Source organism: Zingiber officinale, unplaced genomic scaffold (genome assembly GCF_018446385.1).
Source record: "Zingiber officinale cultivar Zhangliang unplaced genomic scaffold, Zo_v1.1 ctg133, whole genome shotgun sequence".
Lineage (NCBI taxonomy): Eukaryota > Viridiplantae > Streptophyta > Magnoliopsida > Zingiberales > Zingiberaceae > Zingiber > Zingiber officinale.
In genome coordinates this window covers 1-72,089 of record NW_024589829.1, presented here as the reverse complement: position 1 = coordinate 72,089, position 72,089 = coordinate 1, and the positions used below count along the sequence as shown (strand labels likewise).

The 72,089-nt window shown below is 38.0% G+C and overlaps 5 protein-coding genes across 6 annotated transcripts; 3 read left to right on the top strand and 2 right to left on the bottom strand.

The window, feature by feature from the left end:
* Positions 1 to 47,906: 47,906 nt before the first annotated feature.
* Positions 47,907 to 51,122, top strand: LOC122036106 (S-linalool synthase-like). Its single transcript, XM_042595314.1, has 10 exons — positions 47,907 to 48,226; positions 48,299 to 48,857; positions 48,927 to 49,045; positions 49,136 to 49,365; positions 49,429 to 49,544; positions 49,653 to 49,745; positions 49,818 to 50,033; positions 50,100 to 50,229; positions 50,333 to 50,578; positions 50,660 to 51,122. Exons 1-10 carry the CDS (start codon positions 47,938 to 47,940, stop codon positions 50,960 to 50,962), a joined length of 2,301 nt encoding a protein of 766 aa, XP_042451248.1. The 5' UTR covers positions 47,907 to 47,937; the 3' UTR covers positions 50,963 to 51,122.
* Positions 51,123 to 51,344: 222 nt separating this feature from the next.
* Positions 51,345 to 55,556, top strand: LOC122036107 (actin-depolymerizing factor-like). The gene is made up of 3 exons (XM_042595315.1): positions 51,345 to 51,467; positions 54,660 to 54,919; positions 55,217 to 55,556. The coding sequence occupies exons 1-3, from the start codon at positions 51,453 to 51,455 to the stop codon at positions 55,365 to 55,367; spliced, it is 426 nt and encodes a 141-aa protein (XP_042451249.1). The 5' UTR covers positions 51,345 to 51,452; the 3' UTR covers positions 55,368 to 55,556.
* An 8,002-nt stretch (positions 55,557 to 63,558) lies between these two features.
* Positions 63,559 to 66,084, bottom strand: LOC122036144 (50S ribosomal protein L18-like). Of its 2 annotated transcripts, none has more exons than XR_006127324.1 (2): positions 65,712 to 66,084; positions 63,559 to 64,155 (listed from the first exon to the last, which is right to left on the bottom strand). XR_006127324.1 is itself a non-coding variant. In XM_042595362.1 (2 exons), exon 2 carries the CDS (start codon positions 64,133 to 64,135, stop codon positions 63,791 to 63,793), a length of 345 nt encoding a protein of 114 aa, XP_042451296.1. In that variant the 5' UTR covers positions 64,136 to 64,155; positions 64,427 to 65,691; the 3' UTR covers positions 63,559 to 63,790. The 2 variants fall into 2 exon arrangements, 1 of the variants encoding a protein (XP_042451296.1); XM_042595362.1 differs by lacking the exon at positions 65,712 to 66,084 and adding an exon at positions 64,427 to 65,691.
* Positions 66,085 to 66,352: 268 nt separating this feature from the next.
* LOC122036116 (GATA transcription factor 8-like) lies at positions 66,353 to 69,149 on the bottom strand. Its single transcript, XM_042595330.1, has 3 exons — positions 68,871 to 69,149; positions 67,749 to 68,012; positions 66,353 to 67,608 (listed from the first exon to the last, which is right to left on the bottom strand). The coding sequence occupies exons 1-3, from the start codon at positions 69,006 to 69,008 to the stop codon at positions 66,757 to 66,759; spliced, it is 1,254 nt and encodes a 417-aa protein (XP_042451264.1). The 5' UTR covers positions 69,009 to 69,149; the 3' UTR covers positions 66,353 to 66,756.
* A 2,439-nt stretch (positions 69,150 to 71,588) lies between these two features.
* Positions 71,589 to 72,086, top strand: LOC122036117 (GDP-mannose 4,6 dehydratase 2-like; the record flags this gene model as incomplete). Its single annotated transcript, XM_042595331.1, has 1 exon — positions 71,589 to 72,086. A coding segment is annotated over exon 1 (462 nt), but the record flags the coding sequence as incomplete, so codon positions are not given.
* Positions 72,087 to 72,089: the final 3 nt, after the last annotated feature.

Sequence of the window (72,089 nt, the reverse complement as noted above, 5' to 3'; positions counted from 1 at the left end):
AACCCTAACTTAGAACTTAAACTCTAAACAATTAATCAAGCACAACTTAAACTCAAATTAAACTACAACAAGGTAAAGAAATACTAAATTACTTGCATAAAAACATAATAACCATTAAAAGAAACAAGTTCTAAGCTACAAAACAATAATAAAAGTAAACTAAACCCTAACCAATCCAACTCACAATCAATTTACTCAAGTTCCACACTCTTGCCGTCACACAAGAGTGCCAAAGTTGAGACCACCCAACTTTGGATCTCAGTGGAGAATCTCAGCTGCGTCTCAGCTCAAGGAAGGCTCGGCTACACCGACGGACCACCCCCGGCGAGCTAAAAACAACCCTAAACCCAAGAATGGTCCGAAAATCTGCAAATCTGAGCTCTGGATCTGGGATGAAGTTGCGGATGATGGTATGCTGTCGGATGGAGCTCAGGAACACCGGAGGACCACCGCCGATAGTCGCTGATGTGAATCGGAGTCGCCGATTTAGAGGAACACTTCCAAATCGTGCTGAAACAAAGAAGATCCAAGAGCCAAATTCCACCGGAGGGAACACCCTTCGATGGCTCCAGAAGATCGGGATGAGCTGCAATGAAGTTCTACAATGAGGTTGAAGCTTGAAAGAATTTATCGGAGAAGGAAAGGGGTTGAAATCCGAAGAAATGCCGCCAGGACGAAGCTGCTGTGCGTGGAGAGATCGACGACGGAAGCTGGGTACTGTAGCTTCTGTTTTGAATCAGATCTGGATCTGAACGGACGGCTGAGATGATTCCAGGCTAAATCAACGGTAAAAAGTCATCCAAAATCTGATCCGAAGGTACTGATGTTGATCTAGGGTCTGGATCTATCCTCCCGTAGGTCGGATCGATCAGATCATCACTGGATGGCCCAGATCTGCCGATCTTCAATGAACGGCCCAGATTAATCTGGCTGGATCAATGGCTGGATGAACTCAGATCTGGATCAAAACTTCTGGATCTTCATCAATGGATTAGATCTGCTCCCCATTAGGTTGGATCGGCCAGATTTTCAACGGATGGTACAGATCTCTCCTATTCTTGATAAACGGCCCAAATCGACCCAAAGCTTGATCTTGTCTTTTGAACTCCGATTCGAGCCCAATTCTGGTCCAAATAGATCCAAATCTAAGATCCTTTGATTCCTACAAAATAAGAATCAAATATTAGCATCAAATAACACCAAAAATAATATAATTTGCAATTAAGTCCAAAATCTATGCAATGTACAAAAAATGTAATGTAACCATGATTTAAACTATGAAACCAACATCAAAACCATGCATAAATGAATCAAAATAATGCAGTAAAATCATGGTTATCAGCGGCCCGGTTCGTTTTTGCCAAAGCGACGTACGCTTTGGTGCGTACAGGGGGGTGCAAATCCCCAGCTCGTGGGTCTCGCGCTTACGGGCGGCCCGGTTCGTTTTTGCCAAAGCGACGTACGCTTTGGTGCGTACAGGGGGGGTGCAAATCCCCAGCTCGTGGGCCTCGCGCTTACGGGCGGTCCGGTTCGTTTTTGCCAAAGCGACGTACGCTTTGGTGCGTACAGGGGGGTGCAAATCCCCAGCTCGTGGGCCTCGCGCTTACGGGCGGCCCGGTTCATTTTTGCCAAAGCGACGTATGCTTTGGTGCGTACACTGCTTCGAAGTGTATAAATACACTTCCTCTGCTCAATCTCAATTCACTCTGAAAAAAACAAAGCATTCCTCTACTCTCTGCTTTCTTCTTCTTTCCAAGTTCTGAGGCTTGGTTCTGCGATCTGAGGTTGAGTCCGAGTGCGGCGTTCGTCTTGGAGTGCACCTACGAACGGCGCGAGCGGTTGTCGGATCTTGTGAGGATTTTGCCAGAGAGCCTTTGCACCGTGGGCGGCAATCAATTCTTTAAAGACAGTCGGTACGCCCGACGCTTCGACCGGAGATACACAAATTCCTAACCTTACTCTATTACTGTTTATTACATACTCGTCATTTATTGGTCCAATTATTACTGTATTAGTGTAATCAATTTTACTCCACTTATGCTTCAGATCTAATCACCGATTCACAGTTTTTGATCCCTACAGGTTTAACACTAACCTTGCAAATTTTTCTGTCAAATATTTTTCTTTGCACTTTAGGATTATAGTAGTACTGATTTGGGATATATGTGGAATATACGGATTCTTCTTTTTGTCGTTTGGTGCAAATGCAATGTCATAATTTTTGTGTAAAGATGATTTACGTTTGGACGATGCCAAGCTATCATATTAAAATGCAATAGTAGAGATTCCTTTTAATGCTTTTTTGGTGGAGAAGATTTGTTATTGAAGGTTGTATATATGTTGGAGATTGAAGGAACTTTTGCATTAGTGATGTAGAGTAAAATGTTAATTAGATGAGAGTAGATCTCTTGTCCCTTTTTTTGTGGACTGGAGGATGGACCACTCATAATTGCTGTTGGATCATAGCGCAATCCAGCCGCAATTGGATGCGATCCCTTCCTGGGTTCACTGTTCCCTCCAGGTTATAGTTTGGATCGGAGTGGGTGGCCGAAGGCCACCCCCGCTAGTCGTCCAACAACCTGACCACTTGTCCAACATTGGTGGCCTCAGAGCGGCCTCTAGCCGCTCATTCCAAACCAAACTATAACCTGGAGGGGATGGTGAACCCAGAAAGGGATCGTAACCAATTACGACCGAATTGGTGCCACAATCCAACAGCAATTATGAGTTGTTCATCCCCTAGTCCAAAAAAAAAGGGACCAGGAGATTTGCTCTCTAATTGAGAGCAGATCTCCTGGAGGCCGCCAATGGTGGATAAGTGGCTAGGTTGCTAGACACCGAGTGGGGGTGGTCTCCGGGTGGCCTTCGACAGCCCACTCCGAACCAAACTATAACCTGAAGGAGATGGTGAATTCAGAAAGGGATCACAACCAATTACGGCCGAATTGTGGTTGCATTATGGCCACGATCCAACCACAATTATGAGTGCTCCATCCCTTGGTTCACAATAAGGGACCACTTATAATTGTTGTCGGATCGTGGCCGCAATTGGTTGCGATCCCTTCCTGCGTTCACCGTCCCCTTCAGGTTATAGTTTGGTTCGGAGCGGGCGGCCGGAGGCCACCGCCGCTCGACGCCCAGCAACCTGGCCACTTGTCCACCATTGACAACCTCCAAGGGGCCTCCGGCCATTCGCTCCTAACTAAATTATAACGTTGAGGGTACGGTGAACCCAGGAATGGATCGTAACCAATTACAACCAAATTGTGGCCACGATCCGACAACAATTATGAGTGGTCCATCCTCGGTGCCCACCAACCTGATCACTTGTCCACAAAAAAAAGGGACCAGGAGATCTGCTCTCAATTAGAGAGTAGATCTCATGGTCCCTTTTTTGTGGACCAGGGGCTGAACCACTCATAATTGCGGCCGGATCATGGTTGCAATCCGGTAGCAATCCGACTGTAATTAGAATTGAGAGCAGATCTCCTAGTCCCTTTTTTTGTGGACCATGGGATGAACCACTAATAATTGTAGTCGGATCATGGCTGCAATCCGGTCGTAATTGGTTGCGATCCCTACCTAGGTTCACCATTCCCTCCAGATTATAGTTTTGTTCAGAACGGGCGGCCCGAGGCCGCTCGGAGACCACCAATGGTGGACAAGTGGCCAAGTTGCTGAGCGCCTAGCGGGGGTGGCCTCCGACCGCCCGTTCCGAACCAAACTATAACCTGGAGGGGGCGATGAACCCAAGAAGGGATCACATCTAATTGCGACCAGATTGCGGCCATGATCCGGTAGCAATTATGAGTGGTTCATCCACTAGTCCACAAAAAAAGGAACCAGCAATTATGTCTGGTCCATCCATTGGTGACCTCCAAGCGACCTCTGGCTGCCCACTCCGAACCAAACTATAACTAGGAGTGGACGGTGAACACAGAAAGGGATCACAACTAAATATGGCCGGATTGTGACCACGATCTGACTGCAATTATGATCACTTTTTACATGTCACGTGGCACATCAAATTAATTAAAATTGAAACTCATTAAAATTAAGACAAACATTGTAGTATAGAATCCCAAGTCGTATTTTTCCAAGGGTAACTAGTAAGTGTGTGTGAGAATTCTTGTATTGGTTCCAATTGATATCTCATTTCAACTTGAATACATTTAATTCCCAAAAGTGCACTAGAACTATCCAAAATAGGAGCAAAACATTATTGTTCTCATCTTCACATGATTTATTCCCTTCTCATCAAATTAAAATAAACTAAACTCGGATTCTAATGCCTCATTGAATCAATGGATCAATTATTATCTTTTCAATTCAAAATTTCAGTAACATTAAACTCAAGATCTCACTACACTTCTAGAGACCAAAATAGCATCTAAGTCACAAACACAATCAACTTCAACAATGAATTCAATCACCAAATCTCCAATTCTTTCCCTCAATCAACAAAATGATACATAGGTAAACAATAAAGAACATCAAGTGATACATTTGACATCTAAATTAATTCACAATCATTAAGATCAAGAACCAAATCAACACTGATAAAGGAAAACCAAGCTAGTAGCTAAACAATCAAGGTAAAACACTAGCTAAACACGAGTTAGTATAAACTGAAATAAAGAATTCTAAATAGGAAATAGATTGCAAAACTAAGTAGTAGCTGAACATGAGGTTGGATTGAAGTAATTCTAACAAATCAGATTTGCAAATAAGAGTTCAGAAATTTGATGGCAAAAGGAATTCAAACCAGAACAAAATAGCAACGAAAGTAAATCAGATCAATAGATCTGAGCCAAGTGATGAACAATTCAAAGTAAACCTAAACCTAAAGTATTCCACAACCCCAAACCGTAACCAAACTTCATCAATCTGCTGTCAACAGATATGTCTTTGGAAACCTCCCCTCCAACATCCAACAAACAATCAACTAAACTCCCAACCATCACCAGAGGATGCTCATAGCTCTTGGAAACCTCCCCTCAAGCTCACAACTGACTGGTAACCCCATCGGCCAAATAACAGAGCATGAATATGTAAATTCGCAAACTTGATCGAATGGTCACATCATCCAAGTTTTGCTGTGGAATGAAGATCAAAAAGATGATCAGAGACTCTCAGAAACCTCCCTTCGAGCTCTAGTGGATGCGAAGATCGCTAATCGAGAAACCTCCCTCTCACAGAATCGTGGCGATGAAACAGACTCCAAGTCGTGCCGAGAAACCTCCCTCTAGCACTCTCCGATCTCGGAAGATGGATGCCGACAACTCAGGATCGCCATTGGAGAAGAAAGTCTGCTCTCGGATCTGAATTGTGGAACGGGAACTCGGCGTCGCTGAGGAAGAAGACGTAGGAACAGTGGAAAATCGCGAACGCCCGAGCCCAGGAAGCACTGTAGATTCTCACGGGTTTTAAATCTCCTCAGATCTGATCCAATGATTGAGATTCTTTGGAGCTTGATCAACAGCAGAAAATCGCCTAAAATCCGATCTAACAGTACCGATCTTCATCTACGGTCCAAATCTGCTCCTCATTAGGTCGGATGAGCCACATCTTCAATGGATGGCTCCGATCTGCTTGATCTTCAATGGAAGGTCCAAAACACTCCAAGGCTTGATCGCTTCGTTTAGCCCTAGATTTGAGCCCAAGTGTAGTCTGATCTGATAGGGTTCATGACCCTTTTGATGCCTACAAAATAATAAACAAATATTAGCATCAAATACCATGAAAATAGGTTAATTTGCAATTAGGTCCAAAATCATATGCAATTATGAAATATGATGTAAATGTGAGATTAAGCTATGAATAGACCAATAAAAATATGCATTATGATTCAAAATAATATAGCAAAATCATGGTTATCATCCATCCACTGGTCCACAAAGAAAAGGGACCAACAATTATGAGTGGTCCATCCATTGGCGGCCTCCGGCCGCCCACTCCGAACCAAACTATAACTTGGAGGGGACGGTGAACCCAGAAAGAGATCGCAACCAAATACAGTCGGATTACGGCTACGATCCGGCCGCAATTATGAGTGGACCATCCCCTGGTTCACAATAAGGGACCAGGAGATCTTCTCTCAATTAGATCTGCTCTCTAATTGAGAGCAGATCTCTTGGTCTCGTTTTTTGTTGATTAGGGGATGAACCACTCATAATTATGGTCAGATCGTGGCTGTAATCTAGCCGTAATATGGCCGTAATTGGTTGCAATCTCTTTCTGGATTCACCGTCCCCTCCAGGTTATAGTTTGATTCTGAGCGGGCAGCCGGAGGTCGCTCAGAGGTCGCCAAAGGTGGACAAGTGGCCAGGTTACTGGGCATCGCGTGGGGGTGGCCTCCGACCGCTCGCTCCGAACCAAACTATAATCTGGAGGAGACGGTGAACTCAGAAAGGGATCACAACCAATTACAGCCGGATTGTGGTTGGATTACGACCACGATCCGACCGTAATTATGAGTGGTCCATCCCCTGGTCCACATAAAATGGGACCAGGAGATCTGCTCTCAATTAGAGAGAAGATCACCTGGCCCCTTATTGTGAACCAGGGGGTGGACCACTCATAATTGCGGTCTGATCGTGGCAGCAATTATGAGTGGTCCATCCACTGGTCCACAAAAAAAGGGACTAGCAATTATTGGTGCTCCATCAATTGGCGGCCTCCGGCGGTCCACTCCGAACCAAACTATAACCTGGAGGAGATGGTGAACTCTATTGACCTCCGCAAGTGTATGGAAATATCGCAAGTAATATAAAAGATTATCATATCCACAGGGACTGTTGATTAAGCACTAGTTAACTTCGCACGGCGAATTATCTAGACAATCAAAAAGTGGTTTACAAATGTTAGGATAAGAAATAGAAGAGAAAAGAAAGAGAGTAAAGAAGGAGAGAATGAGTGTAGTGAATGGAGGGGAATATATACTAGGATTTCGGTTTCTTTGTGATGTTATTCAATTTAAATGATCTACCAAATCTTATTCCTCAATTGCCCATCATTTATAGAAGGTTGCCGGTTCTCTCTTGCAATAGACAACCAGTCTAGGACTGAAATCTATACCTAAATGTGATCAAATAGGGATAAACCTATGTTGTCCTTACACGACCGTGTGGGATCCACATGGCCTCACACGACTTCTTCTCTGTTTGAGTCACACGACCGTGTGGCTCACACGGCCATGGCCCTTTTCTTCTCTGCCGAGGCCACACGGCCGTGTGGATTCACACGGCCGTGGCCTTTCTCTCCTCTGGAAACTTGGCATGACCGTGCCATTTGGCATGACTATGTGTTGTTTGGCCACGGGAAGCTTAGCATGGCCGTGTGGGACACACGGTCGTGACCTTCTTTACATCTGGTGCTGGAGCACGGTCGTGCCATTTGGCATGGCCAAGGCATGATATGGCCACACGGTCGTGTGGCATACACGACCCAAGCATAAATTCTTCCGGAGTTGCTCCCGTGTGCGTTTTAGCTCCATTTTTGCTCCAAATAGCGTCCTATCAATCAAAATAAGCAAAGAGCATATCTTTGAACAAAATATAATGGAAATATGACATTACAATGAAATAGGGTGTAATAAACATAGATTATGCCAATAAAATACAAGTAGATGTGCGTCAAAACATGCATAAAAATGTATATAATCTACGCACATCAAACTCAGAAAGGGATCGCAACCAATTATGGTTGGATTGCGGCTGGATTACGACCATGGTCTGACAGTAATTATGAGTGGTTCATCCATTGGTCCATAAAAAAAAGAACTAGCAATTATGAGTGATCCATCCATTGGCGGCCTCTTAGTGGCCTCCGACCTCCCACTCTGAACCAAATTATAACCTGGAGGGGACGATGAACCCAGAAAATGATCACAACCAAATACGATCGGATTAGGGTCACGATCAAATCACAATTATGAGTAGTCCATACCCTAGTTCACAATAAGGGACCAGGAGATGTTCTATCTAATTGAGAACAGATCTCCTGGTCCCTTTTTTTGTCGACCATGGGATGGATCACTCATAATTGCGGCCAGATCGTGGTCGTAATCCAGCCGCAATCCGATCGTAATTGGATGTGATCCCTTTCTGGGTTCACCGTCATCTCCAGGTTATAGTTTAGTTCAGAGTGAGTGGTCGGAGGCCACCCCCACTCGTCGCCCAGCAACCTAGCCACTAGTCCACCATTGGCAGCCTCCGAGCGGCCTCCGACCGTCTGCTCCAAACCAAATTATAACCTGGAGGGGACGGTGAAACCAGAAAGAGATCGCAACCAATTATGGTTGTATTACGGTTGTATTACGGCTAGATTACGACCACAATCCGACCATAATTATGAGTGGTCCATCACTTGATCCACAAAAAAAGGGGTGAGGGCATCTACTCTCAATTAGAGAGCAGATCTCCTGGTCCCTTTTTTAGTGGACCAGGGGATGGACCACTCATAATTACGGTCGGATCATGGCTGCAATCTGGTGGTAATTGGTTGCGATCCCTTTATAGGTTCATCGTTACTTCCAGGTTATAGTTTAGTTCGGAATGGACGACTGGAGGTCGGTCGGAGGCAGCCAATGGTGGACAAATGGCCAGGTTGCTGGGTGCCGACCGGGGGTGGCCTTCGGGTGGTCGTCGGCCGCCCGCTTAGAACCAAACTATAACCGGGAGGGGACGGTAAATCCAAGAAGTGATCACAACCAATTGCGGTTAGATTGCGGCCACTATCCGACAACAATTATGAATGGTCCATCCACTGGTCCAAAAAAAAGGGACTAGGAGATCTGCTATCAATTAGAGAGCAGATCTCCTGGTCTCTTATTGTGAACCAGGGGATGGTCCACTCATAATTACGGTAGGATCGTGACCGCAATTCGACCGTATTTGGTTGCGATACCTTTCTGGGTTCACCTTCCCCTCTAGGTTATTGTTTGGTTTGGAGTGGGGCGGCTGGAGGCTGCTCGGAGGCCACCAATGGAAGGACCACTCGTAATTGCTAGTCCCTTTTTTGGTGGGCTAGTGGATGGACCAGTACCACTCATAATTACTACCGAATCATGGCCGTAATCCGGCCGCAATTAGTTGCGATCCCTTCCTGGATTCACCGTCCCCTCCATTTTATAGTTTGGTTCGGAACGGGCGGCCGGAGGCCACCCCCACTTGGCGCCCAGCAACCTGGCCACTTGTCCACCATTGGCAACTTCCAAGCGGCCTCCGGCTGTCCGCTCCGAACTAAACTATAACCTGGAGGGAACGGTGAACCTAGAAAGGGATCGCAACCAATTACGACCGGATTGCAACCATAATCCAACCGCAATTATAAGTGATCCATCCCTTAGGACACAAAAAAGGGACCATGAGAACTGCTCCCAATTCTAATTACGACTGGATTGCTACTGGATTACAGCCATGATCCGACCGTAATTACGAATGGTTCATCCCCTAGTATACAAAAAAGGGACTAGGAGATCTGCTCTCTAATTGAGAGCAGATCTCCTGGTCTCTTTTTTTGTGGATCAGGGGATGCACTACTCATCATCCTCTTCAGGTTATAGTTTTGTTCGAAGCAGCAGCTGGAGGCCACTCAGAGGTCACCCCGCTCGACGCCCAACAACCTGGACACTTGTCCACCATTGGCGGTCTACGAGTGGCCTTTGACTGTCCGCTCAGAACCAAACTATAACCTGGAGGGGACGGTGAACCCAAAAAGGGATCGCAACCAATTACGATTGGATTGCTGCTCGATTGCGGCTACGATTCGCCCATAATTATGAGTGGTCCATCCTCTAGTCTACAAAAAAAGGGACTAGGAGATCTGCTCTCGATTAGAGAGTAGATCTCCTTGTCCCTTTTTTGTGGACCAGAGGTTGGACCACTCATAATTGCTATCGGATTGTGGCCGCAATTCGACCACAATTGATTATGTTCCTTTCCTGAGTTCACCGCCCCCTCCAAGTTATAGTTTGGTTCGAAGTGGGCAGACAGAGGCCACCCCGCTCAGCGCCCAGCAACCTGGTCACTTGTCCACCATTGGCGGCCTCCGAGCGACCTCTGGCCTTCTGCTCCGAACTAAATTATAATCTGGAAGAAACGATGAACCCAAAAAAAAATCATAACTAATTATGACTAAATTGTAGCCGAATTACAGCTACGATCCGACCATAATAAATTATTAGTAATCCATCATCTGATTAAAAAAAGGGGACCAGATCTTCTGCTTTAATTCGTCCTAGAAAAAAAATTACGCCACTGCTAGCATGAATCCACGGTAGCAAATTAAAGACGGAAATGAAGAGGTCAATTTATCAATTCAAATTGCAGATTAAAATATTCCACATAGATTGTTAATATATAATCACGTTTAATTCTACGAGTCAAATCGCTCACCTTACATACATAAATCAACAGTATGTTTAAGAGATTCAAATCCATAATAAATAACATCGTTGTCAGGACCAAAAACACAATAAAAGAACCCTCCAAATCCCATATAAAAATATTTATATTAAATGGCGTTTTAGTGATTTAAGCCTTTAACATACTGTTTAGGGTGCGGGGTACCTTTCGATGATAACCAACTTATAAAGGACCAGTGTTAATTAAACAAAAATTAAGCTGGGTTAAAATAAGAAGCGTGATTGCACTTCTACAGCAACAACTCGAGCCAGTCAGTCAGCCATAACTATTTAAATTAACAACTCCGGCGACGATCGACGAGCATCGATCCATTTGAAGCTTACGTCGAAGGTCTGCTCTTCGATCGAGTGATATTTCCGGCCACGCCGCAGGCGAATTAAGCTCCTCTGTTTCCGCAATGCGTCAAATGGATCGTCGCGAACCAAATTAAAGCAAAGAAGGCTTCTGGGGAGGGATTGCGTGCGTACTCGATTCCGTCACTGGCACCCTCGCCTCGCCTCTCCTCTCTTCTCCTCCTGCCCTTCGTCAAAGGTTCACTGGCCTTGCAAATGTTAAGACAGGTACAATCTATATATCTTAATCACTATTCTTCGAAAGAGATTAACTTAATTTGGAAAGTACGTAACACAAAGAAGGAAAGCATTTTTTTTCTTTTAAAAATAATGAAAAAGGACCATATTTCACCATCGTATCTGCTTCTAAATGGTATGTGTTTGGATTCAATCGAAGGTTACAAAAATTTTAAAAAGATCATGAGTTGATTAATTTATTTTTATTAGCATAAGACCTTTTAGATAGAATTTAAGAGTAAAGTCATGAAGATTTAGGTTCAAAGTAGATAATATCATGTCATTATGGAGATATATGAACATCTTTTAGTCACAACAAATGATATCAGAGCCATGGTCCATACTAGATGTCATATGGGATGACTTTGAACGAAATTGAGGGTGAGCTCAGAGCAGGTCAGGATGATCGAATTTTTACGGGGAGGTCCGGAGCAAGTTAAGATGTCCGGATACTCGCGAAGAGGCTCGGACCATGAGTGTAATTGTGGTCCTTCGTTTTAGAGGAGGATTGTTTGGATTCAATCAAAGTTCTACAATTATAAACAATCCACTAGTAGTTTGAAGAAAGTTTACAAATATTATGTATAAGAACTACAATTATAAAACTTTAAACAAAACTATACCGACAACTTGTAAAGATCTGAAGTCACGAGTCTTGAATTGTCGGAGTAGTGTATTGGCATCATGGAAGCGTTTTTTGAGCAGCGCGTAAAAGTGGAAGATGCTTGGAATGTTGTTATTGAGGTGCTGGTGGAATCCTCATTTCAATTAGAGAGTAGGTCTCCTGTTCCCTTTTTAGTGAACCAGGGGATGGACCACTCATAATTGTGGTCGGATCGTGGCCACAATCCGGCCATAATTGGTTGCGATCCCTTTCTGGGTTCACCGTCCCCTCCACGTTATAATTTGGTTCGGAGCAGACGACCATAGATCGCTCGGAAGCCGCCAATGGTGGACAAGTTGCCAAGTTGTTGGGCACCGAACAGGGGTGGCCTCCAGCCGCCCGCTCCGAACCAAACTATAATTTGGAGGGGACTGTGAACAGAGGAAGAGATCATAATCAATTGCGGTCACGATCCGGTAGCAATTATGAGTGATCCATTCCCAGGTCCACAAAAAAAGGGACCAGGGGATGGACCACTCATAATTATGGTCGGATCGTGGTCGCAATCTGACCGTAATTAGTTGCGTTCCCATTCTGGGTTTACCGTCCCCTCCAGGTTATAGTTTGGATCAAAACGGACGGTCGGAGGCCGCCCATAGGCCGCCAATGGTGGACAAGGGGTCAGGTTGCTAGGCGAAGAGCGGGGGGTGGCCTCCAGCCGCTCGCTCCGAACCAAAGAATAACCTGGAGGGGACGATGAATAGAGGAAGGGATCGCAACAAATTATGGTTGTATTACGACCACGATCCGACAGCAATTATGAGTAGTCCATCGACTGGTCCATAAAAAAGGGACCAGGAGATCTGCTTTTTAATTGAGAGCAGATCTCCTGGTCCCTTTTTTGTGGATCAGGGGATGGACCACTCATAATTACGGTCAGATCGTTGCCACAATCCGACCGCAATCCTGTTGTAATTGGTTGTGATCCCTTTTTGGGTTCACCGTCCCCTCCAGGTTATAGTTTGATTAGGAGCGGATGGCCGAACGCCGCTCATAATTACTGTCGGAAGCCTCTAATTGAGACCAGATCTCCTAGTCCCTTTTTTTTTGGGCTAGCGAATGGATCACTCATAATTACTGTCAGATTGTGGCTGCAATAGGTTGCGATCTCTTCCTGGGTTCACCGTCCCCTCCAGGTTATAGTTTGGTTCGGTGTGGTCTGTCGGAGGCCACCCCCGCTCGGTGCCCAGCAATCTGGCCACTTGTCCACCATTCGCGGCCTTAGAGCAGCCTCCGGTAGCCCACTCCGAACTGTGATCAGTTAGTGTTTGACTAAACTGAATGACTTAACCTGATTAATGTCTGTTTGGTATTGAACGCCCAGATTTATGTCGATGCATTGAAATAAGCATCTTAAGTTCAGGCAATTTGTCTATGCATCTCACCCCTTTCTATGTTTGGCAATCACAAACAAGGGAATCTTAGGGTGTTGGTGAGATGCTCAAGTACTAGCCCTAAGGGAACATGCTTTCTAAGGAATTGTTCTAGTCTAAGGCTAAAACTGATTTAAAATTCTAGAAATGGAAGATTTTTAAAAAATAGAGATTTTATCTTATAATTTGAAAGCACTATTTTTGAAAATAGTTTTTGCAATCCTAGTCTATTAAACACATCCCTAATTTTCTACGTAGATTACTAAACTCACTTTCACGGAGGGGTTTGGTAAATATGTTAGCTAAATTAGATTTGGACTTAATGTATTTGAGTTCAATGTCTCCTTTAGTGACATGATCCCTGATAAAGTGATGTCTAATTTTAATGTGTTTGATTCTGGAATGATGCACAGGATTTTTTGTTAAATTAATTGAGCTAATATTATAAATTAATATTTTTACATTTGTAATGTTTAAGTTAAAGTCTTTTAAAGTGTGCATCATCCATAGTAGTTGAGCAACACATTCTCCTATGACTATGTATTCTGACTCAGTTGTAGACGGAGCTGTTAGAGTGTATACTAAAAGCCTAGCTTTTGGTATAAATATTTATCTAGAAATAAGAATCACATTGGTCAAATGTCTACATTTATGATAAATGTAGTTGTTCAATTAATTTATATTGTAGATAACATGGTGTGTGGTGTCACACACAGAGGATCATGTTATCAGTACCTTATAAATTATAAACAGTAGCTCACGACCATAATGGAAAGGAACAAACCATTGAAAGGTCGTAGTGTAATTAGGTATTAGTTTATCTTAACTATATAATTACACTAGTACACTTAGAGTGTATTGAGTAGGACCATTAGAGGTCGTTTCTTTTATACTGATTTTATAAAGAAACAAATACCTCAGTTATTATGGAAGTGTGTGCTCTTAATCCTAATATAATAACAAGCACATATATTTGATATTTATTTCTTTAATTTATCAATGGGTGAGATTTAGTTCGATGAATCAATAAGCCCGATAAGTTGGGAAATGATATCACTTATAGTGTGTTGTTGATTATAGAAGGAAAGCGTGTCCTAGTGATCTAGGTTGAGAATGTCCCCAAGAGGAGCTCATAAGGATTGTCATGTTAAACCCTGCGGGTGGACTTAGTCCGACATGGCGATGAAGTTGAGTGGTACTACTCTTGGAGCTAGATATTAATTAAGTGAGTTGTCGGTAACTTACTTAATTAGTGGACATTGTTATCTTAAACACGAGACTAACACACTCATAATGAGAAGGAGCCCAAAATGTAATTTGGGATTGGTGCGTAGTTCAATAATAGTTCTCTAGTGGAATGAATTATTATTGATAAAATTAAGTTGTGTGTTCGGGGCGAACACGGGATGCTTAATTTTATCGGGAGACCAAAACCAATTCCTCCTCTCGGTCCCTATCGTAGCCTCTTGTATATAGAGATTTATACCCACCATATACCCACCTTCTTACCCATCCAATGGGGCCGGCCAAGCTAGCTTGGAACCCAAGCTAGGGCCGGCCAAGACCAAGTGGATGAGCCAAGTTGGTGGCCGGCCAAAGCTTGGGTCCCAAGCTTAGGTGGCCGGCCACTAGAATATTAAAAAGGATTTTTTATTAAAATTATTTCTTATGTGGATATCATGGTTTTAAATGAGAGTTTAAAAATTAAAAATTTCCTTTTATAGCTTTCTACAAAAGATTAAGAGAAGAGATTAATCTCTTTCCTTATTTGTAGATTAAAAGGATGGTTTTAATTTTTGGTAAAAACTTTCCTTATTTGTAAATCATCTACATGTTTAAAAGAGAGTTTAAAATTTGAAATCTTTCCTTATTTGTTGATTAAAGGAGGATTTTAAATTTTAAGAAAACTTTCCTTTTTAATTATGTTCATGATTTAAAAGAGAGTTTAAAATTAAATATTCTCTTTATAAGTTTCTACAAAAGATTAAGAAAAGATTTGATATCTTTCCTTATTTGTAGATTAAAAGAGATTTTAATTTATAGAGATAACTTTCTTTTTATCCACATGTTTAAAAGAAAGATTTTAATTTATTAAATTTCCTTTTTATAAACCAATCATGAAGGGATAAAATTATTAGAGAAATTTTTATAAATTTCCGGAAACAAATTAGGAAGTTTTAATTCTTGTTTAATTAAAACTCTCCTTGATTTAGGGAAATAAAGTCGGCCATGTTTCAATGAGAAGAAGAATTATTTTAATTAAAATAAATTTTTCCTTTTCATGGCAAAAGAATTAAGGAAATTTTTATTAAAATTTCCTTATTTGCCAAGACCAAGGATTATAAAAGAGGAGATAGAGGAGCCTTCATGGGTGAACAGCCTCTATTATTTTCTCCCTCTTTTCTTCCTTGGTGTGGCCGGCCTCTTTCCTTTCTCTTCTCTCCATCTTGTGGCCGGACCTCTCTTCCTCCTTGAAGATCAAGTGGTGGCCGGATTTTAGCTTGGAGAAGAAGGAGAGAAAGTTTACATCCCTTGGAGCTTGATTGGTGGAAAAAGATCTTCATCTCTTGGAAGCATAATGCTTGGCCGAAACTTGAAGAAAGGAGAAGAAGGTGCTTTGGTGGTTTCTCATCTCAGAAGATCGTTGCCCACACAATGTCCGAGGTTAGAAGAGGAATACGGTAGAAGATCAAGAGGTCTTTCTAAAAGGTATAACTAGTAATTTTTCTTTCCGCATCATACTAGTTATTTTTGGAAATAATACCAAATACAAGAGGCATGCGATTCTAGTATTTCGAATATGTTTTTCGATGTTGTGTTCTTTTGTTTTCTTTTTCCTTGTGATTTGATTGTTCTTTTCGGTTAACCTAAAGTTATTTTAGGAAATTAAATATTAGCTTTCCATAAAAGGTTTTGTCTAGTCGGTGGTGGTTGCTCCCATATCCAAGAAGGCCATGTGCCTCGCCACGTCGATCTTGGGAACCAATTATGGAAATTAATATTTAATGGAATTAATAACTTAAGGTGATTTGGGTCGAACGTGTTAAGTTCCGCAGGAGATCCAAGTCAAAACCTAAAAGAACGAATAGATTAAGTTTTGGATCAAGCGTGTTAAGTTCCGCAGGCGATCCAAAATTTAATTTAAAAGAACACATGGTAGCTAGGAAAAGGTTCAGACCTTTGTACAAAATTTTGTGGAACCTCTAGGCTTTCGAGTAGCAACCAACAATTGGTATCGAGCTAGGGTTTTGCCTCGTGTATTTGGTATTAGTTTAATTATGCACATGTCATACATAATTTAGGCGAGGTTAATAGTAGGATGTGCTAACTTTGTGGATGCAGGATCCAACTATTATGGCTTTTAGTTATTATGTGTGTGATTGGACCCTTGGACATGTCAAGGGCATTTATCTGTGTGCATGATTGTATTAAAATACAGCAGAGCTGTATTTAGTTTTATTAGGATTTTATTTTGATCTAGATACATGTACATTCCTTTTATGGAATAAAGGATCAAAATGTAAATTCTATTTATGTCATGGATCGAATCTTGCAGCGTGGAACCTTCTAAGGACCGGAGGCGCAATGAACTAGGAGCAAGATGGATGCGGCAACTAGACCCGATTGTGGCCAAATATGGCAACAACTTGGGATGACAACACACGGAGGACAACTAGAGATAAAAGCCATAATAGTTGAAAATTAGATTTTCTATTTATTGCTTTTATATTGTGCTGTGTGTGCATGTTAGTATACATGACTAGTAAGCTAGCATAGTTAAAATTCCTCGTTTATAAATAACTAAGTGGGAGAGGGATTTTTAAATAAATCCCATGGTCTCCATTACTGGTTTGTAAGTGATGCAAACAAGCTCGCGTTGGCTCTGAGTGCCTTCCTCCATAACGGATGAGCTTGTTTGTGGATCACTAGAACAGACTTCCATTTTTGGATGACTATAGGAAGTTAATTAAGAGCGTGTGATCTTCCCCAACGGAAGGGGCATAATCTTATTAATGGACTTAGTGTCAAGTAATGGTATACACTTAGACACATCTAATAGTATCCTCCCCATCGGAGTCACTGCTATTATTTGTGTGACCAAATGAAACCAACTATTAATTTGTCATAAAACTAGATTGACAAGATAATAAAATTAAAGGGTTAAAACCCCTCTTACAAATGATTGATTTTGTATACGTCCACACTAACGTGGCATACAAAATTAACGGTGTTTGAGATAATTTTATTTGTCATAAAGATACGTTGACAAGATAGTTAATGGGTAAAATCCTCCTTTTACAAATGTTGAATTTGTATATGTCCACACTAACGTGGCATGCAAAATTCACGGTGTTTGAGGTGTTGGTAAATTTAAATAATATTGTTTGAGGAATCAATGTTATTTTAAATTCAAAGAGTTTTGACCAAATATTTGATCAAAGATAGATCAACTATTAATTTTATTAAATCATAAAGTAAAGTTGACGAGATAATAAAATTAATGAATAAAATCTCCTCTTGATTTTGTATACACAAAATTCATGGAGATTTTAAGGAGTTGATCTTGACCAAATGTTTTGTGATTCTTAGGATGTTTGTCAATCCCTAGTAGTCATACTATAAAAAGACTTAGTAGTCCCAATTGTAATGATTGGAAATAGGACTTGGACATTAAGGTAGTCTTCTTAGAACTAAGAACAATTTAGGTGTATTTAATTCATTAATTGAAACATGTCTAGTGGTGTTATCTACCAGAACTGGAGTGTAGATACAAGATGCCATTAATCATATATGCAATTCATTGCAGGGTTCCAGGAAACCCGACAACTAAATGAAAGGTAAATCACTGTCCACATGGGCACTACTGTAAAAGTGGTAGCTGTTGCAGTGGTAGATGTTTATCCTTTGATAAGAATAAAATATGGATTTTAAGTAATTGTCTTTACGTACCAAGTTTAGAAAGAACACGATTTCAGTTTCTAAACTATTATAGATATTATGTCTATTTTGATAACAAAGTTGTTATCAAGAAAAATAAGAAAGTTATCTATTACGGTATGATGGTTGACAATTTATAATCCAATAACTCCCACGATGCAACAAATGGAAATTAGTAACACATCTTCTAATTTTAAGAGAAAGCAACCTTCGGAAATGAACCAATTATATCTTTGGCATCTAAAGCTAGGTTATACTTGAGTAGGATTCATTGGTAGCTGATGAACTTTTGGGTTCATTGGTAGTGGAAATCTTTCCAACCTGCGAGTCTTACTTGGAAGGAAAATAACCAAGAAGCTTTTAAGTCCAAGGGGTATGGAGTCAAAGATATGTTGAAATCGGTTCATTCTGATTTGTGTGATCCTATGACTATCCAGACTAGAGGTAGTATTGAATATTTTGTCTAATTTATAGACAACTATTCAAGATACAAATAAATTTACTTAATGTACCGCAAGACTAAGTACTTTGATTAGTTCAAAGAGTACAAGGTTGATGCGGAGGAATAAAGTAAAAAGTCACTATGGAAGATCGTAGTGGCAAGTACCTCTTAAGAGATTTTAGGAGTCACTTATCAGAAGTTGGATTTCTATCCCAACTAACTGCATCTGGTACACCCCAACAGAATGGTGTAGTAGAAAGAAGGTAAAGAACTCTTATGGAATAATTAGATAGATGATGAGTTATTTAGAAAATTACCAAATTTGTTTTAAGGATAAACTCTGAAAATGAAAGTGAACATAGTGCCTTCCAAGTCATAACTCTCTACTCATATAGAATTGTTGAATAGGCGTAAGCCTATTTTGAAGCATATTCGGATTCGGGTAATCTAGCACATATGTTAAAGAGAGATAATGATAAGTTGGATAGGAGTTCACTTGTTTGTAAGTTATCCTAGATAAACAAAAGTAGGTTTATAGTCTTAAAAATCAGAAGGTCATTGTTAGCATCAATGACTGATTTTTAGAAAAGGACTATATAATGAACCACGTGCTCATAAGTAAATTTGTTCTTAAGGAGATATAAAGGACATGTCTAACCTAGTACCAACTGTACAAGATGAGATACCACAAGAAAACTGTAACACGTATCACAAATGATATACAATTGCAGAAAGTGCCTTATCGTAGTGGGAGGATTGTTAGGCAACCTAAATAGGTTCATGTTTTGGGAGAGTTTTTGGATTCGATCCCTGGAGGACATGAACCTGATCTCCGGTCATATGATGAAGTACTCCAAGATAAAGATGCAGCATCTTAGCAAAGAGTAATGAATAACAGAATTAGAATATATGTATTCTAATAAAATCTGGAAGCTTGTAGAATCACCAAATGGTGTAAAAGTCGTTGGGTGTAAAAAGGTCTATAATAGGAAAAGAGGGATAGACAGGAAGGTAGTAACTTTCAAAGCAAGGCTTGATGAAAAAGGAAACTTTTTCACTGGTAGCCATGCTTAAGTCTATCCGGATTCTTTTATCTATTTAGCAAGTGGATGTCAAGACAGCATTCCTTAATGGAAGTCTTGAAGAAAGCATCCATATAAAGCAACAAGAAGGGTTCATTGCAAAGGGCTAAGAGCATCTTGTGTGCAAGCTCAATCAGTCTATGAACTGAGGTAAAGCTTCAAGGTCTTGGAACATCCGATTTATCAAAGTAATCCAGATCTATGGATTTAGTAACCGGATAAGTCTTGTGTATACAAAAAGTGTGATGAAAGTGTGGTGGTATTTTTTGTATTATACGTAGATAACATTTTTTGTAGTTGGAAACAATATCAAAATGTTGTCAGAAGTAAGGGTATGGTTGTTCAAACAATTCGATATAAAGGACTTGGGAGAATGTATATATTCTTAAGATCAAAGTAATAAGTAATCGCAAGAAAAGAATATTTTACTTATCCCAAGCTTCATATATCAGAAAAATCCTTGCTCGTTTTAAGCATGCAAAACTCCAAGAAAGGTTTCTTACCTTTTCAGGATGGAGTAACTTTATCTAAAGATATGTCTCTGTAGACATCAAAGGAGATAAAGGAAATAAAGGCAGTTCTTTATGCTTCGGCTGTTGGAAGCCTAATGTATGTTATGCACGAGATCAGAAATCTGTTTTGCCAAGGGCATAGTTAGCAGATATCAAAGTAACCCTAGACAAGGACATTGGACTGCAGTAAAGCATATATTAAAGTACCTTAGAGGCACTAGAGATTATATGCTAGCTTACAAGGCAGTTAATTTGGTCCCTGTGGGCTGCATGGATTTTGACTTCCAATCGGATAGGGACAATAATAAGTCGACCTCGGGGTTTTGTGTTTACTTTAGGAGGTAAAGTCATAACTATGGAAGAGTGATAAACATAGGTGTTTTTCTGGACTCCACCATAGAAGTTTAGTATATGGCAAGCCTCTGAGGTAGCCATAAAAGCTGAATGACTCAATAACCTCAAGATAGACTTAGATATGATTTCTGGTTTGTCCAAAGATTATTACAATTTATTGTAATAATGTTGGTGCAGTAACAAACTCGAAGAAACCATAAGTCTATAAGGCAAGTAAACACAATAGAGCGCAAGTACTACCCAATACGAGAAATTGTATAACGAGGAGAAGTTGTTGCCGCCTAGATTGCATCAGATGATAACCTAAGGTCCTTAAGGCAAGAGCTTTTTGAAAGGCATGGGAATCAGATGTATGGCAGCAGATATGGCAGCTTAGTCTTTTAGTATAAGTGGGAGATTGTTAGAGTGTATACTAAAAGCCTAGCTTTTGGTATAAATATTTATCTAGAAATAAGAATCACATTGGTCAAATGTCTACATTTATGATAAATGTAGTTGTTCAATTAATTTATATTGTAGATAACATGGTGTGTGGTGTCACACACAGAGGATCATGTTATCAGTACCTTATAAATTATAAACAGTAGCTCACGACCATAATGGAAAGGAACAAACCATTGAAAGGTCGTAGTGTAATTAGGTATTAGTTTATCTTAACTATATAATTACACTAGTACACTTAGAGTGTATTGAGTAGGACCATTAGAGGTCGTTTTCTTTTATACTGACTTTATAAAGAAACAAAGACCTCAGTTATTATGGAAATGTGTGCTCTTAATCCTAATATAATAACAAGCACATATATTTGATATTTATTTCTTTAATTTATCAATGGGTGAGATTTAGTTCGATGAATCAATAAGCGCGATAAGTTGGGAAATGATATCACTTATAGTGTGTGTTGTTGATTATAGAAGGAAACTGTGTCCTAGTGATCTAGGTTGAGAATGTCCCCAAGAGGAGCTCATAAGGATTGTCATGTTAAACCCTGCAGGTGGACTTAGTCCGACATGACGATGAAGTTGAGTGGTACTACTCTTGGAGCTAGATATTAATTAAGTGAGTTGTCAGTAACTTACTTAATTAGTGGACATTTGTTATCTTAAACACAGGGAGACTAACACACTCATGATAAGAAGGAGCCCAAAATGTAATTTGGGATTGGTGCGGTAGTTCAATAATAGTTCTCTAGTGGAATGAATTATTATTGATAAAATTAAGTTGTGTGTTCGGGGCGAACACGGGATGCTTAATTTTATCGGGAGACCAAAACCAATTCCTCCTCTTGGTCCTATCGTAGCCTCTAGTATATAGAGATTTATACCCACCGCATACCCACCTTCTTACCCATCCAATGGGGCCGGCCAAGCTAGCTTGGAACCCAAGCTAGGGCCGGCCAAGACCAAGTGGATGAGCCATGTAGGTGGCCGGCCAAAGCTTGGGTCCCAAGCTTAGGTGGCCGACCACTAGAATATTAAAAAGGATTTTTATTAAAATTATTTCTTATGTGGATATCATGATTTTAAAAGAGAGTTTAAAAATTAAAAATTTCCTTTTATAGCTTTCTACAAAAGATTAAGAGAAGAGATTAATCTCTTTCCTTATTTGTAGTTTAAAAGGATGGTTTTAATTTTGGTAAAACTTTCCTTATTTGTAAATCATCTACATGTTTAAAAGAGAGTTTAAAATTTGAAATCTTTCCTTATTTGTTGATTAAAGGAGGATTTTAAATTTTAAGAAAACTTTCCTTTTTAATTATGTTCATGATTTAAAAGAGAGTTTAAAATTAAATATTCTCTTTATAAGTTTCTACAAAAGATTAAGAAAAGATTTGATATCTTTCCTTATTTGTAGATTAAAAGAGATTTTAATTTATAGAGATAACTTTCTTTTTATCCACATGTTTAAAAGAAAGATTTTAATTTATTAAATTTCCTTTTTATAAACCAATCATGAAGGGATAAAATTATTAGAGAAATTTTTATAAATTTCCGGAAACAAATTAGGAAGTTTTAATTCTTGTTTAATTAAAACTCTCCTTGATTTGGGGAAATAAAGTGGCCGGCCATGTTTCAATGAGAAGAAGAATTATTTTAATTAAAATAAATTTTTCCTTTTCATGGCAAAAGAATTAAGGAAATTTTTATTAAAATTTCCTTATTTGCCAAGACCAAGGATTATAAAAGAGGAGGTAGAGGAGCCTTCATGGGTGAACAGCCTCTATTATTTTCTCCCTCTTTTCTTCCTTGGTGTGGCCGGCCTCTTTCCTTTCTCTTCTCTCCATCTTGTGGCCGGACCTCTCTTCCTCCTTGAAGATCAAGTGGTGGCCGGATTTTAGCTTGGAGAAGAAGGAGAGAAAGTTTACATCCCTTGGAGCTTGATTGGTGGAAAAAGATCTTCATCTCTTGGAAGCATAGTGCTTGGCCGAAACTTGAAGAAAGGAGAAGAAGGTGCTTTGGTGGTTTCTCATCTCGGAAGATCGTTGCCCACACAATGTCCGAGGTTAGAAGAGGAATACGGTAGAAGATCAAGAGGTCTTTCTAAAAGGTATAACTAGTAATTTTTCTTTCCGCATCATACTAGTTATTTTTGGAAATAATACCAAATACAAGAGGCATGCGATTCTAGTATTTCGAATATGTTTTCGATGTTGTGTTCTTTTGTTTTCTTTTTCCTTGTGATTTGATTGTTCTTTTCGGTTAACCTAAAGTTATTTTAGGAAATTAAATATTAGCTTTCCATAAAAGGTTTTGTCTAGTCGGTGGTGGTTGCTCCCATATCCAAGAAGGCCATGTGCCTCGCCACGTCAGTACTGGGAACCAATTATGGAAATTAATATTTAATGGAATTAATAACTTAAGGTGATTTGGGTCGAACGTGTTAAGTTCCGCAGGAGACCCAAGTCAAAACCTAAAAGAACGAATAGATTAAGTTTTGGATCAAACGTGTTAAGTTCCGCAGGCGATCCAAAATTTAATTTAAAAGAACACATGGTAGCTAGGAAAAGGTTCAGACCTTTGTACAAAATTTTTGTACAGTGGAACCTCTAGGCTTTCCGAGTAGCAACCAACAGGAGCAACACAGTGTTGCTTTCTACTAAACCAGCTGACAAGTGATGCACCTAGTAGTTGACATCCACCACTTGTGCTCTTACGGTCTAATTTGCATCCTGCATAATCTGAGTCAGAATACCCTATTAATTCAAAATTGTTAGTTCTAGGATACCAAATTCCTACATTTGTTGTTCCTTTAAGGTATCTAAAGATTCTTTTGACTTGAGTCAAATGAGATTCTTTAACACATGTTTGGTATCTAGCACACATACTCACTGCAAATAAAATATCTGGTCGACTTATAGTTAAGTACAGTAGGCTACCTATGACACTCCTATAGTATTTTAAGTCAATTGGTTTCCCATTTGGGTCGTCATCTAGAATAGTGTTAACTGCCATGGGTGTTTTTATTTCTTTAGTATTTTTCATCCCAAATTTTTTAAGTAATTCTTTGGTATATTTTACTGATAAATATAATTTCTATCATTTATTTGTTTTATTTGCAATCCTAAAAAGTAAGTTAATTTTCCTACTAGACTCATTTCAAATTCTTGTTCCATTAAATTTATGAATTCTTCTAAAAATTCTGAATTAGTTTAGCCAAAAATTATATCATCTACATAGATTTGGGCTATAAATATATCCTCTTTTATTAATTTAATGAATAGGGTTGGGTCAATTTGACCCTGGTTAAACCCTTTGGATATTAGGTAAGAGGTTAACCTTTCATACCAAGCCTTGGGTGCTTGCTTAAGTCCGTATAATGCTTTCTTTAATTTAAAGACATATTCAGGGTGTTCTAGACATTCAAACCCAGGTGGTTGGCCTACATAGACTTCTTCTTTTATCAGTTCATTTAAAAAGACAGATTTGACGTCCATTTAATACAGTCTGAACCCTTTATGGGTTGCATAACTGAGTAACATTCTAATGGACTCTAATCTAGCTACTGGGGCATATGTTCGTCATAATCAAGTCCTTCAACTTGATTAAACCCTTTAGCGACTAGCCTAGCTTTATTTCTAGTAATTTCCCCAGTTTAGCTTAATTTATTTCTAAACACCCATTTTGTTTCTATTATTTTCTTATTTTTGGGTGGTGGTACTAAGTCCCAAACTTCATTACGCTCAAATTGAGCTAGTTCCTCTTGCATAGCTATGACCAAGTCTAGATCAAGTAATGATTCAGCTACGGTTTTGGGTTCAGTTTTTGAAATCAGAGAAATCTGACTTAGGTTCCTAAAAGATGACCTAGTCTGAACCCTTTAGTCTGGATCACCAATTATTTGATCAATTGGATGATTTGGGTTGACTCTTATAGTTCTAAGCAGTTGATTTTCTAAAGATTCTTCTTCTTCTTCATGATCATTGGTTCCTTCTTGATTACTATTTTCTTGAATAAATTCAATTGGTTGATGTTGGGTTTGTTTTAGGTTTTGTTTGGATTCCTCAAATTTTACATTAGTAGTTTCTTTAATTCTTAATGTAACCTTATTATATATTCTGTACCACCTACTGTTTAGGGAGTATCTTACAAAGATTCCATCTTCTACTTTAGAGGTGAATTTTCCTAAGTGTTCTCTTGTGTTTAAAATAAAGGCTGGGCACTCAAATACTTTAAAATATTTTATATTGGGTTGCTTATTATAATATATTTCAAAAAAAGTTTTATTATGTGTTTTATTTAGTGTTGTTTTATTTTGGACATAGCAGGCTGTACTGATAGCTTCTGCCCAAAAGTATTTGGGTAAATTATATTCATTCAGCATAGTTCTAGAGGCTTCAAGTAAAGTTCTATTTTTCCGTTCTACTATTCCATTTTGTTGGGGAGTTTTAGGACACGAAAATTCATGATGATATCCGTTTTCAAGATAAAATTTATTAAAGTTATGATTTTTAAATTCTCCCCCATTGTTATTCCTAATTCGTTTAATTTTAATGTCTTTTTCATTTTCAACTTGTTTGCAAAAGTTTGTAAAAATTTCAAAAGTTACATCCTTATTGTTTAAGAATTTTACCCAAGTGAATCTAGAATAGTCGTCTATTATTACTAGGCAATATAAACTGTCATTTATTGATTTGACCCCATGAGAGTCAAATAAGTCTAAGTGTAGAAGTTCTAGTATTGAGTTGGTTTGAGTTTGATTAGTTGGTTTGTGAGTAGATTTTGTTTGTTTACCTTGTTGACAAGCATTATATATTGTTGAGTCTAAGTTATGTAATTTTGGTAAACCTCTAACTAATCCATTTAATTTGCTTATATTTCTGAAATTTGTGTGTGACATTCTTCTATGCCATAATCAAATTTCTTCTTTTTGTGTTAAATAACACTTAATTGAAGAAGTGATTAAGTTAATTGCATAGATGTTATCTTTTCTGAACCCTTTTAGACTTATCGTAGGATTATCTAGGTGTTTTATTAAACATTCCGAATATAAGAACCTAACCTTATACCTAGTGTCACACAATTGACTGATACTTAGGAGATTATACTTGAAATTTTGAACAAGTAAAACATTTGTAATAATGAAGTCAATTTTAAGCTCAATATTGCCTATACCAATTACCTTGAGTTTGTCATTGTTTCCAAAGGTAACTGTTCCTAAACTTTTGTAGGTAAGTTGAGTGAATTTGGTGTGATCTCTAGTCATAAGTTTTGACCAACCATTATCCAAGATCCACTTGGTTTCCTACAAGAGGTACGAATTGAGGGTTAGTCTATGTTTTGATTCCAATTTTGTTTAGGTAAAAATAATAGTAAAATAATTATCATTATTATTATTATTATTATTATTATTATTATTATTATTTTCAAGAATTTTTTAAAAGAGTTTATTTTTTTAATTTTTAAGAAAGTTTTAAAAGATTTTTTTAAAAGATTTAAAAATAATTTTTAAAATAATTTTTAAATAATTTTTTAAAATAATTTTTAAACGAATTTTTTAAAAAAAAAATAAAGAATTTTTAAATAGTTTTTAAAGGAATTTTTAAAATGATTTTTGAATAATTTTTTAAAAGAATTTTTGAATAATTTTTAAAATAATTTTTAAATAGTTTTTAAAGGAATTTTTAAAATGATTTTTAAAAGAATTTTTTAAATAATTTTTAAAAGAATTTTTAAAGGAATTTTTAAAATGATTTTTAAATAATTTTTAAAAGAATTTTTAAAGGAATTTTTAAAATGATTTTTAAATAATTTTTAAAATAATTTTTAAAATGATTTTAAAAATATTTTTATAATAATTTTTAATAGTTTTAAAGGAATTTTTAAAACGATTTTTAAATAATTTTTAAATAGTTTTTAAAGGAATTTTTAAAATGACTTTTAAATAATTTTAAATTTTAATTTATCTTAATTTAATTTTAATTTAATTTAATTTAATAATCTAATTTTATTTAATTAATTTGATAATTTAATTTAATTTAATAATTAAATTTTATTTAAGTGAGTCCTTAGTCATCTCACCCGATTTACGTTTTTAATCAGGGAATCCTATAATTTTGTGAGATGAATTATGTTCAGTTTTTATGGTTTAGTTTAACTTTGTGTTAGATTCAGGTTTAGTTTTGGGCTCAACAAATATGCATTCTTTGGATAAACTTCTGGGATATGATGAGTCACTTGGACATCATTAGAGTAGCCATGCCTTCGAGGTTTTCCAAATAGTCTTATCCACTGAATATAATACAAAATCTTGGTCTAACTGGTTAGGATCCATAAAGGGTAGCTTCGGTTAGTTCCACTTAGCCAAATGCACTAGGTCAAAGCCATATCTTCCTAGACATGTATAGACTAAGCTTCCCTAACGTACTATCATCTAAAACTTCACAAGTACCATAGGTCAAGTTAAACTTGGTCCCTTTCTAACTAGTCCTAATTATCCTGCCGGGTAGGTTAGTTTCGGTTACCCTGTCGGGTAGATTATTTTTGGAGGTGCCAGCTATTCTGGAGCCTCCCCCTGAATTATTGGCTTTTATTTTTTAGTTTTAGTTTTTGGTTTATGTCTATTACTTTTATAATTATAATTGACTTAATGATATTCTAAGTTTTGGTGGGCTTTAAAATATTTAGATTTGAATTTGTTGGTCTAGGTTTGCATTTTGGTTTTTGATTTGATTTATTCGATTTTACATAATATATTTTTTCTTTGGGTATGTAGTATTTGTTAAGTCCTACTTGCGTGGTTAAGCACGCTTTCGGAACCCAAGCTTTACTTGATTGTTTGTGTTGAGTTATTAACGATTTAAATGTTTTATTTGAACTTGACTTTTAGCCAAGTCCGGTTTTGTTGTAAATTACTTTTTGATTATTTAAAATTAGATCTAAATTCTTAAATCTTGTTGTAAATTTTTCTAATAGATTTTTTAATTTATTAATTTATATTTTTAGTGATAAATTTTCCTTCTCAAGTGTTAGGTCTTGAGTTGGATTTGAATTTGTGATTTGTTCCTTGAGATTTTGATTCTCTTCAAGAAGCAATTTGTTTTCATTTTCTATTGTAATTAATTTACTATTTAGACATGTAATAATTTTAAAGAATTTTCTATTCAAATTAAAGTTTACCTCTTCGGGACCTTCAGAAATGAGTACGGACTCGTGGCTCGATTCGGGTTCAGACCCTTCTTCCGATTCATCCTCCGACTCTGCTTCGAGGGCCATCAATGCAAGGTGACTCTGGTGCCTCTGGTCTTCGGCCTCTGATTCTTCTGATGAAGAGTCGTCCCACGTTACTTTGAGAGTCTTCTTTTTGGTTGTCTTCGTCTTGTCGCTCTTCAACCTCGAGCACTCGTTCTTGTAGTGTCCCTTCTTGTTGCATCCGAAGCAGATCACGTTTCTTGGTTCGTTTGGGGAGTTGATCTTTTGCAGGTCCTTCTTGGTTCTCCTAGTGAACATCTTCCTTACCAGGTTCACCAGGTACTCTTCGTCTTCAGAATCCTGGTCAGACTCATCTTCAACTTCAGGCTTGGTCTTTGTTCTTTCCTTAGAGGAACCTGTAAATAAGGAAATACCTTTCTCGGTCCCGACGTTAGTTTGCTCGTGTAATTTTAATTCACAAAATAATTCGTCTAACTTTAACTTAGATAATTTTTTTGAGATTTTGTAGGCATCCACGATAGATGCCCACAAATTATTACGCAGAAAAGCGTTTAACGCATACCTGATTAGATCGTGATTCTCCATTTGATGTCCTATCGCGTGGAGTCCGTTGAGGATGTCTTTGATCCTCGCGTGAAGCTGACTCGCCATTTCTCCTTCCTGTATTTTAATATTAAATAATCTGTTTAAATGAATGTCGCATTTCGTTACCTTGGCGTCGCTTGTTCCTTCGTGTAGTTCAATCAGCTTGTCCCATAACTTTTTAGCATTTTGATGCGGTCCTACCCAGTTCAACTCTTCCTTCGTCAGTCCGCATTGTAGCGTGTTGAGTGCTTTGAAGTCTGTTGACGCTTTTTTCTTCATGTTTGGAGTCCACTGTTCTGGTTCTAGTGGAATTCCGGAGTTGTCGACCAGCACTTTGTAGCCTCTGGTGATGCTAAACCATTAGTTAAAATCCGTCTTCAGGTAGACCTCCATCCGCTTCTTCCAGTACGAGAAATCATCCCCATTGAATAGGGGAGGACGTACTGTGTTGAACCCTTCAACTTGAGACATTTTTTAACCTGCACACAATTAAACAAATAGACGAGGGGTCCCAAGAGTTGGTCTTGGATTAGTAGTGGGGAATAAAATGAAAGAAAACTAAAATTGAATTGGTGTTGCACCAATTCAGATTAATTGAGAAAAAAAAAGATTCCAAAAAGGTAACAATACTAGTTTGGAATATGACGCAAAACTGAAAACCGAAAAAAATGAACCCAAAAAAAAAATAGAAGAGAATTTCACCCTTGTCTGATTGGTGGTTACACCAAATCAGAGCAGTACCTGCTCTGATACCACTTGTTGGATCGATGAGTTTCGCTAGAGGGGGGGTGAATAGCGATTAAAAATTTCGTATAGAGTAAGCAACGGAAAACTGAAAACACAACGGTAACACAAGTTGTTTTACTTAGTTCAGAGCCTTTGTCGACTCCTACTCCAAGGCACATACTCGTTGAGTGCTTTCATTGGACAATTACTAATAATTCGAAATGTTTTTAAAAATGCAGTGCAAGAATTTTAGTAAAGGAAAAGAAACTGACAATAGGAGAATAATAAGAAAATAAAACTTGTCGGAGAGCCTTTGCAACGACGCAGGAGCACAAGAGAGCAAATCATTCGTTGTTGTGCTTTGACTCCAGCCTTTACCCTCCTTATATAGGAGGTTCGGGGTGCCTGGATCCCTTCGGATGCCCTGAATATGACGTAGCCGAGCCAACCAGGGTGCTCTACGTGGCGAAGTGACGTTGTGGATAAAACTTGCATTCCGAACGCCCGGATCCCTTCCGGGCGCCCAGACTCCATTTTCCAGCAACTTCATTTCCCTGCAAGAAAATATTAGTCCGAAGCATAAATGTAAAATATCCTGCAAAATAGAGTGTTAGCACAGTTTATGATAAAAAAAATAGTAATTAGATTCCGTCTCCTCGAAACCGGAATCTAGTCACGATCTCGACTTAGGTATCTAAAATGGATCTAAGTCGGATCGACGCCCAATGTTCCCTTCCCGGGAATGCATCCTCACAGTCACTCCCCTCTAGTGACTTACCTTCACTTACTTGTCAGACGTCCGGTTAGCTCTTTGACCCGTCTGGGCTTCGTGCCAGCTATCTGGTCAACCCGTCGACCTAGCTAGACTTCGGGCCAAAACGTTCTGTCAGCCCGTCGACCCGTTTGGACTTCGTGCTAGCTATCCGATCGGCCCGTCGACTTAGCTGGACTTCGTGCCAGATATCAGGCCGGCCCGTCGACCTGTCTGGGCTTCTCCTACACACTCGTTCAGAGTGTTAGATAACAATGAACCTAACTTAACCTATTTTGTATTCATCAAAACTTGAGTTAGACCGTTTGTGCTAACTGTTGGATCGTAAGCGTTCGATGAAAGGGGGGGGTGAATAGCGATTAAAAATTTTGAGATACGCAGCGGAAAAAGTGAACAACCAATAACAATGCTAACACAAGAACCTTTTACTTGGTTCGGAGCTTGTGTCGACTCCTACTCCAAGGCCCGCACACAAGGGTGCTTTCGATAGGCAATCACTAATAATTCGAAACTTATTACAAGCTACGTACAAGAATTATGTAGTGAAAGAAAACCAATAATTAAGAAAATAAGACAGGAAAGAAAATAAAACTTCGTCAGAGATCTTTTCGCAGCGTCGCAGGAGTACACGAGAGTAGATTCTGAGTTGTTATTCTGACTCCAGCCTTGACCCTCCTTATATATGAGGTTCGAGGGGTCTGAAACCTTCAGGGCGCCTTGGTTGTGACGTAACCGAGCCAATCAGTGAACTCCGCCCGGACCCTAGTTTTCCAGCATCTTCCTTCCTGCAAGAAAACGTTAGTCCGGAGGCAAATATATAATACATATGTCCTGCAAAACAAAGTGTTAGCACAGTTCAAATTTAACAAGTAGAGTATTAATTAGATTCCGTCTCTCCGAGATCGGAATCTAGTCAAGATCTCGACTTAGAGTTCCGAAATGGTTCTAAGTCAGATCAGCGCCTAAGTTTCCTTCACGGGAATACGTCCTCACAGTCACTCCCCTCCAGTGACTTACCTTCACTTACCTGCTAGACGTCCGGTCAGCCCTTCGACCCGTCTGGACTTCGCGCCAACTATCCGGTTAGCCCGTCGACCTAGCTGGACTTCGTGCCAAATGTCCGGTCAGCCCGTGGACCCGTTTGGACTTCGTGCCAACTATCTGATTGACCCGTCGACCTAGCTGGGTTTCATGTCAGACATCAGGTCAGCCCGCCGACCTGTCTGGACTTCTCCTGCACACTCGGTCAAAGTGTTAGAAAACAACAAAACTAACTTAACCTATTTTGTCATTCATCAAAACTTGAGTTAGACCGTTAGTGCTAACTGCACCAACAATCTCCCCCTTTTTGATGCAATGACAACCTGGTTAAGTTAGCGATAAATATGCATGTAAGAAACAAGCATATGGTTGTTTAAGATAGCTTTTAAGTTTTGTTCTATTTGTGTTTGTTTAACTAACTTAACCACCCATCCCTCCCCCTTTAGCATTCATTAAAAAAAGTAATATAGAATAACAAGGTAATTTAAAAAGTACAAGGTAAACGACTTTTAGAAATATAGGTCAGATCTTTTAGGAGGAGTTTTAAAAATAGACAATTTTCCATTTAAAAATAGTTGATTTAGCAAAATAACTTAGTAATAAGTTTGCAGATTAATTTTCAAAAGATAATTTTTGCAACCATAAATTTATAAGAGCTAATTTTCAAGTATAAGTTTATTAAAGCTAACTTTATAAAAGCCAAGTTCAGAAATTCTAATTTTCAAACATAAGTTTGAAACAAAAAAAAAATCCAATTTTCAAAATTAAGTAACATCGAATTTTCAAAACTAGGTAAGATCGAATTTTCAAAATCAATTTTCAAAACTAAGCAAGATCGAATGTTTTAAAATCAATTTTCAAAACTGAGTTTGAAAGATTTAAACCAGAAACCAAGTTTAAAAGGTGTCATTTTCAAGATTAAATTTGAAAAAGTTTAAAACTTGAACAATAAAGCACATTTTTAGAAAAAATAATTTTAACTTTCAAAACTAATTTTGAAAACTAATTTTAAAATTTTTAAACACTTAGTTTTGACTTGTTTTAAAAAGAGGTATTTTGTAAAAAGTAATTTAAAATAAGTAGAAGAATAATTGACCTCCCCCTGAACCTGACATTACAAAATCTGTCTAACCAGTTAGCTACTTACTGACTATTCAGAGGATAGCAGCTTTTACTTGGTTAGTCAAGTTAAGTCTAAGCATTAGTTAGTGTTTGATTACACTGAATGACTTAATTTGATTAATATCTGTTTGATATTTAACACCCAGACTTATATCGATGCACTGACATAAGCATCTTAAGTCCAGGCAATTTGTCTATGCATCTCACCCCTTTCTATGTTTGGCAATCACAAACAAGGGAATCCTACGATGTTGGTGAGATGCTCAAGTACTATCTGTTGGATCGAGATCGCGCTAGAGGAGGGAGGGTGAATAGCGCTCGTGGCTTTCACTTGTTTCGTATTCGAAAAACGTTCGAGTTAAAGCAGCGGAAATGATAAATGAAATAAGAACAAACACAGAGAGACACCAAGGGTTTACTTGGTTCAGAGCCTAGGGCGACTCCTACTCCAAGGCCCGCGATCGTTGATCGCTTTCGGTGGGCAACAACTATAATATCGCAAAGTATACAATTGAGTATTACAATGAGTGCAATAAAAGAAACTATACCGACAACTCAAAAATAGAAATCTAGAAGCTCCTGGTCGTCGGGGACTTGTCGTAGCTCAGCCGGATAGTCTCGTTAGCAGTATGCAGCTTAAAGATGTCTTAGAATGTTTTTCTTGTGTTGCTGCCTCAAGACTGCTTTTTATTGGCTGTTGAGGGCGCCTCCAATGCCCCATGGAGGCGCCTCCAACATGAAATCTGATCCCGAGTTGACCGTTGTGATTAAGCCTTCACTGCTGCCTCTTATCTGCTTAAGGGCGCCTCCAATGCCCCATGGAGGCACCTCCAAGAAGCAATCTAAGGCGCCTCCACTATCTTCTAAGGTGCCTCTGAGCTCACTGCGCAGAAAGCTCCAGCCTTGTACCCGAGGCGCCTCCAAGCTCCACTGAGGCGCCTCGGATACTATTCATCCGAGGCTTAGTTTGTTCCTTTTGTACCTGCAAGACATGTTAGCCCCAAAACAACCACATACCCTGCAAGACAAAGTTAGAACATATATAAATATGATAAATCAAGTGATTGACAGTCATCAGACTGTCCGAATCTGACTTCGGATTTCCTTCCGAAAACCCTAGGTCGACCCGACACCTACTATTCTCTCTGCGGGGAACGCGTCCTCACCTACTCCCCTCAGGAGATATTACCTGATGCCAGTTCGGTCCTCCAGACCGACTGGACTTTCAGCCTAGGATTACCGCCCCCTACGACCTAGGGTTACCGCCCCCTAGGGTTTTTCTCCACCTAGGGTTATCATCCTTAGGATCTAAGATTACCCCCTTAGGATTTTCCTTCACTTAGGGTTACCACCCCCTAGGACCTAAGGTTGCCGCCCCTTAGGATTTTCCTTCACCTAGGGTTACCACCCCCTAGGACCTAAGGTTGCCGCCCCTTAGGGGTTTCCTCCACCTAGGGTTACCACCCCCTAGGACCTAGAGTTACCGCCCCTTAGGGTTTTCCTTCACCTAGGGTTACCACCCCCTAGGGTTTTCCTTCACCTAGGGTTACCACCCCCTAGGACCTAGGGTTACCACCCCCTAGGGTTTTCACCTGTCTAACAGCAGTTATGACTTTCCTGAGACCTCATTTAAGCACGTTAGATAACAAAACACCTTAACTCGAACCCTTTGCCATAATCAAAACATTGGTTCGATCGTCGGATGCTTACTGCACCAACACTATCCCTAGGGAAACATACTTTCTAAGGGATTATTCTAGTCTAAGGCTAAAACTGATTTTGAAATACTAAAAAAAGGGAATTTTGAAAACATAAAAGCATTTTACCTTAGAATTTGAAAATAGTCATTTTTGAAAATAATTTTAAAATTCCTAATCTATTAGACACATCCCTAATTTTCTACGTAGATTGCTAAACTCACTTTCAGGGAGGGGTTTAGTAAATATGTCAGCTAAATTAGATTTTGACTCAATGTACTTGAGTTCAATGTCTCCTTTAGTGACATGGTCCCTGATAAAGTGATGCGTAATTTCAATGTGTTTGGTTCTGGAATGATGCACTGGATTTTTTGTTAAATTAATTGAACTAATATTGTCAATTAATACTTTTACATTTGTGAGGTTTAAGATAAAATCTTTTAATGTGTGCATCATCCATAATAGTTGGGCAACGCATTCTCCTATGGCTATATATTCTGACTCAGTTGTAGATAGAGCAACGTAGTGTTGCTTTCTACTAAACCAGCTAACAAGTGATGGACCTAGTAGTTGACATCCACCACTTATGCTTTTGCGGTCTAATTTGCATCCAACATAATCTGAGTCAGAATACCCTATTAATTCAAAATTATTAGTTCTGGGATACCAAATACCTACATTTGTTGTTCCTTTAAGGTATCTAAAGATTCTTTTGACTTGAGTCAAATGTGATTCTTTAGCACATGTTTGGTATCTAGCACATATACTAATTGCAAATAAGATATCGGGTCGACTTGCAGTTAAGTACAGTAGGCTACCTATGACACTCCTATAGTGTTTTAAGTCAACTGGTTTTCCATTTGCATCTTCATCTAGGATTGTGTTTACTGCCATAGGTGTTTTTATTTGTTTAGTGTTTTCCATTCCAAATTTTTTAAGTAATTCTTTAGTGTATTTTTGTTGATAAATATAATTACCTTCATTTATTTGTTTGATTTGTAATCCTAAAAAGTAAGTTAATTTGCCTACTAGACTCATTTCAAATTCTTGTTTCATTAACTTTGTGAATTCTTCTAAAAATTCTGAATTAGTTGACCCAAAAATTATATCATCTACATAAATTTGGGCTATAAATATGTCCTCTTTTATTAATTTAACGAATAGAGTCGGGTCAATTTGACCCTGGTTAAACCCTTTGGATATAAGGTAAGAGGTTAACCTTTCATATCATGCCCTAGGTGCTTGTTTAAGTCCATATAAGGCTTTCTTTAATTTAAATACATACTGAGGGTGTTCTAGACTTTCAAACTCAGGTGGTTGTCCTATATAGACTTCTTCTTTTATTAATCCGTTTAGAAAGGCTGATTTGACATCCATTTGATATAGTCTAAACCCTCTATCGGTTGTATAGCTAAGTAACATTCTAATGGACTCTAGACTAAACCCCTTGGCGACTAGCCTAGCCTTATTTCTAGTAATTTCCCTAGTTTCACTAAGTTTATTTCTAAAAACCCATTTTGTTTCTATTACCATTTTGTTTTAGGGTGGTGGTACTAAGTCTCAGACTTCATTTCGCTCAAATTGAACTAGTTCCTCCTGCATAGCTATGACCCAGTCTGGATCAAGCAAGGATTCAGCTATGGTTTTAGGTTCAATTTTTGAAATTAAATAAATTTGACTTAAGTTCCTAAAGTATGACCTAGTCTGAACCCGTAGATCTGGATCACCAATTATCTGGTCCATTGGATGATTTGGGTTGACTCTTATGGTTCTAGGAGGTTGATTTTCTTGAGTTCTTTCTTCCTCTTCATGATTTAAGTCTTGATTGTTTCCTTCTTGATTACTATTGCTTTGAATGAACTCAATTGGCTGAGGCTGAGTTTGATCTAAGTTTAGTTTGGATTCCTCAAATTTTACATTGGTGGTTTCTTCAATTCTTAATATGACTTTATTATATATTCTGTATCCCCTACTGTTGAGTGAATATCCCACAAAATTTTCATTTTCTATTTTAGAACTAAATTTTCCTAAATGCTCCCTTGTGTTTAAGATGAAGGCTGGGCACCCAAAGACTTTAAAATATTTTATATTGGGTTGTTTATTATAATAAACTTTGAAGAAAGTTTTATTATGTACTTTATTTAGGATTGTTCTATTTTGCACGTAGCAAGCTGTACTCACAACTTCTGCCCAAAAATTTTTGGGAAGATTATATTCATTTAACATAGTTCGAGAGGCTGATTAATTGGTTTGTGGATAGATTTTATTTGTTTGCCTTGTTGACAAGCATTACATATGGTTGAGTCTAAGTTAGGTAATTTTGGTAGGCCTCTAACTAATCCATTTAATTTGCTTATATTTCTGAAATTTGTGTGTGATATTCTTCTATGTCATAACCAAGTTTCTTCTTTTTGTGTTAAATAACACTTAATTAAAGAAGTGGTTAAATTAATTGCATAGATGTTGTCTTTTCTAAACTCTTTTAAACTTATTTTAGGGTTATTTAGGTGCTTGATTAGACATTCTGAGGATAATAACCTAACCTTATACCTAGTGTCACACAATTAACTGATACTTAGGAGATTATACATGAAATTTTCAACAAGTAAGACATTTGTGATAATGAAATCAAATTTTAGCTCAATGTTACCTATACCAATTACCTTGAGTTTGTCATTGTTTCCAAAGGCAACTATCCCTAAGCTTTTGTAAGTAAGTTGGATGAATTTGGTGTGATCTCTAGTCAGCCGCTCACTTGGCTACCAGGATTCATAAACTCTAGTACTTAGCCTGGAGGTCTAGAGTTCGAATCCTGGGGAAGACAAAAATCCACTGGCCAGGGGTGGGAAGACCTAGTGAGTAACGGCACGACCGAGGGTCGTCGGTCGACGACATAAGGGGTCGCCAGTTGGGCCGTCCAAGGGACTGCCAAGGGGCTGCCAAATGAGCCGTCAGTTGGGCCTCCCAAGGGGTCGGGGGCCGGGTCGTTACAATAAAAAGACGCCAGTACCATAAGTCAAGTTAAACTTGGTCTCTTTCTAATTAGTCCTTATTACCCTGCCGGGTAGGTTGGTTTGGGTTACCCTGTCGGGTAGGTTAGTTTTGGAGGTGCCAGCTATTATGGAGCCTCCTCTGAATTATTGGCCTTTAATTTTTGGTTCTTGGTTTATGTCTGTTCTTGTTGTAGTTGTAATTTACTTGATGATATTCTAAGTTTTGGTGTGCTTAAAATATTTAGATTTTGAATTTGTTGTTCTAGGTTTGTATTTTAATTTTTGATTCGATTTATTTGGTTTTATATAATGTATTTTTTTTCTTTGGTATATAGTATTGGTTAAGTCCTACTTGCGTGGTTAAGCATGCTTTCGGAACCTAAGCTTTGCTTGATTGTTTGTGTTGGGTTATTAATGATTTAAATGTTTTATTCGAACTTAACTTGTAGCCAAGTCCAATTTTGTTGTAGGTTGCTTTTTGATTATTTAAAATTAGATCTAAATTCTTAGATCTAGTTATAAATTTTTCTAACATTTCTTTTAATTTGTTAATTTCTATTTTTAGTAATAAATTTTCCTCCTCAAGTGTTGGGTCTTGAGTTGGATTTGTACTCAGACAACGACTTTCGAACAGAAGCTCTGTGCTCTTGTGTGCTGCTTTGTACGCTTCAACAACGCCCTGCTGCTACAACGAACTGAAACTCCAAAGCTCTTCTATTTTCTTGTTCATTGGTATAACTTTCCTATTTGTACTTAACTGTAATTGCTTCTAGCTTGTAATAATTCCGGATTTATAGTTGTTGCCCACGTAAAGTGATCAAGGATCGCGGGCCTTCGAGTAGGAGTCGAGCTAGACTCCGAATGAAGTAAATTGACTGTGTCTTCTGTTTGTGCTATTACTTTCCGCTGCATTTAATCGAACGATTTACGAATCCGAATTGTGAAAGCCGCGAGCGCTATTCACTCCCCCCCCCTCTAGTGCTTTCGATTATACAATTGGTATCAGAGCGGGATAGCGTTGATCTGGTGCAACCACCAATCACGTATTTTTTTTGTGGTTATTTTCAGTTTTACGGAGTCAATTAGAATTAGCCTAATAGCTACATTCTAAATTTTTCTTTCGGAATCGATTTTTGCTCGAAGTTGGTGCAACACCACTCAAGTTGGTTTCTTTTATTTTCATACCGCACAGCTAATCCAGGATCAAGTCCTGGAACATTTTTTTTATTTTTCTTATGTGCAAGTCGTTTTAAATGGCTCCCCAAGAATGCTTTAGCACTTCTCGCCCCCGCTCTTCTCCGGAGATGATTTTGCATATTGGAAGAACCGGATGGAATACCACCTCAAGACGCAAGTTGAGATGTGGATCATCATCCAGACCGGTCTCGAGCTACCACGTAACAGCATCGGAGAACTGGTTTCCTGCACCAACTGGGACACCAACATCAGGAAGAAGGTGGAAGCAGATGCCAAAGCCACTTGCATGCTACAATACGGGCTTACAAAAGAAGAACTCAACAGAGTAGGACCCTTCTCAAGCGCCAAAGAGTTATGGAGAAAACTGATCGAACTGCACGAGGGCACCTCCGATGCTAAAGTAAGTAAGCGTGATTTAATTTTAAATAAACTGTATAATATTAAAATGCAGGAAGGTGAGATGGCGAGCCAGCTTCACGCACGCATCCGGGACCTACTCAACGGGCTTCATGCGATAGGCCAAAGGGTGGAAAACCGCGACGTAATAAGGTACGCGCTAAGCGCTTTTCCGAGGAACACCTTGTGGGCATCCATGGTTGATGCTTACAAAGTTTCCAAGGATTTATCTTCAATAAAACTAGATGAATTGTTTTCCGAACTAGAATTGCATGAGCAGACTAATGCACGCCCGGTCGAGAAAGGTGTTGCTTTGGTTGCAGGTACCAGCAGAACGCGCGAACCGACGTCAAGGCGCAAATCCAAACCCGAGTCCAAAGACGAATCAGACGCAGAGGACGAAGACGAAGTTATTTCCGAACTGTTAAAGCTCATGCAGAAAATATGCAAGTCAGAAAGGGCAACTCAAACGGACCCGAAAGACAGATCTGGAGTCACATGCTACGGATGCAACAAGAAGGGACACTACAAGCCGGATTGTCCAAAAAAAAAAGCAACGTAAAAAGAAAGCATTAAAGGTAACCTGGTCCGAGTCCTCAGATGAATCCGAGTCCGACGAAGAAGAACCGACAAGCTTCATCGCGTTGCCAATACAAGTAAATATTGACGAAACCGAGTCTGAATTCGAGTCTGAAACCGAGATCGAGTCGGAAATTGAGTCCGAGCGAAGCCACGGATCCGCATCCGTTTCCGAAGGACCAAACCCCACTGTAAGTGCCTTACTTGTCGAAACTCAATTAGATGATTTGCAAAAGTTAATTCCTTACTTGCTTAAGAAATTGGCTAAATTCAATGTTCGTGTCAAGTCACTCCAAAAGGAGGTAACAACCCTTAAGGAGGTGACGGACTCGAGTTCCTTAACTGAGCCTATTCGAATTGGAAGTTCAACTCAAGTCCAACAATTTGAGGAAGAAAATTCCAATTTGAAAACTTAAATTAAAGAACTCAAGGACACGTTGGAACGGTTCACTATGGGTTCCAAGAATTTGGATCAGATTCTTGGAAAACGGCGAGCCGTTTACAACAAATCCGGACTTGGATTTAAAACCAAGAACAAATATAAATCATATCTATCTTTAGTAAATAGAAATAATAAAACCATAGTTCAAGCATGGGTCCCCAAGTCAAACTTGGTTAATCAAGTTGGACTTGGACTATATTGGGTCCCCAAGGATCAGATCCATTACCTTGATAGACCCTATCGAGGCTATGATCCAGGGGGAGCCAATAGAAAGACCATCTTTACCAATAGATAGATTGATGCTTGTTTATTTATTCTTCTTTACATTATGCATGTTTAGATTTAGGATAGCTTAAGGACCTAGGCATAATTTACACTTGTCAGTTAAATCTAGGGGTTTCAAAAAGAAAATTAAATATATATTTTCTTTGAGCGATTCTGTCTAGGAAGGGGTGGATGATCTCATACCCAAGAAGGCCTAGATCCTCGCCCTGACCTGGGAACCAATCATTGAAATATATATTCAATTGACTAATTGAAAAACCTAATTTTAACTCAAATGTAAATTAATCCTTATAAATAATCTAAATTACAGATAACCATCTCACAAAATTATATAAGATTACCTGATTGATAATTTAGAATCGGGTGAGATGAATCTAGGTTAAACATAGTCTTAAATAAATTCAATCAAATGAATCGACTTAATTAACTTAAATCAAATGTATAAATTATTTGAAAATACTTTGAAATTATTTGAAAAATCCTTACAAAATTAATTTCAAAAATTACTTGAAAAATCCTTTAAAAAATTACTTCAAAAACATTTGAAAAACACTTTAAAAAATTATTTCAAAATCATTTGAAAAATCCTTTAAAAAATTATTTCAAAATCATTTTAAAAACCCTTTAAAAAATTATTTCAAAAATCCTTTGAAAAATTATTTCAAAATCATTTTAAAAATCCTTTTAAAATTAATTTCAAAAATTATTTGAAAAATCCTTTCAAAATTAATTTCAAAAATTATATGAAAATCCTTTCAAAATTAATTTCAAAAATTATTTGAAAAATCCTTCTAAAATTAATTTCAAAAAAAAATCATTTGCAAAATTATTTGAAAAATCCTTTCAAAATTAATTTCAAAAATTATTTGAAAATCCTTTCAAAATTAATCTCAAAAATTATTTGAAAAATCCTTCTAAAATTAATTTCAAAAAATCATTTGAAAAATCTTTTGAAAATTAATTTCAAAATCATTTGAAAAATCCTTTGAAAAATTATTTCAAAATCATTTTAAAAACCCTTTAAAAAATTATTTCAAAATCCTTTGAAAAATTATTTCAAAATTATTTATAAATGCTTTAAAAAATTATTTCAAAATCATTTGAAAAACCCTTTGAAAAATTATTTCAAAAACATTTGAAAAATCCTTTGAAAAACACTTTGAAAAATTATTTCAAAATCATTTTAAAAACCCTTTAAAAAATTATTTCAAAAATATTTGAAAAATCCTTTGAAAATCCTTTGAAAAATCCTTTGAAAAATTATTTCAAAATCATTTTAAAAACCCTTTAAAAAATTATTTCAAAATTATTTGAAAAATCCTATGAAAAATTATTTCAAAATCATTTTAAAAACCCTTTAAAAAATTATTTCAAAAACATTTGAAAAATCCTTTGAAAAATTATTTCAAAATCATTTTAAAAACTCTTTAAAAAATTATTGAAAAATCATTTGAAAAATCCTTTAAAAAATTATTTCAAAAACATTTGAAAAACCCTTTAAAAAATTATTTCAAAATCATTTTAAAAATCCTTTAAAAAATTATTTCAAAAACATTTGAAAACCCCTTTAAAAAATTATTTTAAAATCATTTTAAAACTCCTTTAAAAAATTATTTCAAAATCATTTTAAAAACCCTTTAAAAAATTATTTCAAAATCATTTTAAAAATCCTTCTAAAATTAATTTCAAAAATATTTGAAAAATCCTTTGAAGATTAATTTCAAAATTTTCAAATCATTTGAAAAATCCTTCTAAAATTAATTTCAAAAAATCATTTGAAAAATCCTTCTAAAATTAATTTCAAAAATCCTTTGAAAATAAATTTCAAAATCTTTTGGAAAATCCTTTAAAAAGCATTGGAAAAATACTTTTATTTCTTAAACTTAGAGTTTAGAAGAAATTTTTTAAATTTTAAGAGAAACACGTAGACTTTAATGTTTACAAGAAAACTAATTTGAAAAGTTAAGTGTTTACTTCAGTATTCCTTTTTTCTCCCTCCTCTTTATTTTTGATATATGGCAAAGGGGGAGAGTATAAGGAAATTCAAATTCAAAGGAAACTAATTCAAATTAAATTCAAAAGAAACTAAAATTCAAAATTAATCAGTTTAAGGGGGAGCTCCCATTAAGGGGGAGCCTCAATGTGCTTAGGTTTTATTTATGCTTGCTTAGGTTTTATTTATGCTTGTATTCATTATTGCATTTTTTTCACTTAACTTTGAATTTCGGTTGCCATAATCAAAAAGGGGGAGATTGTTGGTGTGGGAAGCATCCGACGATCGAACCTTAGTTTTGATAATGGCAAAGGGATTCAAAGTTAAGTTTAATTGTTATCTAATGTGTATGACTGAGTGTTTCAGGAAAGTCCTAACTGAGGTTAGGCAGGTGAAAACCCTAGGGGGTGGTAACCCTAGGTCCTAGGGGGTGGTAACCCTAGGTGGAGAAAAGTCCTAGCTGCGGTTAGGTAAAGGGAAAACCCTAGGGGGCGGTAACCCTAGGTCATAGGGGATGGTAACCCTATGCGGAAAGTCTTGGTGGGTCGGCGCTTCGGCAAAAATTCTAGGGGGTGGTAACCCTAGGTTAAAATCCTGGTGTCGCGAACCGGGTAGAAGTCTGGATGGGTCGAGGACCGGACATCCAGCATGAAGACCGGAAGCATCGGACGCTGAGCAAAAGCCCAGTCGATCTGGAGGATCGTACTGGCAACAGGTAAATCTCCTGAGTGGAGTAGGTGAGGACGCGTTCCCCGTAGAGGGAACAGTAGGCGTCGGGTTGACCTAGGGTTTCCGGACGGAAACTCGAAGTCAGACCCGGACAGTGGGGGGACTGTTAAAGTTATTTATATATATTATCTTTTGTGTTCTAACTCTGTTTTGCAGGAAACTAATATTTTTGTGCAGGGTTAGATCTGACCGGGATCGGTCGACCGAACCTCCAAGCTAACAGATCAGGTCTCCAGAAGTTAGACCGGACTCGACCAGGGATCGGTCGACCGGACCTCGAGATCGGTCGACCGAACCTGGGATAGGTGTCGACTGGATCAAGCCGAGGTGTGCGAGTCAGAGGAGACTAATCGGTCGACCGGACCCTGGGATCGGTCGACCGAACCCAGGGTTAGAGTTTGACCAGATCGAAGCGGAGCGACAGATCGACGGATCAGATGCGGTGGAGATCATCTGATCGGTCGACCGAACATAAGGATCGGTCGACCGATCCGCTTCGGGTCAAAGTTGATCCCGAGACTTGGGGATCTGGATCAGATCTTGCAGAGCTATAAGAGGAGGCCTCGAGGTGCAGCTCAGACAACGACTTTCGAACAGAAGCTCTGTGCTCTTGTGTGCTGCTTTGTACGCTTCAACAACGCCCTGCTGCTACAACGAACTGAAACTCCAAAGCTCTTCTATTTTCTTGTTCGTTGGTATAACTTTCCTATTTGTACTTAACTGTAATTGCTTCTAGCTTGTAATAATTCTGGATTTATAGTTGTTGCCCATGTAAAGCGATCAAGGATCACGGACCTTCGAGTAGGAGTCGAGCTAGACTCCGAATGAAGTAAATTGACTGTCTTCTGTTTGTGCTATTACTTTTCGCTGCATTTAATCGAACGATTTACGAATCCGAATTGTGAAAGCCGCGAGCGCTATTCCCCCCCCCCCCCCCCCCCCTCCTCTAGCGCTTTCGATCCTATAGATAGATGTTCAGTCTTCCCTATTAAAGATAACCTCATATTAATGTGATATAACCTCATAGACAATGATGGCTTCAGGGATCGAAAGCCAAAACTAATAAAGCATGTCCCACATTTAAAGAGGTGTGGCAGTAGTTAAGGCACATATCCTTTTAAAGGTCACAACTAGGATTTTCCCTTTGCAACGTGTCCGAATAATCAGGATAAAGAAAGATGTCTTGCCACGTCATACTAGTCTGGTCAGTTGGACGTTTGCCTCCTTCAATTAGACTTGAAGGGGAGATTAGTATTACATGGGTAATTAGGAGAGGTCACATGAATGAAGAAGTCAATAATTTACCCAAGATGGCAGTAAAAAGTCAATAGCAAAAGTACTCTAGTCCCAATCACTCATGACTCCACCCCCTGACTAAACTGAAACGACCCTAGTTATCAAGAATTACAACGAAAAATTGTTATTTATTGAAGATGTAGACAACACAGTCGTTATCACGAGGAAGGCAAAAAACATAACTATTCACTCAGAAATAAATGGGCAGTAATGATCATTTATTTTCGGAAATGTAATAACGATCACAAGAAATGAGGGGCATGAGGAGAATGTGGTGGATATTAATGACCATATAAAAGGTAGTTGACCCTCATGAGAAAAGGTACACATACATAGAACATCAAACTCTAATTCCTTTACGCATCTTCCATCTCTACTCTTAAGACTTACTTGAGCGTCAAGGTTACTGTGCTAGGAAACCCCCTGATCATCATTCTAACATCATCTTCCTGTCATGTTTCCTTCCCAGATCCCTTGTAGAAGTTTAACAATACCATGTGGTCAGGTGATCAACACGATAGTTAACCTTAGCATACAATCACCAATGAGTTAATCATTGGCATTCTTAAACGGAATTATATATAAAGTTACACTGTTGACTCATCACACCATAGTGAATTGAGGCGCCTGATTTGATCCAAGCACCTCAATTCATTTTTTTCATTTTTTAAAAATCAACATTTTTTAAATCTTAAATCCTAAATACATATAATATACTCCGTAAGCACCTAAAATTTTTTTGTTTTAATTTTTTTTTTAACTTGAACATTATAATCAAACCCCTACATTCTAAAAGTAAAATCTAATTGACTTAGCCCTGAAATTAAAAAAATAAAAAAATACTATCAGGTACCCTAAATATATACCCCGTGATCACCTAAGTTTTTTTTTAGTTTGAACACTCTCACTATTGTGACAAAAAAAAATGCACATATCTCTACAATGACATGATATTATCCACTTTGGGCCTAAACCGTCATAGATTTATTTTTGGGCTTTTCTTAAAAAATCTTATGCAATGGAGATATCTTATATCCTTTTAAACTCATGATTTTTTCTATATCTTTTTAATGTGAAACTTTGATTGTATCCTAACATCCTCCCCTCAAATAAAAGACCACAATTACTCTCATGGTTCGGGCCTTCTCACGAGCATCCGATCACTCTTGACCTGCTCCGAGCCTTCCCGCGAACATCTGGTGATCCTAACATGTTCCAGGCCTTTCCCATAAGCATCTAGTCACCCCGACCTGCTCCGAGCCTTCCCCGTAAGCATCCGATAACCCTGATCTACTTTGGGCCTGCCCGCAAGTATCCTATCACCCTGACCTGCTTCGGATCTTCCCTGCAAGCATCTGGTCACCTTAACTTTCTCTTGACCTCCCTCCGAGCATCCAGTCACCCTGACCTGCCACCGGCCTCGCAATCATCTGTATTTGGTCACTCTTGACCTGCTCCGAACCTCCTCGCAAACATCCGGTCACCTGACCTGCTCCGGGTCTTCCTCAATTTCGTCAAGGTCATCCTACGATATCTGGTTTGGATCATAACTTTGATACCATTTATTATAACTAAAAGGAATATACATATATTCACAATGACATGATATTATCCAAGTTGGACATAAACCCTCATAGTTTTATTTTTGAGTTCTATAAAAAAAACCCTCATGCTAATAGAATATCTTATATTATTGTAAATCCATAATATTTTTCATCTCTTTCCAATGTTAGCCTTTAATTGTAATCCAATTATTTTAATCGTGGAGATATGTGTATTCCTTTTGGACACAACAATAATCTAACCCCTAAATCTTAAAGGCAAAATATAATTACCTTAATCATGGAGTAAAAAAATAATAAAAACTACTGAATCAATCGAGGTAGGCACCTCGACCGTTGTCATGGACGAAGCCCATAGTACTCATCTCCGGTGCACAAAGATCCCATCATATAGGGTCCCAAAGAAGGATATATTGTACGAAATCTTACTTTAGTTTTTTATAAAGGATTATTCCTAAAATTTAAATTTATGATTTTTTTTAATTATAAAATAATAAATTTTATTATAAAATAATAATTTTAGCTAACCTTCGAAAGTAAAATAATAATCGTACATTAGATAAAACATCACGAGCACCAAGACCATAAAATGCAAATATAAAAATTGAGTGGTATGCGAAGAAACAACCCAAATCTACTAACATCTCTCGTAAACCTTCGAAAGTAAAATAATAATCGTACATTAGATAAAACATCACGAGCACCAAGACCATAAAATGCAAATATAAAAAATGAGTGGCATGCGAAGAAACAGCTCAAATCTACAAACATCTCTCGTAAACCTTCGAAAGTAAAATAATAATCGTACATTAGATAAAACATCACAAGCACCAAGACCATAAAATGCAAATATAAAAATTGAGTGGCATGCGAAGAAACAACTCAAATCTACTAATATCTCTCGTAAAAATGGTGTGCAGAGGTTATTTACAGACAAGTTTAAATGTACAATTATAAATTGCATTTTTTTAAACTGACGTTTTTTTAAACGTCAAATTAATAACTTCATGTTTTCAAAATGTCTTCATTTAATAAAGTCACATTAGTAAGGTCATTTTTAAATGATATTTTTTAAACATCATATCGCTAATATTAGCCATGTATGGCGATTTAAAATGACATATTGAAATTTTAATTTCTATTAATAATATATATTTCATTTTTGCTAAAATTATTAAATGCCAAAAATTAATAGTCGATCGTGTTATTTATATTATATACATTTAAAAATAATTTAAATAAGGGAAAAGGATAATAGTTGTGTTATTTATATTATAATAATTCCGAACATAATTTTAATTCTGAAATATTTATTATTATAAATATAAAAAAGTATTAGTTATTTTTAATGGAAACTCGTAAATTTAATGTGTTTTTTTTGTAATAAAAATATTATAAATACCATAAATATTTAAGTTTGGATAATACATGTCATATATAGCAAAACGCCAAGTAATTAATCCTATAGCTAGACTAGACAAATAAAATTTTATATTCAATATTTTAATCCACAAAGAATAAATTAATCTTTTCAAGAATAAATTAATAAAGTTTTATCTGGTAAGAAATCACATTTTTACCTAGGGCAGTAAACGAGTCGAGCCGAGCTTTTGAGTGTTCAAGCTTATTTGATAAGATAACCGAGCCGAGCCGAGCCGAGTTTAAAATGAACTAAGCTTTTATGATGAGCGCTCAAGTTTGACTTGGTTTATTTTTTATGAGCTTAAGTTTATTTGAAAAAAAAGGTAGATCCGCTACCTTAGCGGCCCCCCTAGTGCCGGCCCCACGGATATGGAGGGAGGTTCATGCAGGTACACAGGCCATAGGCGCATGGCGGGGTAAATCCCAGGTCGTCAGTTCCTGAGAAGCTTAAGCTTATTTGAAGCTTGGCTTGAACTTGGTTCGTTGGGATGTTATCAAGCTCTCAATTCAAGTTTGGCTTGAGCTTGATTTGAACTTGATTTATTTAGATATTATCAAGTTCTCAATTCAAACTTGTTTGATTGATTATTGAGCTTGATAATTTAAACTTATTTATTTATTTTATTATTTATTTAACATATTGAAAAGAGTTTTATTAATGAATATTGTTTACGAATATTGTTCACGAACGTTAACGAGCTGAACATATATGTATTCAAGATTGTTTATTTAATTTAACGAGTTGTTGAGTTTATTTATTTAATTAATCTGGTGTATATTAAACAAACATAAATAAATTTTACTAATGTAAATAAATTTATTTACGTGGTGCATTTACCGTCCTATTTTTACCCAACAAATAGCTTTTTAATAAATGAATCTAAAGTATCGATACTTGTTTAAATTCTTATTATTTTAATTATTTTGAAAAGGATAACACTAATTAATCGATGGCCCATTGAATGAATGCGCCAAAGAAATTCTCTTTGTACGGTTGTACCCGAATTCATATTCGTACTATAAATTGCTGACTGATTCGACTCACGCATCATCGTTTCAGTTCGCAACTCGAACAGAATCATCCTTTACGATGGAGATAAACTGCAAAGAGGAGGTGGCGCTGCTCTTCTCCGACGATACCTACTGCTGTTCTCTGCTGCCGCCGTCTGCGTACGACACCGCATGGGTCGCCATGGTCGGCAGCGTCGCCGGCGCAGGTCCCCTGTTTCCGCAATGCGTCAGGTGGATCATCGCGAACCAGAGCAGAGAAGGCTTCTGGGGGGAGAGTGATCAGCCTGGACTCGATTCCATCACTGCCACGCTCGCCTCTCTCCTCGCCCTTAGTCGATGGAACATTGGGCGTGCAAATGTTCAGAGGGGTAGGTACCGTAGATACATGCAGTAATCAAAATATTAGTTAGATGAGATTTGAAATTAAGATTTCTTGTCAGGTTTGGAGTATCTTCGATCGAATGTGGAGAAGATACTCGCGCAGTGGCAGGGCGGCGTCCCTCGCTGGTTCGCCGTTATTTTTCCGGGAATGTTGGAGCAGGCGCAATCCATAGGCTTAAGTGTACTTCCCCATGACGGCGTTCGATTGGTCGACGATATTATCTTCAGGAGGAGAAGCATATTTGAGGATAGCCGTAGTACTGATGGAGATCTCCCGCCGCTGAGTCTGACGATGTTCCTCGAAGCACTCCCACCAAGCAGACGGCCAAAAAACGAAGCGATCCTCGCTCAGCTAATGGAAGATGGATCGCTCTTCCAGTCTCCATCAGCAACTGCCGCTGCTTTCATGATCACAGGAGATGCTCGTTGTCTCAAGTACCTGCAAGACATGATGCGCAGATGCAGCAATAGTATTAGTCTCTCGATTGGAACAGTGCCCTCTGTTTTTCCCGTGGACCACAATCTCTTGAGGCTTTGTCTGGTAGACCATTTGAGAAGACTGGGGTGCGGTGAGTTTTTCGAAGAGGAAATCAAAGATCTTATGGACCATAATTTCAGGTACATAATGATTTTGGATGTAACTAAATCTTCATCCAATATATTACTAATGACTGTATCAATGTGCAGGAATTGGATAGAGCAGCATCAGGAACAGAGCAACAAGAACTATCTGCTACAAGAACAAATATACAGGGATTCCTTGGCCTTTCAGCTTCTGAGGGCATATGGATATCCTGTGACACCAAGTAACATGAAAAAAAAAATTTGTAAATGCAGCAAAAACTATAAGGTAATTTTCTTCTGACGATCGACTATATATATAATACCGATTGTAGGGAAATTGTGTTGGTTTATGGATGACAAGGAAATCCTCATGCACATAATGGAAAATCACAACGAGTTCATGGGAGCCATGTATGGGGTGTACAGAGCAGCACAGTTGATGTTCCCAAAGGAAGTTGATCTTCAAAATGCAAAGCAATTCTCGCTGAAAGTGTTGAGAAAATGCTTTCCTGACAAAGATTTACAAGGAAACTGCAAGGCCTTCACTGACTTGCAGAAACAGGTGCATTAATTATCTAACTGACTCAAATGAACATGATCATTTAATTTATCTTTGTTTTGCCAGATTGCACACGAATTAGAACACCCATGGTTACTTAGAATGGACCACCTTGAGCATCGCATGTATATAGAGAGAAATAAAGGGTACTTGTCGTGTATGGGGAAGACCAACACTTGTATGTAAGTTGAACGAGCACTCAAAATTTCTTATCAATCTTTTCCTCTCTTTTTTTCTGCGAAAAAAGTTACTTGATGTCAAAAAGTGAATCGAACTGTGCTTGACTGTAGGCTTTCTTATCCAAAATTTCTCATGCAACTGGCTGTAGAAAATTTCACGAACCGCCAATCCGTTTACAGAAATGAGCTCCTGGAGCTAAAGAGGTAATTTAATTAGCATGTCGAGGGCTGTATATTCCGGATCTTTGTTGCTGAAAACATAATGATTAACGATAGGTGGTCAGAAGAATCAGGGCTTTCAAAAATGGGGTTCGGCAGACAGAAAACTGAATACTGTTACTACTCAGCCACTGTGCCAACATGCCTTCCTCTACATTGTGATTTAAGGAAGATAGTGGCCAAGTGTGCTATTCTAGTCACCTTTGCCGATGATTTCTACGATGAAAAAGGAACTCAAATTGAATTAGAAACACTAACTGAAGCTGTCAACAGGTGTATACATATAATCTCCTCTCCTCTAGCTTGCTGTATGTTGATTTGATTATATATAATAAATAGGTGGGAAGGAGACAACTTACGTAGCCACTCCAAAGTAATCTTCGATACACTTGATGCACTCGTAGACGAAATAGAGTCCAAAGCATTCTTAAAACATGGCAACCCGGTGAAAGAAGCCCTTCGAGATATGGTAGCCTGCATACTGAGACTTAATTAACATACTAAGAATTAAGATCATTTATAAGCAATTTTTGTGCCTGTTGATTGGCTTTCTGTTCTTCCTGCTTTTGAAGTGGCGTGATGCCTTCAAGACATGGCTAAAGGAATCCAAGTGGAGCGTATGCAAACACGCACCTTCGACGAAGGAGTACATGGATGTCGCCGCAGTTTCCGTGGCCATTCAAGTGATGACTCTCCCTGCTTGCTACATAACTCACCCGAAAGCTCCAGTCGACAGCAAATCGGGCTCTCGTTACTGCAAAATGACGGAGCTGGCAATGCTGTGCGCGCGGCTTCTAAATGACATAGGAAGCTATCAGGTATATTAATGTAATAAGAGAATCAATCAATACACTTAATCTACTTTTGGTTTTTATTTTTTTTTTGGTATATCTGATCAGAGAGAATTAGAGGATGGGAAGTTGAATTTCGTCCCACTGTACGTGAAAGAGAACGTGGGGTACTGCATTGATGACTCGATCGAGCATATAAAGAGAGTTCTTGGGAAAATGGGGAAAGAGTTTGTGGAGCTGTTCTTGAACCAAGATTATGGAGGAGTTCCGAGAGTGTGGAAGGAACTGCACTTGACCACTCTCAAGGCCTTTTGGATGCTTTATGAGTCGATCAATAAATTCGACTCGCCTACCGCGCTGCTTCGAGCTATCAGCCTAGCGTTCCATGAACCTCTGGTCATCAATACTTAGAAAGGAAAAACAGTAATAATGTTTTTTTAACAGAACAAAAATAAAATTCGATAATTCATAGCAAAAGACCATGTATCGATGTACCAATTAATATTGTTTCATGAGCGAGACAATATGAAAAATAAAAAAAATAAAAATGAATGTGAGCTTTTGCCGATTATGCGCTCCTCGCATTGCGTCCGCACGTTTAACAATTAAGCGTTGATTCTACGCAGGTCCCCGTTGGTGATGGAGTGTACTTCCACCGTCAAACCAATCTCCGGGCTTCCTTCTTTAGGTAACCAATAGAAATATGCCATCTCAGCCGCGTATCGACGTGCCAGATTTAGATTCCCCAATTCTGTGTTTCGTGGTTGCATTCAGATACCAAAAGAAGTAACGCGGCGGCACGAACGAAATATTTTCTTAATTGCTCGAATTCCGCGTTTTCATCGGCTTCTGTTCTTCATTCTCTGCTGCTCGCACTCTTCCTCCTTTGGATCGAGGAAGCATGGCGTTCCGGATGGTACGGTTTGCGATCTCTCTGTTTCTTGTGTGAATTCAACTGCGATTAAGCAGATTGTTATCGCTCTTCTAGGGTTTGATACTTGTCTGGATTTATTTTTACCTTCTGGTTACCATTTTGCGCAGATCCTTTTTCCTGCTAATGTTAAGAAAAAGACGTTTTTTTAGGTTTAAGTAATATTGGATGATCGATCGTGTTAGTGTGTGCGAGATTTGTCGACTATATTAATTTTGTTTGCAGTTTTCTTAATTTGGGTTAATTCTCGCCCCTTGTTATTTTCTTTACATAGACGGTGAAATTTGTATAGGTTGCTGAACTTTGTGAGGATTTGATGTTGTTTAATCATTGGGAATTACACAACCTTTTTTTCTTCTTTAACCCTTCCTGTTTTTTTGTTGGAGATTGTCAGGCTTTAACGAGATTTAGCTTCGCATCGCATCGTTTAACAAACTAAGCCATGCAAAGCGTAAATTAACCAAATCGCTGACATATTGTTTAAACTTCTTTCCTTTAAGCTTGTGTTTGTTTTAAGTTCGACTTGAACTTGATTTAAAGTTTAAATGTACTTAAATTCAATTCAGCTTATCTGATTATTTGAACTTCTGCGTATTTTAAACTTCTTTAATTGGTTAGTGAGCTTAATATTTTGTTTATTCATTTTGAGAACTTTTTAACAGCTTTTGGTAGCCACATAGATAAGTTTATGAAATTATCAGACAGTGTAGATTAGTTTCAAAATTATCAAATTATATATTCATTTTTTATTTTACTCCTAATTAGTGGACTGATAAAAAATCATTTGAATTGATTTCTGTTTAAAAATCAATCGACTGATTTTTAACATTAGTCGAATCGATTTCTTTCTGTGTCGAAGTTTCGAGCAAATCAGTCGATTGATAATGAAAATCAGTCGAATCGATTTACTTCTATGCCAAAATCAGATTTAGACAAAATCAGTTGATGGATCAAACGATCTCAGATTGATATGAAAATAGTTCATATGTGTTCGACTAATTCTCCTGATTATATACATGCTCTTAAATATCAATTTGATTCAATATATTAAAAGTATTGATTTTTTTTTAACACAAATTAGATTTTCGAACACATTTATGTTAAAAAAAATTACTACTTTCAATATATTAGGTCAAATTTTAATTTGAGAGCATAGATATAATCAGGAGAAGTAGACGAACACGAGCTATTTTTATATCAATCCGAGGACGTTTAGTCCATCAGCCAATTTTGCCCAAAATCGAGTAATGAACTAAATAATCTCGGATTGATATGAAATTAATTTCTATGTGTTTGTCTATTTTTCCTGATTATATTTATGCCCTCAAATATACATTTGACATAATATATTAAGAGCGATGATTTTTTTAACACAAATTAGATTTTTTGAACACATTCATGTTAAAAAAATTACTATTCTCAATATATTGATCAAATTGACGTTTGAGGACATGAATATAATCAGGAGAAGCAGACAAACACATAGAAGCTAGTTTTATATCAATCCAAGATCATTTCGTCCATAAGTCGATTTTGAGTAATTAATTTAACCCAATATATTGGAGAAAATTATGTTTTCGATAATGTAACTTGCAATTTTTCAAATTTTAGTCCTGTTATTAGTCAATTTATGTTCTTAATCCAATAACTTATAATATTTCCTAATTTAAGTTCTTTTTGCCAAAATTAAAATTTTCCACCGGAAAATGCTCAGTTGGCGATTGGAAAATGCCAGTTGGCGATCGAAATGCTGAGTTGTAAAAAAAGCCACATGGGTCATGAAAAATCAAAATCCCCACATCCAATTTACAACTGAGCATTCCGACCACTAACTGGGTTTTTTTTGTTGGAAAATTTTAATTTTAGAGAAAAAAAAGATTGAAATTGGAAAATCTTACAAGTTACTAGAATAACATAAATTGACTCATAACAAGACTAAAATTAGGAAAAGTGCAAGTTACATGACCGAAAACGTAATTTTAATTCTCCAATATATTGAGAGCAGTGATTGTGATTTTTTAAACACAAATATATTCGAAAAATATAATTCGTGTTTAAAAAAAATACTGCTTTCAATATATTGGATTAAATTGATGTTTGATGGACCTAGACAACTCAAAATAATATAAAACCAATTTTTTATGTTTTCGTCTAATGCTCGTAATTATATTTATGCTATCAAACGTCAATTTAACTCAATATATTGAGAGCAGTGATTGTGATTTTTTAAACACAAATATATTCGAAAAATATAATTCGTGTTTAAAAAAAATACTGCTTTCAATATATTGGATTAAATTGATGTTTGATGGACCTAGACAACTCAAAATAATATAAAACCAATTTTTTATGTTTTCGTCTAATGCTCGTAATTATATTTATGCTATCAAACGTCAATTTAACTCAATATATTGAGAGCAGTGATATTTTGAACACGAATTAAAGTTTTTAAATAGATTCGTGTTTAAAAAATCATTTCTCTCAATATTTTGGGTCAAATTGACGTTTAATGGAATAAATATAATCAGAAGAATTAGACGAACACATAGAAGTTAGTTTCATGTTAATCTATGGTCATTTGATCCATCAGTCAATTTTATCTAAAATCGACTTTGATACAGAAGCAAATCGATTCAACTGATTTTCATTATCAATCGACTTATTTGCTCAAAATGTTAGCACATAGAGAAATCGATTGGACTAGTGTTAAAAATCAATTGACTAATTTTCAAATAGAAATCAATTCGATTGACTGTTTTTATCAGTCTACTATTTTTTAATCAGACGATTGATTTGGGATAAAACTAAAAAAAATTATTTATGATCTGATCATATATGTATTTAAATTATTCAACCTTGTACATATATAAATAAGTTCTTGTTAAATTGAATACTAAACTTTGTTCATGAATATTTGATTCATTTACAACCCTAAGAAGGAGATTGGCATTGACTGATCTCTTAATCTCTTTCTTCTATAGCAGCAAAATGGATTTGAGTTACATTATATTCTTTGTTTAAAATTAATTTACATGGCTAGTCAACTATACCTCACAATTCTGTTTGATTCCTTTCTTACTTGATTGTTACTTAATTTATATGACTAATTAACTATCAGAGTTATGTTTGGTTGTTGTTATTATTATATTTTTTTTACTATGATTGTTTTACTTGCAGGCACCATTCGGCATTTTAGTTGCTGAACAGAGTAAAAGCACTTTTCTAGAACTGCAGAGAAAGAAAGCGCATCGATATGTAATATTTAAGATTGATGAAAAGAATAAAGAAGTTATTGTTGAGAAGACTGGAGCTCAAGGAGAGAGCTATGATGATTTCACTGCCGCGATACCTGAGAATGATTGTCGCTATGCTGTGTATGATTATGATTTTGTGACTGAAGACAACTGCCGTAAGAGCAAGATATTTTTCATTGCATGGTCAGTCTTTATTAACCCACAAGTAGTACGTTTGTTATTTTAAGTTATTTCTTAGCAGTTAATATCCTCTTTTTCAAGTATTTGAAGCATTTAGGATTTCAATATCATAGTTGAGACTTCGCTTTTTGAATTGAGTAAGATTGCAAATTTACACAACCGATTATGTATGGCATATAGACATCAATAAACTGTGAAGAAGTGATAGTGGATATTCTACTTCTGCAACTCTTGTTAGGCACTGATTAACTTCTTATCTACTTGTGGGGTTTATTAGCCACTAACCTGAATGCTCATCAGGGCACCCTCCACATCTCGCATACGTGCAAAGATGCTTTACGCGACATCAAAGGACCGATTCAGGCACGAGCTCGATGGCATTCACTATGAGATCCAAGCCACCGACCCCACAGAAATGGATCTGGAAGTTCTTAGAGATCGCGCCAACTGAAGCCTAATTTGAAGCAGCCAAAGGATTTTAACAGATCCTTTCCATTTAGCAGCTCAAGTATCTACCAGAAAGAATTGTATTAAACCAATGCTTCAAGCTAATGTTACTATTGGGATACTATCTCAAACTTGTGATATTCTTAGGGATATGCTTAAAAGTATGTGTTGTTACCTTAGCCATTGATCATAATGTAGTCTGTATTAGAATCTTTTACAGAAAGGCCTAAAATTAGAGGACAACACTAATTCTTTTGCTTACTTTTAACTCTATCTATTCCCCAAATGAAGCCTTCAGTTGTGTCAAGTTTTTACCACTTTGCAAGCTTTCATTATTTCAGTGTTTCAACTTTTCCAACAAGTTTGTGTTTGTGCAACGAACTCATCCTGTTCCAGACTTCTTGTATTCATAAACATAAACATTATGTCATAATATTGTTGCTTCTGCAGGTCGATGGCACAAAATTTTGTAAGTAATAGAAAATCTCGAGGGGGGGAAAATGGGGAAATGATACATTAGATAGACGTGAAAAAGACACCAATTACATTTGCCTTCACTTGAGAAGGTAAACGAGAGATAATGTCCAACACAAAGGCAACAACATTACCAGGAATCTAACTTACAACACAACCTTATCTCATCTAATATCTTGCCCTTTTATGTGATGATGTTTCCTTTGACTGCAAAACATGGGCCAGCCAACATTTTTGGTTTAATGTAACTGGAATCCGGGGGAAAAAATGGATCAGAAATTGCTAATACAGAATGTAAATCAGCAATGGATATGGAGAACTACAAAAATGCCAAAGTTCCATGGAAATTGGAAAACTTTGATATGCTCCTATTCTGATTAAGAAAAACATATAAATACTCATCCAAGATTATCAAATCTCTCCATCGATGCTAACAAAAGAGCTAATGAATGATGTGCCCTAACTGGAAGTTTAATCCATCAACAACCAAAAACATGAAAAGATATCATTTAGATGTTAAAGGACACACGGCTACCAAAGACAGGAAAGAAGAATAATAATAGAAAAAAAATTCATCCGCTTTCGATCTCACCAGTCGACCTTTCGAATATAGGAGAAAAGGGGGAAAAACATACCCGTTGTATAATTCCGTGGCAGATCTGGAACCATTGTAGAAGACGAACCAGAGCAGTACAAGGATCAATATGTCTGATCACGTTAAGGTCGCACCAATCTAGTGAATAAAAAAAAGCTTCGGTCGAATCGGAAAATTGAGATAAGGATACTGAAGAGGTAGCGCTCCCACCAATCGAGCATGTAGAGCCCCATGGTGACGTTGTAAAGATGGATCTTCCTGGCGACCCAGTTCATTCTGATGCTCTCTACCTCAGAACTGGAATCGATTTGAGGAGGAAGAGGCGATGGAGACGTTGACCGCTATGAGGAGAACGAGGGCACGGATGGAAGAAGGCGAAGCACGACGGATCCAAAGCGCTGTCGATCTCTCTTTCTCGTTAGGGCTCAAAACCACTTATTACCTTTTAGTTGGGAAAATAATCATTTCGCTCCCCCAAATTTCATATATAACAAAACACAAATTGTCATATTTCATATATAACTCAACTCCCCCCTTTCTATTTTTAAATATATAATACAAATAAAAAATTGATGTCTCTCGACTAATCATGGAGGTGGTCTGTCTGGCCCATATAAATTTCCCATGACTTAGTTAAATCAAAATATATATATATTTATTTTGCCAATCAACATTCTCAGATCTAATAATGGAATATTCTCCATAATATGCCACAATTGATTTTCAAATTTCAAATGTCTGATCTATCTATTAATCTTTAAAACTAATAGTAATATTCAATTATACTATTAATGTTAGGATATTGAGCGTAAAATAACACAAGCGCAGTGGAATATTATTAACATCCTTTTCAAAAGATCGATAGGAAGGAAATCATATACTGGTTGAATTGAGAGTTAAACCTTTGTTGCAAAACACGAACTCCCGATACCAACTTTGTCCTTGGTGAATCTTAGCATGATTAAATGTTCGCTCCTCTTCTGATGTCCACATGAGCATGTTCCGTTCGTCTCATAAACTCACCAACTTAGAGAAGAAGACCGATCTAAAGTTGTGCTAGCAACCAACTAAGGGGTCTCTGCCAAGGAGGAAGAAGAAAGAGAAAACAAGTAAGAACGCAAGTATATTCACGGAAATGAATCAAAACCTCTTTTGTATTTATTCAATCAATTGCCTTAATTAAATTAATACTCCATTAATCCAATATGTTATTTGAACTTCATCCCATGCATGATCAATTCGAAATTGATCATTCCTCTTCCTTAATGATTTCGAATTCACCAAGTCACTCAATGAGTCTAACTCATTGATCCTCAACAATCCGAATTGACTCAATGACTCTAATTCGAATTGGACTCAATTCAATAGTTGGATTCAATTGAGTCTAACTCACTGAGTCCAATTTGGATTACACTTAATCCAATGATCCACTATGTGAACACATCTCCAAATTAACATGCTATTTGTGGGCAGTGTTCTAAATTGCGCCCTAGGCGGTCGCCTAGGCGCTGTGCGACAACAGGCCGCGCCGGAAACCAGTCAGGCGGAAGACTTAGGCGACTGGGCCGCCTAGGCGGCCCTCGGCGGGCTTCGGCGGCCAACGCGAGCTTCGGCGGCTTATGTATTTTAGGTATACTTTTTTATCGCGATTCGCTAAATCAGATTTGCTGGCGCTTCGTCTTCTCTCATCGCGCTTCGTCTTCGTGCTTCGCCGACTTGCGTCTTCGCCCTGCAGCAGCTTCCGGTGAGTTTTTATGGTTTTCTTGTTCTGTTCTTTTTTTTTTTTGTTTCTTCATCGTCGCGACAACTCTCCGATAACACCGGACGCGTCGCAGGGCATCAGACGCCGCCGGAAGGGTCGTCGGACGCGTCCGGTGCGTCCGGCGAAGTCCGGCTTTCCTTCGAGCAACGCCGGTAGCATCGCGATGCGCCAGACGCTTTCCGCGACGCTACCGGCGGCGCTGGAAGCAACGCCGGACTTCGCCGGACGCACCGGACTTGTACGGCAACACTTTCGTCGGCGCCGGAGGCCTCTCGCGAGATGCCGGTGGAGTCCGGTGGCGGCCGGTGGCGTCGCAACTTCGCATGACGCCTGCCGCGACGACATTTTTTTTTTTCACGAATTTATTTTATTTAATAATTAATAAATTAAAACAATTCCTAACGGGATAATTTTAATAATAGGGTAGGGTTCGGTTCATAAAGTCTAATAAGGATTCAAATCATTCAATAATAATAGATTTAATTTTTTTAATAAATATTATTAAATATTAATTTATATAACAGATTTAAAAAAATTAAAAATTATTATAAATATTTTCAATTATCATTGCATTTATCAGATTTAAAAATTTTAAAATAAATAAAATTTAAAAAATCATAATACATATTATTAATTTTAATAATTTATATAAATCGTATTTATAAATTTATATATTATTAATTTATATTAATCAGATTTATAAATATTAAAATTATATTAAAATTTTAAAAAATCTAACAAATATTATTAATTTATATAAATCAGTTATAAAAATATGAAAATTATATTAAAATTTTAAAAATTCCAATAAATATTATTAATTTATATATAATTTTATAAAAGTAAAAAACAGATTTAAAAATATATAAAAAAAATTAAAAAAATCATAATATTATTAATGTATATAAATTGTATTTATAAATTTTATATATTATTAATTTATTTTAATCAGATTTATAAATAATTAAATATTAAAATTATATTAAAATTTTAAAAATTCTAATTAATATTATTAATTTATATAAATCAGTTTTAAAAATATGAAAATTAAATTAATTTTTTAAAAATTCTATTCATCTTCAATTTCAAACAAGCCACTGATAATAGTTGGATCATCCAAGCCTTGCCTTTCTACAAATCGAAAATTGAAGATGAATAAGATTATTTCAAACAACCAGAAAAGCTACACATTACAGATTTAAAAAATATAAAAAATATATTTTAAATTTAATTTTTTTAAACAAATATCTATTATGATTATCTAATAAATTTTATTAGTTAGATTAAGATATATTGATATATAAAAAATATTCTCAGACTTGTTAATGTTATATTTCATTATTTTGTATCGTTTGGTATAGTTAAAATGTATAATTAAATTTTATTATCATGCTATGCTATATTGTTACTTGTTAACTTGTTAAGTTATACTATTATATATAATTTTTTCAGGTTATCTGTTATCATAATGGCAAGCAATCCATCTTCAACAACATCTGTCACTCTACCCGAAACCGGAATGCTTCGAAGAAAGTCAAACAACATCGGATGGGAGTTTGGGATATTGATTGATCCTAAAAACCTCGACAAAATTAAATGCAAGCTATGTGGAAAAACAATGTCAGGAGGAGTGTATAGGATAAAGGAGCACATTGGAAATATACCTGGAAATGTATCTGGTTGTCGAAAAGCATCTCAAGAAGACAAAAATAAGTGCAAACAGGCTATTTTAGAAGGGAGGAACAGAAAGAAGAACAAAATAATGGAAGAACAAAGTTGTAGAGCAGAGGTGGCTATTTATCTAGATGAAGAAGAAGGCCTTGAAATTGAAGGGATGGATGGAATTAAGAAACCTCTTCCACTTGGCCCCATGGATAGATATGCATCGACAATTGCTCCAGAAAATGCAGGCTCCAGTGGAAGTAAAGTGCTTCGCCAACAAAATATAAATGATGCACTTTTCAAAGAGAGAACTCAACAAGTTCAACAATATGTTGGGAGATGGGTTTATGAAAATGGAATCTCATTCAATGCTATTAATAATGATAGCTTCAAGCAACTAATGGAGGCAGTGGGTTAATTTGGACCAGGATTCAAGCCTCCAACTCAATATCAACTTAGGGAGCCACTATTGAAAGCCGAAGTTGAAAGAACAAAACAATTGCTGAAGAAACATGAAGAAGAATGGGCAAAGAATGGATGCTCGATCATGACAGATGCATGGAGTGATAGAAAAAGAAGAAGCATCTTAAATTTGTGTGTTAATTGCAATGAGGGTACTACATTTTTAGAATCTAAGGAGTTTTCAGAGGAGGCGCATACAACTGAACTTATTTTTGAGTATGTTGACAAGTGTGTTGAACAAGTAGGAGCTCAGAATATTGTTCAGATTGTTACAGACAATGCCACCAACAATATGGCTGCAGCTAAATTGATGAGAGAAAAACGACCTGGGATCTTTTGGAGTTCATGTGCAACTCACACTATTAATCTCATGCTTGAAAGTATTGGCAAACTTCCACGATATAAAAAGGTGATTGAGCAATCCAAGACTTTTACCATTTTCATCTATGCTCACCATAAGACTTTATCATTGATGAGAAGTTTCACGAAGAAGAGAGACATAGTTCAACCAGGAGTTACCAGGTTTGCATCAAATTTCCTCACATTGCAAAGTTTGATTGAAAAAAAAGCTAGTTTAAGGGTCATGTTTACAAGTGATATGTGGGAGAAATGTAAATGGTCAAAAACAAACAAAGGAAAATTGGCTTACTCTACAGTGATGAGCATGAGTTTTTGGAATGGCGTGACACTGTGTTTAAAAATATTTGCTCCTTTAGTAAGAGTTCTTCAATTGGTAGATGGAGATAGAAAGTCATCGATGGGGTTTCTATATGGGGAGCTTCTTCAAGCTAAAGAAGATATCAAGGTGGCTCTGAATAACGTGGAACCAAATTATCAGCCTATCATAGTCATTATTGAGTCAAAAATGAAGGATAGACTTGATACATCATTGCATACCACTGCATTTTTGTTGAATCCTTATTTTTACTACAAAGATAGTTCTATTGCTCTTTATGAGGAGGTCGCGATGGGGATTTTTGAATGCATGGAAACTTTGCATGCCAATGAGTTAGATCTACAAGATACAATTATTAACAAGGAATTTCCAAAATATAGAAATAAGACTGGGTTATTTGGAAAAACATTGGCAGCAAAAGCATGTGAAAAAAATGATAATACATTTGATCCATGTGCATGGTGGAGTACATACGGTGCTCACACACCTAACTTGCTAAGGGTGGCATTGAGGATACTTTCATTAACTACAAGTTCATCTGAGTGTGAAAGAAATTGGAGTACATTTGAAAGAGTAAGTTTTAAACTTTCAGTCTACTCTTTAATTAAATTAGTTATAATTTTTAACGTCTATACTTTATATTCAGGTACTAACTATAGTATTTACTTTCTCTGTTTTTTTTAGATTCACACAAAGAAAAGAAATAGGTTGGATGCCAACAGGTTGAACAATCTAGTATTTGTCCAATTTAATGCTAGATTGTTGAACAAACAAAAAAGAGAAAAAGAAAGAAATGTTGATGTCCTTCTTGCAAAAGATGCTTCAAATGCGCAAGGTTGGATTGTGGATGGTGGGGAAGATGATGAAGTTGAACTAGGTTCCGGGCTCACTTGGCAAATGGTTGATGAAGCAAGTGGAGCAGATGAAAATCTGCAACCCCGAAGAAGCTCTAGAGTGAGAGAACTTCATGAAGATGATTTTGAATCCGAAGAAGAAGACGAGGATCACAATAATGATATTGAGTTTGTGTCCGATGAAGAACAAGTTATTGAAAATTATGGAGAAGAAGCAGAATAAATATGAGTCTATGAGATATTATTAGTTGTGTAATTTTGAACTCATTTTGTTAAGACATGATTTATGTTATTTAACAATTATATTTTGCTTAGTGGTTACTAGTTCACAATGCATTGTAATCTTGAATTGAACTATTGCTTCTATTTTTCAATGTTCTACTTCTACTGTTTACTATATGATTATGATAACTTACTGCATGTTCTATTGTTTAACTGTTTCTTTTACTCATATTTACTGAGTCTAGTATATTTCCTTTGCACAAAACTATTAGTTTTCTTTTATAGTTTTTCATTTTTTGGTATTGGAAAGTATGTATTTATTTTAGCATACATAGTTAGATCTTCATTGCTATGAAATTGTTTAAGACAACATTTAGATTTGCATATGATATTGTCCACAGTCCACATGAAACAAGGGATACCGAGGAATCCGCCTAGCGGCGCCTAGTCCCCGCCTAGGCGCTAGGAGCTGGTCTGCCGCCCGATTAGCGCCTAGCGAATTTTAGAACCTTGTTTGTGGGTAACCCAATAGGTTCTTGTAAAGTTGGTAATGTCTCTAAAGTCATTTTAGATACATAAACAATGAGTGACATCTAACAAGACATCATTACTACCCAAGTGACAAGAATGTCGAGATCCGATCTAACATTCCCGTGTCTATTATCTTGTATGACTCAATCCTTCTATCATTGTTATCTAGATTGATCAGTGAGGCATACACTGTGTCATCCTCTTATCAATCTTTATATTTCTTGATCTCTAAGTAGACACAATCAATCAAATAAGTTTAATATCTCATATTAACTAATTTGAGCATGATCATGCATTCTTTTGTTCTACTAATCAAGGGGCTCACATATATCACTTCCGTTATATGAAAAAAATAGATTTCATCTACATCACTCACATCCCTCCGCATAACTTATTACATATCAGTAATCGGCTTTATAGTTCACCTTATTACAGGTGACATTTGTCAATACCAAAATATATTATTCATTATGTAAAGAACTATAGTGACTTCAAGTCTGAGAATGTTTATGACACTCATATAATAATTCATAAAATATTATTATAACACGTCATTCAGTATATATTCTTTAATATTTATACTCATGTTCGATATCTCATGTCCATGACTTATGAGATTAAATCATCCATTGACTTACATATCAGTCTCAACGCGTTAATATTATCTTTGTATATTAATATTTGACTAAGAATAGTTAAAAATAGTGTTCTATATATTTATAATATTCCAATATTAATTCAACTAATTAATATGTTATAGATTAGAACATACTAACTTAGAACATTATTATACTTATTCATTCGACATTGAATTGAAATAAATATAATAATCAATTTTATCTTTTATTAATTAATGAAATATGATAAAAAAAATTATCAATATAAATCATCCCATAATTAATTAGTACTAAGGGCTACTACTACTAAATAAAACATAAAACAACCTTGAAATCATCAGATTAAACAAGCTATGTCACCATATTTCCAGATGGTATTGAATTGTTAAGCATCGAGTTAAATTCTTAGCATTCCAGCGTACCATTTCCAAGTCCTAAGATGACAATAGACACCAGAGCAAGCTAGACAATTAAATTTAGAGCGAAGGGACAGGCACTGTCTCCAATGTTTCCTGTAAATTGTCGCAGCAGCTTATTAGTTGTAACTATCTGATGGCAACCGAGGAATGACATCAAAGTAGCTTGACACCGGCTTCTCTCACACTATCTATGACAGCCTTCACCTTCCCATGGTATTTTTGTTCCCGTTTTAAGAACACAGAAATAGCAGGAATACCCTGGAGTAGGAGACGCTCCCCCAATAGCTTACCAATCTTGGCAGCTGCTGCGACATCTTGTGTGGACTCCATGCTCGGCCTGAGTAGTTTTTCCTGTGAGCTTGCTGAGGCTGCGACCGTAGCAGTTGGGGTGTGAATAACTTGGGCATTCACAAATTTATTTGTGAAGTGCATCTTCAGAACATAAGGCTTCAGGTAGTTGATGATCCTTGGCGGCCTGACAGGAGGGGGGATGACCATTTCTGGTATTGGTAAACAACCTGAAAGAAGCAAAGTGGAGCATCATATTGTAGAAAAAATAATCCCCCATTCCCACCTCGCACCAAAACAACAACAAAAAGAAGGAAACTCTAAAGAAGAATGACAATTTGCCAATTCCTTTGCAAGGTATAGGTTATGTTTAGGAAATGGAGAATAGGAGAGAGACAGACAAACATAGGGATAGAAGATTAAGAGAAGAGAGTCTTCTTTGTATCTTTTTTCCTAGAGATGAAGAGAACAATGGAAGTAAACACAAACCTCATATTCTACCTTGTCAATAATGTCCTCCATCCCCTTCCATCTTTCCTTCCAATTTGCGAGCCCCTTCAGTGTTTGGAGCTCTCAGGCTCCAAGACAAGCCCCCATTTGGTCAAGTTGCATATATATACCACAATCAAACCATATTTGTTCCACTATTATCCTCAATTGAACTCTATAAAATTAAATCATCAATTGATAGGCTATTATTTATTGATTCAGATCATCAACTATATATATGCAACTATATCCCTCGGGTGAGATATGTATATATCAACTATATCACGTTTTTCACATCAATTAAAGTTTACTATCATTTTCTCTTACCCTTGCTGAATCCACTCTCAAATTCAACTCTTCTGCTATGTTGTTGGTGTATGCTAGATACAGATGGGCAAACAATAGCTAAGATAATCACAAACACAAAAATAATGGTATTCCATGTTAGATATGACAAGATATTGGCTTGCATGACATGGAGTGCAAAAGATTAAATATTTGGGATATGATGCAAATTCACACATCGAATAATCTTCAATCTTGGAAATTGAATAACATAGCTTATAGCTCAAGTAATGCTAAAATAATAGATTAGGCAAAACATAGCTTGTGTCGTAGCATATCCAATGAGCATGAAACCTGATGCACCAAATGGATTTAAGGACTGGCACATATGAGGGCATGTATGAGTTTACTGCCCTGACTCAGATTATTTTTTGTATGCTGTACAAGAGTGCCAAATGTAGCAACTAAAAGATAGGCAAAAAGAATTATAAGGTACGAATTAATAGTCAGGCAAGCATCAATTCCACCAAGTGCCTCAATCCATGTTCTTGCTTATGCAGCGCTTGGAGCAAAATGGATATCCTAATCACATCGAGGTACTTGGTCCTAATTTCATCTAGACTACGTTAAGCAATTAAACATCAAATCGAATGTTTTTAGAACTAAACTTTCTGGATGACCAAGAATGTGAACTGAACAATACAAAAGCGTCAATTTTACCCAACACATGAATATTTTAATAAAGCAATAACCTTAATGATCAAAAATTTACCAGAGTTACACTGTCTATAAGAGACAGCAACCAGCTTAGAGGTTTCAAATTTCCCCAATAGCTATAAGCCTATAACCATATTGCTAAAACCTTCGATTACTAGCTTAAATAATGCTTCATTTTCATGCTAGAAAATGTCTGCAAATTTGTATGCTGTAGAGATTCTCCTTCTGAAGAGAAGGGATGAAATTTACGAGAAAAAAATGAAGGTTAAAATTAGCAAATGAATATAAGTCCTACGCGAGATCGAGATGACAGAACCAGGCGGCGGCGTCGCAACCAACGGGACGAAATGGAAAAGAGGCCTTCTCGCGAGAGGTCCGCGTGCGGGAGGGAGGCGGAGATTTTTTTTGTCGGTGGAGACAACTCGTCGACGGCGCAAGTTGTGCGCCGACGGGAGACCGGCGCCACTGAGTTGAGAGACGCGAGAGAGAAAGGGAGATTAGGGAGGGAGAATAGGGCTGCGGCAAATTGAGGGTGAGATTATTAGGGTTTTAAGATTATTCACAGATCAGTTCAATTCCGGTTCAGTTTAAATTCATCCAAATTAAGTCCAGTTCAGATCCGAAGCTCATAAAAACAGAGGAATAAATTAAATAGGACAGATAAATGCGAGAGGACCGATTTTTACGATCTAGAGGATGTCGTTTTACATGTATTAGTGGGATGAAATATCTCCACTTATAAAATAAATAGAGATCATTCATATCCACCAATGCATACAAAAGAATCATCCCTGAATCATAAAAAACGTTCCAGAGAATCCGATGGAAACAGAACGTTGCAATGGGGAGCAAGAGATGTATTAGAGAGTTTAGTGCATCAATGCTATGCTTGATGAGAGTAGACTAACACAATAGTTCCAATACAAGAGAAAAATAAAACCATAATATTGTAATCCACATAGTCATTATCAAATATCAATCAATCAACTACAAAAAGAATTTAATACAACAAGCTCACACAATCAAACTAGAATAATAATCAATCTCCTCTCCTTTCCTTCTTTCCTCTAACTAAACAATGACAACAATCTGCTCTCTTGCAATCTCTGTGTCAACTACTACTTCCTACCTGTAGACTGTAGTGGTTCAACCATCCTTCTCTCCTCTCCCAACTCCTCTGTACAAAATTTTAGGGGATATAATAATATAATATAATAAATATAAAATATTGTATTTAAATAAAATGAAATCAGGAACCGGGATAATTTCTAAATCTAAGAAATTGCTGCTGCTAATTGAGTGTGCGTGGAATTATTTTTTTTGTTGCATGCATACGTGGCTCATGCTCGCCGGCGAATGTACTCGAGGAGATCGCAGCCGTCGGTTGCGGCAGCATTGTGTTTGGCATTCATTCGCATCTCGACCACCTTCTTGTGGGAATTGGAGTGAACGGAGGGGGCGAAGGTGGGACTGGCGGCGGGACGGTACTCCGGGAAGAGCCGGCCGGACTTGTAGCGGACGCCGCAGGCGTTGCAGAGGGTCTTGGGACCCAGAGGCCCCGCCCTCCATTGCGGGGTCTTGGTGATCGCGCAGTGCATGCACTTTCGCACCGCAGCCGGCGGGCTCGAGTCGTTCCCCTCGCCGGTTGGATGGGTTTTCTTGCTCTTTTTGTTGGGCGGAGGCGGTAGCGGGGCGCGAAATGATGACTCGCAGAAGCTTTCCGGGTCTGAAGTGTAGGCGGCGGCGGCGGCCACAGGAGTGGAGCAGGGGATGACGACGTGGAGAGGAGAGTAGGCGGCTGGGCGGCCGCGCTTTGTGCGCGCGCGAGCGGGAACGAGTAACGCCGCGGGTGACTCAGGCGGGCTGATCGGAGGCGGCGACGCCCTCGCGTCCTTCTTGCTGCCGATGAAGTAGGAGGCGGAGGTCGACGAGGAAGAGTAAGAGGACGATGACGAGTAGGACTCGCTGACGCCGCCGGCGGAGGCGTTCCTGTTCGCTTCGAGCACAGAGACCGGACTCGAGGTGCGAAAATAACAACGCCCAATGGCTTTGGTTTCGCCATGGCTGTCGTCGCTGGTGGCACTGCTTTTGTCGACGGTGTCAACGGCGCCGGTGAGGCCAAGCGAGAAGGACTCAGAGTCATCGAGGAAGTTTGACATCCATTCCAATTGCACAATGTCAAGCTCATCCCACTGCCATTTTCCACAAACACCACGTTGCTCGTCAATTACCAAAATTTCGGCAACAATTATTGATCTAAATTGTAATGTTTCTTATGGAATTAAATTATAGATTTTTTTTTTCATTTCACCGGACCAAATTGAAAACTCACCTGGCCAAGCTTATCGTCTTCCTTGCTGAACTCGACTCCATCCTTCCTGTTAGTGTTCGGGGCAGTGAAGCCATCGAGCGAGTCCTTACCGACGCCGTCGTCTAAAACCCCGGCGTCCGGCACCGGCAGAGGAGGAAGCAGCAGCGTCTCGCTCCCGCCACCGCATGGCTCCAACAGCTCGAAAACGTCCTCGTCGCCGGGGAAGTCGAGTAAGTCCTCGATGTGGTCGAACAGGTCGCCCATGCCATCCTCCATCGCGTCCCTCTGCACACACACCACCATGAATGAGACGAGGTCAAAACAATAACGCGATTAACGCAACGCTCGCGAAAACATCGGAATGAATCGAGTACACGAGTAAGAAATGAACAGGACTCCTCCACTTGGCGATCTGCCTACACGCCTTGAACGGAAAAGAAACCAGGAGAAGCAGGGAACGAAAGCAGGGCAGGTTTATCTGCGCGCGAGGACAAAGGCCCGTAGAATTATACGAGTTCTACCTCAGCTAACGTAACGTGGCGGCCATGGTTTGTAGGATTAGGAACGCGTCACTTAACCAATCCACGGTCCGCCGTCTACGCCGCCAGTTGAGCGGCAATTTGACCAATTTCTTTCCAGAAAAAATAAGGAAAATAAACAAACAAGTAAACAAATAAATTGCAGGGCTTTCGCATTTACATTTTAGCTGTCAATTTTTGGGTGAAGGATTCCGGGTCAGTGGCGGAGACCGCGTGGAAGGACGTCGAGAAGCCGGCTTCATTGCGAAGGAAGGAAGCGGTCAAAGAGGCATGGAACGTGATTGGAGAGACGGCACGGCCGCCGATGGAAAAGACGACTATGCAAATCGCTTCACAACGAAGCAAGCAAGCTAAATTCTGAAAGCAAAAGTCGAGGAGAATAAAAAACCCCAAACACAAAACACAGTTTTGCTTTTCTTGTCATACTAGACTCGAATTTTCTAATTTTTCTAGCTCCAAACACTCCTCGATTAAGAAAATTAAGGGAAGAAGAGTCATTCTGAACCCGAATCTAAGGGCAGAGAGCATGAAACCACAAATAGACCGGGAAACAGAAATGACATGAAAATTATGCTTCAGGCGTGTGTGCATATCACATCCTCACCGAATAGAGCAGAAGCTCGCCGGTGACCAGCTGTCGCAGAGGTAGAAATACTATCGGCCTGTTTGAAGGGAGATTAAAGCCAAGAGGGAGAGTTGGGATATGGGAAGAAAGAGGAAGGGGGGCAAAAGCCCGGAGCATAAAAAGGAGGAGAGGAGAGAACGTGACAGGGTCGATGCATCCACCACAACAACTATAGCGGCAGAAACTGAAACAGCAACAGCAGCAGCAACATGGACTGAGCAGCGAGATGAGGTCACAATAATTAAGTGGAATACAATCTAATTAGCGTGACCCACATCACAGGTTGGTGTGGTGTGGTGTGGTGTGGTGTGGTGCAAGGTAGACATCCTCTCTCGTTCATTGCTAGCTGGATTCCGCCCATTCCCTTCGCCATCACCCTGACGTCTGTCTCTCTGTCTCTTATCTAGCTGATCGCCGGAGGGCCCGAGTCACACCGCGCCGGAATACGAATATCATTATTATTTCACCGCCGCTGCCTACATTAACTCCTCCTTGTCTGCAGGATACCAATACATTCAACCCCCACTTCTAATAAATCAAAATGGGATAGCGATATATTACAAGCCTTCTAGAGTATATCTTCCATTTACTAGGTAAAGTAAATTAAGAGAATTTTCAATTTCTTTTATTTGAACTTTTAGAAAACTCCCGCCGTCTTACTAAAACGATTTCTTCACTTGAATTATTTTTATTTTAAAATAAAATTAAAAAAAAAACTGCTGTGCTGTCGACAATCTTCCCAGTAGAAAGTCAAGACGCATCGAGGCCGTCCATCTCGGGAGCGTTTCGTGAAGGCAAAGCGACGACGTGCGCCGCATAATTCCTCGACGGTTCTCAGGCCGATCACATGCTCACCACGCACGCAGCGGGGTTATGCGGGCATCTACGGGGTGTGAAAATTCTCTACCCGTCTCGGGATCGTTAACGACTAAATTATTGTTTCCGCTTTTAACTTCTTAACAAATCATACGACGTGTTGGGTCCTCCGGAAGTCAGGTGGCACTTTATTCGTCCCCCGCACATGTACCCACGACGGAGCCAGCTGGATCACAGCCATAAACCGACGCGTTTCGGTCACGCGAGCCACGTCGCATCTCATGCGGCGATGTCACATGCCCTTTATCGACACAGATAAGACACAAAATAAAAATAAATTTCATTCCTTTCATTCCTAGCAAAACGTATCCATAGTGCACGCTGATAATAAATCTAAATACAAAATATTGTTCAAACATACATACCAAACGTCCACAAATGTACATATTTTTTCTTCTTGTCCTAACATAAGGAATTGGTCCTCGCCCACTCTTTGATTGTTTCCCAAGATTAGGTAGGTATTTGATCTCATTCAATCGCTGTAATTAGGTGGGTGAGGTTTGACCTAAATTATAATCACGTTCGCATTCAACCTGCATCGAGTTAATTAAACTCCAAGATCAGCAGTAATTAATTTTAAAAATAGGTGTAAATTGTAGTGTTATTGTACGTAAGCATAAATCGACAATTAACTAAACCACGTTGATGAGGACGCACCACTTGCTTTCTGCGGTCACCATCGCTTCCCAACTTGCATCTGCGCCGTGTAGACTACGTGTTAATTTTGTTCGCATGTTTATTTTCTTCCGAATTAATGAAGAAATAAATCATCAATTAATTATTGAAATTCCAGATAGAAATGATAGTAATCGACGATGAGCGACAGCGTCGGTGACCGACAGAGGTGGCCGTGGCCCGAGGCCACAGGCGGCGAAGCAGAGGGACAGCGGCGGCGAGGAGAAGGCCAACTGATCCGATGCTTCCTCTGACATAGCAAACGTCGTAAAACCGTCTTCCGTTAGACCATCCGGTGGCGCCCACCACTATTCATCCAATAGGAATAGGATACGTTCAAGTCGGGAGGGGTGCCATAGAGGATGTTTCCAAACAGTGTCGGTGCAATTATGGAGCATGTGGCGCTGCCGCAATGTGCTACTACTTCGGTTTGGCGGGGTTTCATAGATCTGGAAAATCTTTTGCCCTCTACTTGAGTGCAAACAAAAGTGAGTGTAACAAAAATCAAATTTATCGGTAGATCCATTGGACAAAGAGAAAAATGCAGGCCTAATTTGATGGAAGATGGATCAGGCCTAATTCGCTTGAATGGTCAATATGTTAAGCATGAGGTAGAAACGCTTTGACATGATCTGTACCTAACCTAATCACCGTGAACTCCCGTGCGTAGGGACAATAATTTAATTAACACCATGAACTCCTGTGCTGGGACGAGCTGGAGAGTCGTATTCATCTTTTTACCACAATAATTTAATTAAACCCAACGCTATCCAGAAAATTTATTAAAAGAAAGAAAAATTGAAAACCAGTATACTAGCACGCACTTTCTGGGAATTCGACCTGGGCCTTTCCGTACGACTTCGTTATTGGTCCATTGCGAGAACTTATGGCTTTGGCCCATGAAGGGCCTCGCGAGAACGAGAAGCCCAAGAAGATAACTGGAATCTTGACCGTTTAACGAAAGCGATTATAAACGGCCTTGATTTATTAGGTGTGAATCGGACGACTGAAAATGAGCCAGCGCTCCATGAGGAATCCCCTATTGCCGTTGATCTCATACTGGACCGTATTTTTTATTTAACTTGACATTTTTGTTTTCGATTTTCCAATTTATATATATATTTTTTCCATCCCCAATTCGGATTCCTCGTCGTCTCCTCCCCTCCCTCAGATCTGGAAAAAATGGCGCCCCACGAATCCAACAACGGCGTCTACGAGGAGCAGGCAGACGCGGCTGCGGTACCGCGGCCGATGCCCGGCGAGCGGCGGAAGGTAGCCCTGGTTACTGGGATTACGGGGCAGGACGGATCGTACCTGACGGAGTTCCTGCTGGGGAAAGGGTACGAGGTGCACGGACTCATCCGCCGATCCTCCAATTTCAACACCGCCCGGCTCGATCACCTCTATGTCGACCCCCACAACGCCGCCAAGGCCCGGATGAAGCTCCACTACGCCGATCTCTCCGACGCCTCGTCCCTCCGCCGATGGGTCGATGCCCTCCTCCCCGACGAGGTCTACAACCTCGCCGCCCAGTCCCACGTCGCCGTCTCCTTCGAGATTCCCGACTACACTGCTGACGTCGTCGCCACCGGGGCCCTCCGCCTCCTTGAGGCCGTCCGGTGCTCCCCCAAACCCGCCCGCTACTAC

Excerpts from the sequence above, each read along its gene's own strand:
- LOC122036116 (XM_042595330.1), bottom strand. The coding sequence starts at position 69,008 with ATGCTCCGGGCTTTTGCCCCCCTTCCTCTTTCTTCCCATATCCCAACT. Across the intron at positions 68,013-68,870 it reads GCGAGCTTCTGCTCTATTCG|AGGGACGCGATGGAGGATGG; the intron begins GTGAGGATGTGA and ends GTGTGTGTGCAG. Across the intron at positions 67,609-67,748 it reads AAGACGATAAGCTTGGCCAG|TGGGATGAGCTTGACATTGT; the intron begins GTGAGTTTTCAA and ends GGAAAATGGCAG.
- LOC122036106 (XM_042595314.1), top strand. The coding sequence starts at position 47,938 with ATGGAGATAAACTGCAAAGAGGAGGTGGCGCTGCTCTTCTCCGACGAT. Across the intron at positions 49,545-49,652 it reads GGGAAGACCAACACTTGTAT|GCTTTCTTATCCAAAATTTC; the intron begins GTAAGTTGAACG and ends GCTTGACTGTAG. Across the intron at positions 50,034-50,099 it reads CTAACTGAAGCTGTCAACAG|GTGGGAAGGAGACAACTTAC; the intron begins GTGTATACATAT and ends TATAATAAATAG.
- LOC122036144 (XM_042595362.1), bottom strand. The coding sequence starts at position 64,135 with ATGGTCATCCCCCCTCCTGTCAGGCCGCCAAGGATCATCAACTACCTG.
- LOC122036107 (XM_042595315.1), top strand. Across the intron at positions 54,920-55,216 it reads AAGATATTTTTCATTGCATG|GGCACCCTCCACATCTCGCA; the intron begins GTCAGTCTTTAT and ends AATGCTCATCAG.